This window comes from Lissotriton helveticus, chromosome 3_1, assembly GCF_964261635.1.
Source record: "Lissotriton helveticus chromosome 3_1, aLisHel1.1, whole genome shotgun sequence".
NCBI lineage: Eukaryota > Metazoa > Chordata > Amphibia > Caudata > Salamandridae > Lissotriton > Lissotriton helveticus.
In genome coordinates, this window is record NC_136061.1 from 2126412864 (window position 1) to 2126484952 (window position 72089).

Consider the following 72089-nt stretch of genomic DNA (forward strand, 5'->3'; position numbering starts at 1 on the left):
AAAACGATTGGAGCTGCATGAGTCAGTCAGACACAAACAAACAAATGATATAATGTTCCCCTAGCTATAACCATTTTTTTGTTTTGTTGTTGGCAAAGCAGTTCAATGGTAAAAGGTCCTATGGTAGCCTACTCAGTCAGGGAAGTAGAGTTTGTCCCCAGACTCAGGTGCTTCATCCAGAAGTTGGTCAGCTAACAGAATCTGACTTGCATCTGACCAATCTTCCTCCTCCTCTGGTATTTCGGGAACGTTGTAATTCAGTCGTATAAAGTGTTTTTTATTTTCATTTTGAACATGGTCAGTCTCTCCTCATTTTGAGATGAGAGACTGGTCCTTCGCACTGTAACAACTGTGCCAGGTACACTGAACACATGCTCTGCAGACACACTGGCTACAGGACAGGCCAGATACTTCATTGCCAGTCTGCTGAGCACTGGCCATTGGGGCATCTTCCCATCCAATACACCAATAGGGTTTAATCCATATAGACTTCTCCTGGGTCATCAAGATAGTCTTGTAACATCCTCTGAATGGTCATTTGTGCTGCCACTTGCTTGACCTATTTTGCCTATGCCTGTGCACGGGACGCAAGCCCTGCCACTTGATACCAAGCTAATGCAGAGGTTGGGGCCGATTCTTGTGTTTCCATTTTTATTGTCGTTACTGGTGTTCTTGATGCTGGTGTTTGCTTTTCCGTACAGATTGTGATGGAAAAAACCTCAGCCTGGCCTTATGGGACATTATGCTCCCATTGAATAGGTAAGCGGTAATATCCCACTCACCATAGCCAACACTGTGTGTCTTGAGAGGTTTTGCCATCAATGGGTAACCACTGCGTAACTTCACCCACAATACGTTGACGACCACCAGTTGACCAGTTGGGCATTATAACGTGCTCTCCTTACCTACCATGCAACCCTTTGAGAGCAACATGCTGTAATGAGTGTTTTGAACTATCATTACCATCTGACATCAATAACTGTATTTTAACCTATCTGTTTGTTCGTGCTATACCCACCTGTTTATTAACTAGCTCACACGTTTCACCCCACAACAAGAATGATTGGGTGGATGGAATAGTTGGTTGCCTTGAAAGCTAACAGTCGACCGATGGGGGACCTTTGCTTTACAAAGAGACAATGCCCCTTGTTGGGTTTCTTTCCATTCACTGTGTACATTTCTATTTGTTACTTTGTCATTCTAGATCGGATCATTCTACGGGTCCAAAGAGTGGCACTACTAAATTGTACTAGGCCACCACAGCACTTACCTCGCTCATAACCTGGTCCTGAAGAAGCGCGAAGAATCTCCCCCTGAGACCACATTACTGCACAAAACATGTCGATCCTAACCCCTGTCCTAAATGGACTTCACACTCGTCTAACTACTGAGGGCCATTATCACCCTCGAGCAGCACACAACCTTCTGGGTTTTTAATGATGACAGAGGGATTTTTTCTATTAAACTGTACTACCCTCACTTCCCTCTAACCATCTTTTAATATCTGCACTTCACACCACCCATACTCAGACCTGCACACACAAGTAAGTCTATATCACTAAAAAAAAATCAACAGAAGTGACCCTTTCGGGGACTCATAGGGCATTGCAGCACTGGCCCGACGAGGAGCACAGCCACATGATGAAGCATGATGTCATTTGGGATGTGTGAGGGCATCAAGTAAAGGTCACACTGTCTTCTAACATTTTTCTAAAAAGAACATCACTCCCTTCTCTCTTCCTTGCTCGTTCTTAGGTACTGCGACTCCCCTCAGTAACAATACTATGGCAAACACACACACATACATTGGCCAGACAAAGGAGGCATCTGGTAGTACTAAAGAAAATACTATACTACAATTAATTCAGCAATGCCCCCCAAAAAACTTAACAGAACTCAAACCGTTTTACAACACAGATCCTCTCAAGGTATCAAATATTACCCCACCTATACACTTCTTTCAGAAAAAAAGTGAAATAGGAAAAATAACACCACATTTTTTATTCAATGCCATCCCAGCCCTACATTATGTTTTTTAAAACAACAAATACCACAGAAACATTTAATACTGTACCTAATATGACTAGTACTGGTGTGGGCAAACTGGCTGAATGACCCGTTGGCAGACTAGGCCACATAGTAAAATAAATGAATATTGCACATTTAACAAACATTTTTCTTTGGAAAGGATGAAAAAATAAATGGACAAATAATACTGTTGCATGCACTTTATCAAACAAACATCCTTTTACAAGAGTTTTTGAACTTACTTGTGATATCTCAAAAAACAAAGACCTTAAATCCAATGTTATATATGCGACAGACAAAGAGAAGGATCCTTCCAGCTTCAACTCCAAATGAAAAGTGACTAAGAGCGGGACAAAGCACTGGGAGGAGCTTATTGGACAGGAACAGGAAGTAAGTGTCTCTGGGGCACTTCCTTAGTGTTGAAAAAAAAAGTAAAATAAAAAAGACTTCTCGCACTAAAAAACAACTTAAATGGTCCGGTGGAGTGGAAAATGAATCCGAAAACATCTTTTCGAGTAGATTTAGCTGCTTGTCGTGTAGAGAATCTGCTTGAGGTGCAGCCGTTGTTGTTTGTATTTGTCAACATCATGAAGAAAGCGCCATATCGACCAAAAGCATTGCTTGCGGCTGCCGAAATCTCATGTATGTCAGCGCATGCCAAAAGAAGTCTTGCATGTCAACAGAAAAAAATTCTGCCATGTGCCGGATGGAGGAATTTTGCAGGAACTCTGTGTTAGTTTTCAGAAATCAGCTAACTTCACTAGTGGAGTGCATTTCTCCACTCATGTCTAGTTCATGTTTGGACAAAGAACCCTTTCTTCTTTGGATCAGACTGAGAATGCTTACTACTAGGGACTGTATGGCCTTTTGAGAATTCCTTGTTTTCAAGTTTCTCACCGCCCTTTTTCCTCTGTTGGGAACCCTGACCACCTTTGTGGGTGGCCCCCAGTTACCTTTTTGGACACTCTGGTGCTATCCCAGAGATCTAACACCAGCAGCAGTCAGTTTACAGTCAAATAGGTGCTGGCACAACTCTGTAAAGCAGATTCTGAGCATGTGCTCTCCTATGATCAAATGACAACCCATTAACTTAGCTGACCCTCACCCCGCCATTCATTGACTTACGGGTGTAACCAAAAAAAATCTTCCCAGGTGTGGTTGGGGAGCTTCTGACTGTCCCTGAACCTTTGGCAGTACTTCTCTGGGGGCAGTTAGAATTCGGCAATCAAAATGGCCTACATGGGAGAGTACTTGGTTTGGCCTCCAACCTCTAATGCCAGAAGTATATCTCTCTTAAGTGTGGCTATATTTTTCCATAGATCAGTGCTCCTCAGGAACCCTGTGTACTTTGAGTGCAACCACTTAGGCAGAAATAAACTTATCAGTGCAATCCCCAATCACTTCATTGGGCCCCAACTCCTTGGGTATATGCAACCTTTTGTCGCCATCAGGTACAGCATGTATGCTGCCACAATTACTGCTGGAGTCTGCCTGCCCTTGATCTCCAGCTCTTTTAGACTCAGTTCATGAGCCAGAAGTAGTTTATTCTCTGCTAAGGCTCTATCGGCCTCCGTGCTCCTCTCCTCAGCTTCTATTTTCACTCTTACCATCTGCAGCCTGAAATCTCTCTATTCATTTGCAGCTTGGAATCTGCCTCAGCTTCTCTGAGGACAGGTCATGGGCAGGGACACTGCTTTCTGCTCTCACTTGTAGCTCAAATCCAGGGATGACCCCCTCAACTGCTTCAGATGGTTCCTCAGAAGAGCCCTTCTCAAGCTCCTCCAATCCATAATTCTCCTGGGAGTGGGCCCCTGCCCAGATGCTCAGCACCTTTTGAAACTCCACCTTCATGGTGGCTCTTTGGACAGGTATTCCCATCTCCATGCAGAAGCTTTTCAACTGGCCCACTGTCTAATTTCCAGCTTGGGCAGCACAAACTACGTGGTTCTATTTGCAGAATTAGCGACAGATGTAATGTAGAGGTTGTATCAAAATTGCAAAGCAGCGAAAAATGAAAAACAAATTGAAATAGTCTTGTATCGGGAGGAGTAGTGTAACCTAGCTATTGTATGGCGCTGCACAAACACAAGTATTAACCTCCCCATTGATCAAAAATGTTAGAAATTGGGGTTTCTGGTTGGCAGAGATATGTGCCCTATCCAAGCAGGAAATAAAATCCTAGTCAGGGTAGGTCATAGCACAAACTAAATTATCCTAAGATTACCCTCTGGTAGCTTGGAACAGAGAAGTCGGGTTTAACTTAAGAGGCAATGTGCAAAGAATTTATGAAACATGTCATACAACAGCACAGTGAAAACACCACAAATAGATTCCACACCAGGTCACACAAATATAGTGTGATTTTATAAATAAAACAAGACAAAAATGGCAAAAATCTACCAAGCAGAAGTCAAGATATGAATTTTTTAAAATTAAATGCAAAATATAGTAATAAGAAGCAAATAGTACCTAAACAGTTAAGAGGTTGCACCAGCCCAGGACAGAGTAAAGAGTTCAGGCAGACCATGATGGAGCATAGGCCGGATACAGTACCCATGCAGGTTCCGGTGAGCCACAGTACATTGAGCCCTGATCCCAAAAGAGAGATGCGCTCGAATTCTCAGGCAGTTGAGGTGTTGTGCTGACTAACTGGGGTGATGCAGCAGTACCATGAGCAAAGCAGGGGTTCTGAAGTGAGGAAGTTCCGAATGTGATGCACTAGGTTTTTTCACTCCGTAGAGGTGATGGGTTGATCTTCTCCATGCAGCAGCTGCAATGTGTCAGTTCCGAAAAGCTTAGCTCTGAGTGCTATGCAATGATTCAAAATGCGATGCACCAGTCCGCTTCCCACAGCTGCAGTTCTGCTCTTGCAGCAGAGAATGCGTCGGTTCCACTGGAACAAACCCCTAGTTCCACTTCTAAGGGTCCAGGACTGGGGAGGCACCACTTGGAAGGACACGCTCACAAGCAGATGAACCCAAGGGTTGGAGAAGGAAGGTTCTAAGTCTTTGTGTATCCCTGAGACTTAGGGAACAGGAGGCAAGCCAGCAAGCCCTTGGTGTCATGATTCCTCCATTTTAGATCCTCTGTGACTTTGTCATTTGCCAATGCTTGTTGTGATTTTTGCCATTTGCCTGTACCAATGCTTATTGCAGACGATGCTGCAATCTGGAAACTTCATCCTAAAGCCTTTAAAAAGGGACCACAGCCTGTTCTCAGTGCTGGTTATTGAGAATTCTGAGTGTTAGTAGCAGCTGTTCCTGTTGTCCGGTTGCAAAAAAGAAGATTCCGGTTGCAGTAAGGAGACTTCTGATGTCGTTCCACAGGTTGTAGATTTTCTTCCAGCCTCCCTAGTTACAATCAGGTAAGATTGTTCCTTTCTTAAACGACAGCATTGTGGAAGGGAAAATGTGTTGGTCGTGTCATTTTTGCATATTTAAAGACAGTTTCACATCGCACCGAAGCACTTTTGGGCATTTACAGACTTGGTGATTTAGCACTTTGGTACATCGCTCTGAAGAGCTCTTTGGATGTTTACATATTAACGACCCCAGTATTCTGGCAGATCACGCAGAAGCGCTCTTTGGACATTTACAGATTTGGTAATTTAGTACTTTGGTACATCGCGCTGAAGCGCTCTTTGGACATTTGCATATTAATGACTCTGGCATTTTGGCACATCGCGTCGGAGCGCATACCTGATGACCTTGGCACATCACGTTGAAGCGCGGACTCTGAAGCGCTTCCCAAACATTTATACATGTACTCTGATACATAGCGCTGAATCGCTTTCCTGGGCATTTGTCTATTAATCTGCCTCATTAGCATATGGTACGTTTTGTATATGCAGAAAGGTTGTTGAAAGTAGCACTGTGATGTTTAATAGTGCTTTAACACACTTCTTTACAGAACAGAGTGTTTATATGAATATGTGCTTTGTCTAGAACATGGTTGTTTATGCAATAGCCATAACATTGTATGCTTGAGAATTATAGGAACAGAAATTTCCAGAGAAGTCTGAGAAGACGTACACAACAACTGTTCTATACATAATCTGCTTTTCCTTTACAGGTATGTTGCCATTGTCTAGTTCATGCTTAATATAATTAAAAAGTTTACAAAGCAATATGGAAAGTTAATCATGAACAACGTCTCGTTCCAGGTCTCACTCCACGCAGTATCCTCCCTATTTCCCTTCCCCGCATCTAGCCACTTAGACACTCAGTGCAATTAAGCTTCAGTCAAGACTGCTGGAAGGTGGACTTCTTGAAGGAACTGCTCCTGAGGAAGCCATCGGACACTTGGAGGCAATCTGAGTTCAAGAAATGCAGGTCCAGTCCTGTTCACCCAGGCAGAGAGAGAAAGCGGCCAGCAGGACAACACAGCAAAGCAAGAGTTCAGAAAACAGCAGTTCCAGCAGAAGTGGCAGTCCTTAGGCAGCACAGCAAATCCTCTTCTTCCAGGCAGAGTGGTCATAGGCCCAGAAGTATACTGATTTGGTAGTGTCAGAGGTCCAGTACTTACACCTAGTGGTTTCTATGAAGTGGGCGAGACTTCAATGAGAGATTTGAAGTGCACAGAGGCTCTCCCTTCATGCTGTGGCTCCAGACACACTACACGGGGTAATCAATCCTTTGTGTCAGGAGAGGACAAAGCCCTTTCAGGTGTAGCTTTCAGCTGTTCCCTCCCATCCTGCTCAGGTTGAGCCATCTGCATGCAGATGACCACCCAGGCACACCTGCCCTTTCTTTGTGTTTGACTGTCTAGAGGGAATACAGGCAGCGAGCTGTCACCCACCCCAGACGTGTATTCCAGAAACAGGCAGAAGCCACCAAATGGCTAAAGTAAGTAAATGGTAGGTTTCTAAAAGTGGCATATGTTAAAATAAATGGAATTTAAAATCCAACTTAGGTTGTGATTTCAAATTGTAAGTTCAGTGATACTAAACATGAAAAGTCTATCTCTTCAAAATTGGGTGTTACACTTAAAACATGTAATAAGGTAATCCCAAAGTTATCCTATGGTAAATATAGGACTTGCAGAAGGGAAAAACAATAATTTATGTTCTTTACTACCAAGACATGTAATCTTTAAAATTACATGTCCTGCCTTTTGAATACACTGCACCTTCCCCTGTGGGTTATATAGGGCCTACCTTCGGGGTAACTTATATGTATAAAATGGGAAGGCTTAGGCCTGAGAAGAGGTTTTACTTGCCAGGTTGAGATGGCATTGTGAAACTGCACACACAGGCTCTGCAGCGACAGGCCTGAGAAATAGTTAAGGGGCTACTTATGCGAGTGGCACAATCAGTGCAAGCAAGCACACTGTTAACATTTAATGCCCTGGGCACATATACTGCACTTTACTGGGGGATTATCAGTAAATTAAATATGCCAATTTGGGATGAATCAGTATTACCATATCAAGTAAGACGGCACAATCAGTTTAGCACTGGTTAGCAGCCGTAAAGTGTGCAGAGTCCTAAAGCCAGCAAAAACAAGATCAGAAACACTGGAGGGGGCAGGCAAAACGTTGGGGGAAGACCACTCTAAGGCTGTCAGGTCTAACAGTTACCCAGTATTGTGATATCATAAAGGCCTTCCAGGCCAGTCTGACAGGGCTCTCTGAGAGCCTGTCAGTGCACCACTGTTTGTCTGCTTAGACTAAAAGTAGAAAGCACAGCTACAGGAAGAAAAGAAAGGCAAGAAAGTGGTGAAGATTGGTTAAGGATAGCAGGTATTTTTTTAAACCTGGGAGACAAGGATATATAAGAGAGTCCCCGGTATGTATGTCTCCCTCATTAGGGCAGATGATTTTAGGGCTCTCCATAACATAAAACAAAACACATTTATGATAATATAAAATTATAGATCTGTGAAATTAGAATTAAGGGGAAGTTTTCCGCCCTGGGTTCTCAGTGGCATCATAAACAACTTGGGCTTCACTCTCATGTTCTATTTGATGGCACTCATAACCCCTTGGTAAAAAAAAGTCCACATACGCCACTGTTGCCCATGCATAATTCTAAATAATAATCAGGAAAAAGGGTCTACAGTGTCCTCAAAGGAGGTTTGTGCTGAAATAGACTATGCCTATAAATCCCTTCAACAGTTATTTTTCTCTTACTATGTAATGGCTGGCATGTTCATTTGACCATTGAATGGATGTCAATATATCTGAGGATGAAGTTCAAACAGACATGGGCATTTCAACCTCATTAAAAAGGAAAGAACAAAGAGTGGTTTTGAGAGCAATTTTTTACCCCTGTATAAAGGAAAAGTTCAAGAAAAGAGATAGGAAATTGAACTACAAGTAAATTATGGTAATGTCAATTATAGTTGACTGTGTCCTGATGGTTCCTTTGGCAACTATTAATATTAGATTGTTATACAATGATGCTAAATATTTATTAGCTTTAGATCTTATGAAACAACAAAGATTCATCTTCATATCTTTACAGGAATGTGCTAGGCCAGAACTTTCTAAGGACAAAAAATTACAGAAAATGTGAAAGTGTGGCCCTTCAATCCGGTGAGATTGCAATCCTTGGCATAAGCTTAATGCTAATCTTCTCAGAGACACCTTAAGTTCTCAAATGCCCCAACTGCCTGGTGACATTCTAGCAGCTGGCAGATGTGTCCATGAGTGGCTCATGATAAACACATTTCTGCAAACGTACATAATGGTGCAGAACCCATACCAATCCCTGGTTTAATGAGAAATTGTCCCAGATGAAAAAAGACTGCGAAGTTCTCGAACGGGGCTGGAGATGTAAATACGACCCTGCCCTTAAAACGCAATATCGTTCTGCCATCAAGACCTATCACAAACTGAGCCAGAAATCATGTGCTGACTATATTGCAGAAACTATAAACAGCAGTAACAATCTTGCCAAAAGTATGTTCTATATCCAACCAACAAGAGAGTTAGGGTTTGAGAAGTCACTCTTCTACCCCTATTAATAATAATTCAACAACTAAAGAGTGACTAACAATTATATTTGATGTACACAGTGTGAAAACAAGGGGAATTCAAAGAAAAAGGGGGGAAGAGAGTGGAAAGAACGGAGACGCAAAAGAACAACTCTATTAATTAAAAGAACCCTCACTCACCCTAGTGGTGACATGCTTCATCATAGGGTTCCCACGAGGGAGACTGAATGTCCCCCCCGTGTGCTTCAACGCCTGCAATTGCAGTGGAGCTGGTTTGTTTTGAGACAAGTTGTGTGTGCTCAAGTGATGTGAGTGCAGAATTTAAAAGATCCCAGCAGTACCTAAAAAAACTTTATTAATGGGCCAGCTGGTCACATTAAAAACAGGTGTGGACTATATGGTGATTTTGTTGGGAATCACTATGTCCTAATAACAAGAGGTCAACATGTTTCTGCTGTTACGTGCCACATTCGGCTCAGCTTTCTTCAGGACCATAAAGTGAAATCCCCCGGGGGGTCCACGCTCGCTAAGGCGCGTCCACTCCGTGAGGATATATGTGTGAAAAGTTATTTAAAAGATTGTTTTCCGAAAACTCACGCTTTTTCACCGTATTAATGTACTCCTAGAAGTCACCAGGAGCCAGCTCTGTAAATAAACAGATTAGACAGAATAGACAATAAGTATGCGTAGTATGCCATGTAAAATATTATCGTCTATCTATTCCTTATACCATTATGTATAGAATTGGTCTCTAACACTGTAGTTTACTTCTAAACCCGTTCTAAACACCCCAGAAGTGTATTACATTATTTGAACCAAACCCTTTCTCCACCTTTTTAAATAATCAGGGAGGGAATCTTACGGACACAAATTCAGTCCCTCTGTGCGCTATATTGAAATTCAAGTAGATGTTAACATACATCTTACCTAAAGCGCCATGTATGTATCATTAAAATTAGTGCAATACCCCTCATTAAAACGAACGTTCCTCCCTAGTAGGACGATAGATTGAATATTCAGACATAAAGAAGCATTCATGATGTGATGTATAACATCAAATAATTACCAAACACTTACAACACACAAAAATCGGGTGTGCCACATGGACTAGCAGTGGGGCGTCATCTTCACGCTGCACGGTATCTGTAATTGTAAACAGAAAACCGGCATGGGTAAATGAGCCACAACCAAACCCGTATTGCAGAATCAGATAAACAGAGTAGAGCCCAACTGTTAACAGACTTACTTCATACACAGCGTCTCGCCGCCGTCAACCTATTCCGATATCCGCTACAGTCCGGAGATGGTATCCCTTGGAAAAACACGGGATTTAAGAAGAGCACAAACAGTCAAACACCCGACTGACATCATGCGTCCGCGTCAGGTGACTGACGTGGCGTGCTCCATGCCTCCATTCGGAAAAAGCTACTAGAGCGCTGACCTTCTGCGCACAGATAACTTTATTGTTCATACGACTTTGGGTACAGTAACAAGCCTACTCTCAATGGGAAGAGAATACGCTTTGTAATGTCCCGGTTTATTTAGGTAAAAGGAATTTACGATGTCCTAGCTCAAAAACTGACCAAAAACACTAATTCCGAGCTACTCCTATTCAGTCCAGTTAGTTCACTCATATTGTTGGACATCAATGGGGACAATCGTAAAATAAGCAGAATAGTTATGTGTCATTAGATTTGTCATACAGTAAACTCAAATGCAGAAAAACTTACTCACCCCATCCAAATGCCAGCCGGCACGTGGGGGCATAGATACGTAAGTTGTAAAAAATCAAATATTGGAGATACTGAAATCATGTACAGGCAGATCATCGTCTCATGACAGACCCCCAAGGAATATCGTCATTAAGGCCCGTCACATGGCTTGAGAGACGGTGAACCCACCTCTGCTCCTTCTCAAAAAGGGTTGTTTCTGTTCCATACTCGAGCTGCTCAATAACAGTCCAATGAATATCAGTTGGGGAATGTTTGCGTTCCATAAAGTGTGTGGTAAGTTTGGTGTTACTCTTACCACACCTTATACTGCTCCGATGCTCACAGATCCGAAGTTTTATCATCTTTTTTGTCATCCCTACATACCTTAAGCCACAGGGACAGGTTATCAGATACCCGACATTGCAAGTATTGCAGTTCGTATGTTGCCGTTGCTGCCATATTTTCCCTGGCTCAAGGTTCAGTGTTTTTGAAATTTAAGTAAGGGGGCACACACTACATCCCCCACAGGGATAGTGGCCAGTAATAGTTGGTAAACCCCAGGCATCTAGTACACTCCTTGTCGTCTATTGCTGTCGTCTCGGACGTGTGTGGACAAGGGAGTCCTTAAGGCTCCTGGCTCTTTTATAAGAGAACAAAGGTTTCTCCCATGTGCAGTTATTGGATGTTAAAATTCTCCAATGTCTTTTGATGCTATGACTAACTATGTTGGATGCTGAGTTATAAGTCGTGACACACGTTAGAGGTACCTCCGTTCCTGTTTGCCTAGAAAGGTCCTCCAAAAGAGCCTCAAGATTCTGATTACGTGCCCTCTTGCAACTTTTGGACAAGAGATGTTTGGGATAACCTCTCTTCTGTAGTTTCTTGGTGAGGTCCTTAGCCTGTTCCCTGTAATCAGAGACCTCACTACAATTCCTCCTGATTCGGAGGTATTGACCAAAAGGGAGGTTTTCTCTCAATGGCTGTGGATGAAAACTTGAGTAATACAAAAGGTTGTTCTTCGCTGTGGGCTTATGGTAAGTCTTAGATCTTAATTGGTAACCCACTCGTGTAATCGTTACATCTGGAAACACTATCTTGGTTCTGTCAAATTCATAAGTGAACTTAAGATGGGGATCTTGGTTATTCACCCAGACAAAAAAGGAACGTAATGACTCCACATCACCCCTCCAGATTAACTATACATCATCTATGTATCTTTGCCATAGGATGATGTTGGAGAAGTGGGGGTTGGTGATTGGTAAGATGTTCTTGCGTTCAAAGTTATACACATACAGCCCCGCCACACTGGGGGCAAATGTGCTCCCCATTGATGTACCGGTGGCTTGTAAGTAAATATCTTCCTCATATTGGAAAAAGTTTCTTTTCAGTGCCAAAGTCGCACAGTTTATTACAAAAGATCGAGACGTCTTGTATTCCCAATTGGTTTGTTCCAGTTTATCTGCGACCACCTCAATTGTGGCATCCTGGGGTATGGAAGTGTAAAGACTCTCAATGTCTAACGTAGCTAAAAAACAAGGTTCTTCAGGCATTACAATAGTTTGTAACATTGCAAGTAGACTTTTGGTGTCTTTGATATATGTACTGGTCGTTTCAATGAGGGGCCGTAAAAAGAAATCGCAGTACTTTGACAGGGGTTCTAACAAAGAACCTAACCCTGAAACAAACAGCCTCCCGGGTGGTGGGTGGACGCCTTTGTGGGTTTTGGGAAGGGTGTAAAAATATGGTATCTTTCCCTCAGTCATGGTTAAAAAGTCCGCCTCTTGCTTTCTTATATGACCCTCATGTTCAGCCGTCATAACCAGGTCAATTATTTCTGTTTGCAGTTGATGGATCCTCCCTCAATAATACATAATTAGTTTGGTTGTTCAGGAGGCGTCGACATTCTCGGTCATAGTCTCTCTTATCTTGAATGACTATACCACCCCCTTTGTCCGCACTCTTAATCACAATACTAGTATTGTTCTGCAGAGAATGTATCGCCTGGAACTCGCCCGCAGGTAAGTTCTTAAAGGGTGTTGGTGTCGCTAAGGACTCAACATCATTAACCACTGCTTGCTCAAAGTATGTTCTCCCTGCCTAACGACATAAAACATCCGCCATCAGCAAGGGCCTTGGCCACTCTCTCAAGCTCACAATGTGATGGGTTTTTTTGTTAATAAAGTTGAAGAGATCTATAAATCTTTCCCACCCATTATTAATAGCAAAAAGTGTACTAATTCTACCATAGGCTTAGGCACTCTTTTATCTTCTTTCCCAGCTTTATCCTGTGAGACAATAGGGACTTTGTGCCATAAAATCAAATCAGGATCCCCAGCGGATCCTTTTAAACCTGATCAGTTTTTACAATTCCTACCCTTACTACTACCCACGCTCTGTGAATCAATACATTTGTTCCTTACTTCCGCTACAGTTCCCACTTCATGGAAACAAGCAAATGTCATCACTCTGTTAAAGAAGATTACGTTAAACACCTCCAAACCTGAAGGTTTTCACCTGATCTCTCTGCTTCCTTTTGCTGCCTAGATCACAGCATCCTACAGTAACTCTATCCTTACTAAATTTATAGAGGCTAACAACATTCAAGACCCAGCGCCAGCCCAGGACAGAATGGTTTCAGGCCTGGCCACAGCACTGAATCTGCTTTATTGGCTGTGACTGAACAACTGCTGTGTACTTTGTTGGATGAGGCTATAAAAAAAGAGAGTTTTCCCAAATAAACCCAGAAAGGACCGGGAAATACAGAACAAATAAAACTTAAAAGTCTATTGACACATAGTGCTCGAAACGGAGCGTGGCGCCCCAGGCAATTAATAAATCCTCTGATGAAACACAGAGTGGAAGTGGAGGTTCAACATTTACTGTAACCCCTGGGAAATATCTGGTACCCAAAAGATAAACTGAATATTGATAAATAAGATTTGATGTTTTTAAACCATACCGTCCTGAGGAAGGCTTTCTATAAAAACGCGTCGACACACGGATTTTTTTATATGTACAATTATGGTTTTATTAAAATGATGAATTGTAAAAAATGTATTGAATTATTGTGAAATTCAACAAATTTGAATAGAATGTTGTTATGAGAAATATGCATGATTGTTTTTAATGAATTGTTAATGCATCTACTACGAATTTCTTTTAATAAAAAGTACTTAGATACATACAATTTTATGTTGTGATTATAATGTTCTATATGGGGCTATAAAATAAGGATGAAATTTGTCTAAACAAATGACGTTTTGAAAAGTTTATGCGTACACGTCAATTGGAACACACAGAAAGGAATTTCCTTGTTTGACTTTGTTGGATGAGGGCCTTACCTCTTCTCTGATTCTCCTCGATCTTAGTGCCGCTTTTGACACGGTATCTCATAAAATCCCGCTGCAACGCCTTCAAGAAATTGGAGTATGAGATTCTGCTCTTGACTGGTTTGTGTCTTTTTTAGCTGACAGATCCTTTGAAGTCATCCCCCCTCTCCATGGCTCCCAGAGGCAACCTGTCCACCATGGGGTTCCCCAGGGCTCAGCTCTGAGTTCAACATTATTTATTATATATGTCCAGCCCCTGGTGGAAGTGACTAAAAGCAGAGGCCTTTCTATGGTCGCATTTGCTGATGACACTCAGCTTGTCATCTCGATACCCAAAACCTCTGATCTACATGTCACAGAGTCCTGCAATGACATGATGGCCATTGCGTAATGGATGACAGCCATAGGCAGGAACACCCACACCTTGAATAACCAATGGTGGCCCACGGCCTTGGGAATCACTCCTACTCCTAAGGATACCGTAACAAATCTGGGTGTGTTGTTGGATAGCGCACTTATCTTTCAGGCACAGACAAAACTAGTGGCGGGCAGCTGCTTCGGCCTCCTACTCGGCCTGAGGCCGCTCCTTGGGTTCTTTGACCTTTATACTCACCAAGACATCATCCTGTCCAGTATCCTTTCTAGACTGAACTATTGCAACTCTCTGTATCTAGGTGCCAACAAGGCTGGCATTACCAGATTATAGAGGGTGCAAAACTCTGCTGCCCGTTCCATCTTTGCCCTCCCGTGCTCTTGGTCTATGTCCAAATACATACATAAATTACATTGGCTCCTCGAGGAAAAAATAATTAAATTCAAATCTCTGTGCTTCACCCACAGAATTGTTCATGCCCAGGCCTCGTCCATTCTAACCAATCTTCTCACTTCCTATATACCAGAACATACCCTCCGCTCATCACACCAACTACTGGTGTACACCCCCTCGTGTCAGAAGAGCCCGGGCGGGAGGCCGTTCTTTCCGGGTTCTGGCTGCATCTCTTTGGAATGCCCTCCCGAGCGCCATCAGGAACCTAGAAGACCATAGGGTGTTCAGGAAGGCAGTCAAAACTTGGCTCTTACCTTGATTGCTCCCTGTGTATTTGTCCCGTCTTTCTGTCTTTTCTGCGGATCCGGCACAGGGAAGGCCCATAGCTGGGGCAGCCATGTGCTCTACAAATCCGATAACATAACATTTTGACCAAAATGCAGGACTAGGCTTTTTATTTTCCAGTTTAGACTTTTCCATAAAAAAGGTAAAACATGTGGTTAAAGGTAGATTACTCTGCGTGGATGGTTTGGATGTGAAGTTTACCTCATTAATGTTTATTACCCTGCCTCAATATCATGTTGGGACAATGTTTTGAGTTTACTATTACAGCTCCTTTTGTGCAACAGAAAGTTTTTTGAGAGGGATTTTTACTGTTTACTGGATGTTAAAGGCAGAATGTCTTGTTCTACAGTGCACCTTGACAGTAGCTCCAAATCATTGCTGAAGATCATTGCTGACTTTCACTTACAGAATTCCTACAAAGATCTAAGATATACTTGGATTAATTTGAATTCTTGCACAAAGTCCCGCATTAATTTTATCTTTGTAAATGTATCTAAAAAGATGGTTTCAGGCTCACGCATTCCAGTTTTCTTCTCAGACCATAGCCTCACTACAGTTGGTGCCTTCATAGCTGAGATACCTCTTAGAGAAGAAGTACAGTGAAAACTAAATATCAGTTTACTCAAAAACAAGGCTACCTGTCAAAAATATAGGTATCATTATCAGAATTGGCAATCCTTGAAAGTCATGTTCCCCTCACTAAGTGAGTGGTGGGAGGATATTAAGATCCATATGGGGTCCTTCTTTATTTACGAGGTAACTAGAGTTGCTAGAACAAGAAGATGCAGAATCAACCATTTACAAATCCAGCTACAGAATCAGGCCAGCGTGTAGTTCGCTACGTGGAACTCCACGAAGTGCCAAAAAAAGTCAGTGGAGTTCTGCAAGTGGCAGAGTGCAGTGCGAACTGCCATTCGCACTGATCTCCCTGCCACTCAGGTAGAAATTCTTACCATTCGCAAGAGCGAACGGGGAAAAACTTCAATGCACTACGCGGAGCGGAGTTTTCTGCAGCCTGCTAGCCTCGTGGAGTGCGGAGTGTAGAAAACTTCACAAACTCTGACAACGGTGCTGAGTTCGCCGTCGAGGCCTATACAGAATTTGTCAAAGTTGTTGGAGTGCGTACTTGATGTACAAACTGACATTATGTTGTGATCGCCAAAAATATCCTCATTGTACTATCATTTTGCTAAAGGTTTGATTCTGTGCAGAAGAGCTCAATTCTTGAAGAAAAATTTGACTGGCTCTGGATTCTTCTTTCTGAAAGTTAATCTAGTGGAAGGACTATAGGTTAACAAGCATACTGCAACTGAAGGTATCAAGGAATGAGTACAAAGTTTTTATGAAGAACTTTAAGGCCCACATTTGTCAGACAATTCAACTGCTAATTTTGTCTTACAACATTTAAAGTTGTTTTTGTCTGAAGAGGACAGAGAAGAATTAGAGTTTTTATTGAAGATATACAGATTAACCTAGTAAAGAGTGAGTGCTTGTGCATCATGTACTAGGCGGATAAGACAGATTGAAACTTAAGAGGGTGCACAATCGTGTCAGAGTTGTTGGTCTGTTTTTTGGAGTGGGTGGTAGCCTGCAGAGTTGGTCAGAAAGTATCTCCAAGTCAAGCAAAAGATCGCACTTTCCGTTCTAAGGTCACTAACTATGACAAGGAAATTCTTGTTGAAAAGGCAGAATTTCTTTCAAACCTTCTGTATGTTTCTGTTGTTTTTCCCATTCCCGAACATGCATTAACGCAAGTTCAAAGGTAGATTTTCAGCTATTTTGGGGAGGGTAGCAAGAATGAGTTGCTGGTGTTTGCATGTTTAAATCTGTGTTTTTGAGTGGCAAGAATGTTCCAAACATTGGCCTTAGTTTATAATCCTTGTTTATTCACAACATGATAAAGGTGAGCATTTGTCAAGACAAGGAAGAAAGGAAATGGTCAGTTTTGGATTGATTTTTCTGGTATGCAAAACAAGGGGGCATGGTAGTATCGGACAGAATGCCCCATTCAAAATCCTGCAATTTTGCTTACTTTTATGCCAGAAAGGTCATTGAGATGTACATTTTGAAAGGGATTCCTTTTGGTTTGATTTCACCGACACGTATTCACAAAGCAGTTAATGGGGAACAGCTACAGATACCAGTCATTGGGTTTTCTAATAAGACTTCAAGGGCAATTTGTGTAAATATTTCTGTAAAGTGCCTAATTATCCAAAGAGATTGGGGGTTTTGGTTTGATCAGATCCAGCTTCCCATGCCAAAAGATTTGGATTATTTTGAAATTGCTTGAAAGATGCTCTGTGGAAAGCCAGGAATATCTTGGTATTCAAGGTCATTGACTGATCTTTCCAAGTGATTTATGCACTAGCACATTCTTTGGTACAATAATATATGTGTAAAGACATAATAAATAAGGGCCAGGTGAAAGCAGGGTGATCATGGGTGGTGGTTGTGTCCTCCTAATTTAAAGTTATTGGACGATATGGATTAATGTGTTTATTTGATCTACTAGTTTCTTAGATTGTAAATGACATTGTATTCTATGTGTTTTAATATTCTTGCTTACGTTTCTGTTTATTCGGAATGCAATAACATCAATGTAAACCTGGTGTAGAACTTGACACTAATTAAGGTGTTCACCCAGTCAATTATGCCAACTGAAACATAGACTGGTCAACATGCATTGTTCCTTTTTAAATGAATAAAGGTTTTTTAAATTTGAAATAAAAAAAATAGGAGATGCACTTCCTCAAGTAGTTACTAGAGGGCTTTATTCAAGTCGGTACCCCTGTCAAGTGCTCCACTTCTGGGGTCAGGCTAATGCATTTGGTCATTTTCGCGGCATCACCACAGAGCATCTGACTTTGTCATGCAATTATAAGTAAGATGTGTCTGTGTGACTCTTGTACCTTAGCGCAGCCTTTCTAATGTCCCTAGCTTGGTGGATGACAGTGATATACATATGTTGCTGTGACAGTGAATTGCTAATTTGAGTCAGTTGAGTTACTAACTCTCCTTGGACGCTGCTAGGAAGCCCTTACAAGAAGTGGGCTGACCTTGATCAGTAAACTCAGACTGAAGTCTATTTTTACAACCACACGGTTTTGTTCTAATGGAGCCGCCCCCACGCCTCCTCCAGCCTTGAAGGAGAAAATGCTGTTTTATACCAGGGTACGAGGCCTGCCTGGACCTTCCAACAGCCCAGCTGTAACTGCGATGTCTCTAAATCCCGGGCTAGATCATGGAAGGAGTGTACTGCAGAGCAGTACTGTGAATTCATCATGGTGATAACAATCAAAACTATCACTGGTGGTTGTTGCTAATATTTTACCAAGTAATTCAGAATGATTGTCCAAGTTCTCACACTAAAGAAAACAAACCATGATTATCTCACATTCTTTAAGATGTGAATGAAGTAGCCATCTTCATTTCTTTTTAAAAAATCCGCAATTGTGATGCAACTAATTTTCCAAATGCTGTAGATTTTAAAATGCTTGGGCTCACATCAAAGAAAGCAGACAGCTTCGGAAAAAAGAACTATCGAGTGGGATTTAGTCATGGACATTGATCCACCAAAAATACAAGGGGTAGCAAAAGGATGTCATAGTGCTGATACTCTATGAAATCGATGTAGCATGCATTTAACCCATAAAATAGCAATTCATCCCAAGAAATCCGACTGTCCAGCAGTTTACTTTGTGAAATGAAAGGGGTGTACATACTTGTAAATTCAACTAGAATGTGCGCATTACTGTGACGTGAATTAGAGTCACAAGTGTGAAAGTATAGCTATGGTCCTCTTGGTACTTATACATTCTTTCATGGGGTTAGGGAGGGAAGCTTCAGCAAGAGCGAAAGCTGATGACTTTGATATGGAATGAACAGCTTCAGCGCACCCTACCGCGGAAGTCATACATACTATTATCTAAGACAAAATTATTCAGATTAATTCTTTGGAATACCTAATGAGTAATGAAGCATAACAAAGCTAGTGGGGTGGAGAGGGGAATGGCAACTCATGCACTGACATCAAGAGAGGAGTTTCCATCTTTATGCTGTCAAATGATTTGATGATGAGCTACATTCTTGGTTGATCTCCAAAGTTTAGTCAGTTATGACCTAGAAGCTTAATATCCCTGAAACAGCATTGCTATCGAAGTTCTCGCACAGTCTGATCTGTGCATCTTAAGCTATATCTCAGCTCACTGAGGCCTGACTCTGTGAGGTTCGTGTAATCTGGGCTATAGCTTCTTCATTAGAAAGTGAATTTCTGCAAGATCTGATTAACATATGGGATAGTTCAGCTTTGTAATGCTAGTCCCAGAAAAAAATATGAATCATGACGTTTAATTTATCTCCTTGTTTAGACTATACCGTTTTGCTTCACTTGTGGTAAAGTGTCTCTCATAGTGTCAGACATACAACACTGAAATGTCAGACATAAGCATCTTGAAAACATCTAAATGTCACACATCGGTAAACAGAAAACTTGTCAGCTATGATTTGGATACAAGTGGTTGAAATGCCTATCACAAACCTGTAGGGGGTGTGGCTTCATTCTAGAAATCTGCATATATACGTTAGCTCCTATAATGACTCGAGCTCATGTTCAGTAGTATACATGAACATTGTAATGTGCAATAAATGTCTTGAAAGTTATGAAAATAGTTGATAAAACCCCATTTTACATAAGGACTATCAGTCATTGGGAAGTGCACGTCCTTAATACATTTGTATTGCTGGGAAAACATTTTTCAGGTGCATGTGTACATGTTCAAGGGCAAAATGCAGTCTTCAGAAACTTGATTTCGCATTTAATTAAATTCATAAAAGTTCATAAATAAAACAGTTCATGTAATGCAGATTGCGGTCCACAAGATACAGTTACAGTGAGAATCAAAATAAAATGTAGATCAAAATTATACTATAAATGGATAAAATCTCATGTAGTAATGCAATAAAAAAAGATGCAAAAAAATAACAGTACAGTAAGGGTAAAAACAAAAGTTAAAAACAAAATTCATTGCGACCAATAAACAGTTGATACATTCATACATACTAGGTGTTACCGCACAGATCTAGCCAACATTGGGGACTTAACAGACTGGCCAGTAAACATTTAACTGATTCATAGGTAGTAGATATAACTGTACAAATCCAGCCGACATTAGGGACTTAACACAATGGACGAATAAAATTACAGTCTGCCCAAAGTGTAAATGCATTATGATAAAAGGGGTAGTCCATTGGAAGCCTTACGAGTTATTCACTTTAACGCGGCTAGTAGAAAGGAGGCCATATAGTGAAACAAATTTATGCTGTTTCTGAATTTTGTTGGAGAACGGGAGCAAAATTTAAATGACTTGTTATTATATGGGCAAGGGGGGAGTTGGGAAATTGAGAATATGTTCATTTGATGCCAGCATGATCGGTATGTAGTTTAGTCAGAATCTAATCAAGATGTATCTATGCTAGTTATTCTCGTCAAAAGAAAGCGATGATAAGCCCCCTTGCTGTGACTGTGGTAATCCATGATAGGATGAAACAGAAATGTCCCCCCTGCATCTATCCCACCTGTCAGAAGCAGTTTTCATAATATGAATTTCCTTTAGGCTACATTTCGACAGCCTTCGTAGAGGCTCGGAGTGTTATGAAGTTCTCATAGCCCCAGTGAAGTAAAAGTATGTCTTAAGTAGGATAAACATGGGATTTTATGGCCATGGTCTAAGGACATAATATCTTTCAGAATCATTTGGTTCAAGTCAACACTGTTCCTTTTCCACACTGATAGCCACAGGAATAGCTGGGCCAGTTTAATAACATCACTGATGTATGGCAGATCTGCTTCCTTATGAGCAATAACATTGTTACAAGCTGTTAGGACTGATAACAATCACTCAACAAAATTGTCTTTCGCCATTTGCAAAGCAGCACTATCTGCTATCCACCAGATCGCTGCCCCATAAATGGCAATAGATCACGATTTAGCCAAATAGATTTTAATCATTTCCCGTAGCGGCTTGCTGCCCAGTTGTTTCGAGAAGTGGAAAATTGCAGCTATACTCTTGCCCATATGATCGGCCCTACTCTGTACCATCACCTTCCAGGACAGTTTGGAATCGAAGATCCCTAAGTAGTTAAAGCTTGGGACCTGATCTATTTTCACCCCGTTGAGGTAGAATCTCAGCAGTTTCTTTTTAGCACCCCCATGGCCAAAATAAAGGTTTTAGGGGCATATTATCAAAGAAAAGCGATAAACATTGTTAAGCATACTTAGCAGGTTTCTGTCTATCGCCGGATTACATCGCAGTGTTAGCGGCATATTATCAAAGCTTTGCTAACAGGCAATGTAAACGAGCAATAGAGGACAAAAATGAGAAATAGTGTGTGAAATCCAGCGAAGATTTCACAGCGCTATGGAGCTACTTGCTGATAGGGGAGTGTGGACCTAAACATACAATCCACCTCCCATTATTAGTATAGCTAGGTGAAATAAAAAGCAGACGCTAAATTCCAGCGATAAACGCAGTTAGCGTGTTTTTTTTTTATCGCTTTGCGTGTCTACAGCAGGGTTGTAAATAGCGCAAAGCCGTGTCAGCGTGAATTGACATGGAGGTATGGACGGGAACACCTACTTTGCATGTCATTAGCGATATTGATTGCTGACATGCAAAGTAGCAAGGAAACACGCACTAACGCTTGTTACCGTGTCCTTGTTGATAGTGTGATACAAAAATCGCGGCTTTTTCGGCCCAATGGGCCAAAAAAGCAACAATTACACCCTTGATAATATGCCCTCAAGTTTTAGTTACATGGAGGTCCAGGTCGGACGTGTAGTCAGCCATGAGATTTTGATGCACCATGGGGGTTCTGGCTAACAGAACCGCATCATCTGCGTAGAACAGAATAGGTTGGGGAGCAGTCTGTGCTTGAAGGGTGTGTTTCAATGTTTTAACTAGAACTTCAATCAAATTATTAGTGTAGAGGGCAATTAGGAAGGGGGCGAGAACACACCCCTGTCTGATCCCCCCTTTCAATTTTAAAAGATGTTGTGCATTCCCCATGCCTCCCATAGCAAACCAAATCGGTAGCATCTAAGAAGGACTCTCTAATTATTGCGGCCTCCACTCCCATGGCCTCCATTATATGATAGGTTGCTGTGTACCACGCAGTCAAATTCCTTAGACAGGTCCAAGAAGGCCATGTATAGTTGCATGTAAGCAGTAAATTACAGTGAAAACATCCAATGTCTGGAGTGGGCTTATCTGTTGATCTATAGCTTCTGCTGGGGTGGGAAGGAGTATAATTTGAGTGACACGTTAAAAGACCAATGGGGAAAGAGTGTTGATTGGGAGTTCCATTATGTATGTATTTTTTTTTATATTTGTGGGAAAACATGAGGCAAGACATAAGAATCAAAGGGATATGGGTTTTTTTGTTGGTAGAATATATTCAGTATACGAGATCCGGCAGCCTTACATTTCTTTGCCACAAAGATTACTTACTAAAAATAATCTCTAACCTGTAAGTACTGATAAAATGCCTGAATTCTCTCTTCAGTCTGTCGAAGATCTGAATGCCCACATTTGTTCCCAAAGCAAACTATTAATTCTGTAAATGTCTTGAAATTTGAAAATGTGTCACTCTATTCTGTTTTTATTGATACATTAGCATTGAAACAGCGGCACGTTTCATTTTGGCAGCCTCTCGAGAAATAATGGAGTAAACCTTTGGCCTCGTGCTGTTGTTGGGTTGCCTGTGTGGTATATTGACATGCAGTGCATGTAATATCTGGCAAGATTACAAAATCCGTGACCTGCATTATAGCAGAGTGCAGCAATTTTCGGTACTGCTTCTACATTCTCTAATGTTTAGTACTCTCAATAAGACCTATTAAAATGACGGTGTTCTTTGTAAAATGATCTTTCTATATTATACATGTCAGGTGTCAACTTCTTTCTTTTTAAAAAATATTTAGAGCAAATATTCACTTGAGGTAGAAAGTGAGGTTTGTTCCAGTGGTGCTCAGTGGGTACGCTAGCTCATTAAATTGTCTGAGAAAAACAGTGTCAATGTAATCATGCAGCAAGATCCTGACAGGGAATGCCAGAAAAATCCTCGGAGTCTTTTTATCAAAATATAATTAATCTGTATTCCCATTCTCTTCACATCATCTGCTGATCACCAGTTCATACTAATTTGTGGTTAATTGGCATCATATACTTATTATAATGATGTTATATTTTTAAAATGACTGGCAGTGTCAGCCCTGAATTATTATTTTTTAAACAGATGTGCCAGTGAAAGATTAATTCAAAGGAAATCGCTGTCATTAAGGATTAAACACAGCAATTATTTATAAATGAAATAACTGATTGTAAATTAGCTGACAGTTATGCAACACATTTTCCAGTGCTTGATAGGAGAATGTTATATTTTGGCTAAGCAGGCACAGAAATGAATTGGCATAAACTAAAATATTATACCGCATATAGATTTAGAGATACTTAAATCCATAATAAAAACTATTTGTTTATTTTTAGATGTCAATGACATATTTTTTAAGGGCGGATTATGTGTTGCCTGGTACTCGCCTCCTGCAGTTTTATCCTTACCCTGCAGTAAATCTGCCCCGTATTGTGCAACTCCAGGCTAAACCCCTTGGAATGGGAAATGACAGTGGGCTTTAGTGCATTTGTTTGCCACGTGATCTGAGAAGGTGGTAAATGTATCCTAGGACCTTTGGGTGGGATGAGGTGGGAGGTGAGAGAGGGTTGGAAGGGTACTAGTAAGGAGAAGGTGAAGATATCTTCTGGCAGGGGAAACGTGAGACTTGGGCGCTGCTGCAGTCAAAGCCTCAGGACATTTTTACAGCCAGAGTTGATGGATGGAATAGTCAGGTCTGTTCCTACTACACCCTCAAAAACGGAGGGGCTTATTTACAAGACCCTTGCGTCGCCAGTGTGTCCCTTTTTTAATACGGGAAAAAGTGATGTACCGCCAGCGTAAGGGGCTTGTAAATAAGTCCCTGAATGTATATAGTACGTCCAATTTGAAATAAAGCAAAGCGGAATTCAGCAAGGTAATTCCGCAACGCCTTCCTTGTATACAGGCTACGAGTGTCTTGCAGCTCACGTTCAACTATATGATGTAAAAGTTCTTGTTGGCAATTTTTATATAAATCAGTAGAACTGCATCCCACGACAGTGGCCCTAACAACTCGTGCATCAATGACAGTAATTCATGTGATCTGTCAGTATTTTTTTTAATTTCAAATAATTTATTGAATTTTTACGATAATAAACCAACATAACTAAAAGGAAAAATCAAGTTTGCAGAAATGTACAGGCCTAACAAGTGAGCTAAAATTACAAAATAATATGGCAGAAAGTTTTGTTTTGCAAAGTAACTAAATTAGTGATCCAAACCATATAAACTCAAAATAAAGCAATGAAAACCCCCCAAAAAAGACCAGAAAAAAGAGGAGAGAGAAAGAAGAGAAAAAGGAAGAGAGGAAATGAAGTAAAACCCTAGAGAAACAGAAGAACAGAAGGAAAGGAAAGGAAAAGAAGGAGGCGAAAAAATAAAAACCATATGATAAACTGTTGAAAATGGCAATGTATATGTACATAAGCGGCGTTCATTTGTGTTCACTGTTAAGTAGAACGGATATCGCGAAACACTGACTGTGTTATCCCGCCAGCATAGACCCATGCACACACATACACGACAGCCATTTTAGGCACCATGGCCTCTCTTCCCGTTTGTTAAACCCCCGGCACCCCTCCCCGCGCGCACTGCTCATGCATCGGCCATAAAACCCTCTCCCTCTGCGTGACCCTGCTCTAGAAGTAACACTCCAGCTTGACCCACACCCCCCCCATTTCCTCCCAAGAACACCCTTCCCCTCAGCTGACGAGCCCCCCCAGCTGCACTTGGCTTTTCGACCCGGTCCCAAGTCCTAAGACCAAGCCTCATGGATGTACACCCCCCTTCTTTTCCTGCCCAGCATAACAAAACCGTGATACACCAACCGAAGTGCCCGATCTTATCGCCTGCCCAACCTTTGATCTGATCATCCCCTCCTGCCCTCGTGTCCTGTAGGAATGTCCGGCTGAGAGATCACAATCTCTTGTTACATTCAGGAGGGGAGGATGACATCTGAGCGACTGGTATGGGAATAGGCCTGAAGCTGTGATTCCAAACATACTTTTTCCTACTTCAAAGCGTCTTTATTGCAATAAGGAATGTTTGTGCATCATAAACATGTGTATAAAAGACGAAGCCTCAGAGAAACTGGGTAGAGAGAGCACCTCCTGAAGACACTACGTGAGTGTCCGAAATGACAGGCTCTCCTCATGAGAAATAAAACTCTGTTCTTGTTTTCCTGCTTCCAGCGCCCGTCTCTTTATTTGGTAATTGTTCAATATGGGAACTAAGAGGCGTCCTGCGCCAGCAGCCTGGGCATCAGGTGCGTTATGGGCTGACTTTTCCACAATTGGCGCCCAACGCGGGGCCCATCAGCGACATAAGGTCCGGTAAGAGAGGTCCAGACGATGGGGTGAACATCTAAACGATTGGAGTATACCTGCCTTGAGAGGGCCCTTGTCCGGCTGCCGATTGAATGAACTTCACCGATTCCGAACGGACCTCTCTCAAGTGACCTACTGTCCTGACTGGAATCCCACAGGAATGCTGCGGTAAAAAACATGGAGAAAGAGAACGATTGGGCGCTGGAAAAGGGAAGGCGAAGAATTGCCCACACGGTCCGGTCCGGGTAAGGTTAAGTAGGACGTCTTTACGTCCGATTGGTAGGATGGCTTTATCCATCTGATTGATTGATTGATTGTACTTGAAGTATTGGTTCTCTTTGAGACATTTTCTATTTGCAAACAGCGATGAATAGGAATATTCCTCTCTCTTTGCAAATAGTTAAGGATAGGTAATGCAGACGTTTGTCCCCCATTGTAATCCGTCATGCCTATCTTTCTCCCCACTGTTGTTTGTTATCGATTTTTATCGATTATTGCTCTTTGAGATATTCCCTGTCTACAAACAGGGAAGAATAGAAATATTCTGCCCCCCTTTGCAGATAGTGAAGGATAGGTAATGCAGATTTTTGTCCCCTATTGTAATCCGTCATACCTGTTTTTCTCCCCACTGATTGATTGATTGTCTGGACATTTATTGTTCAAGGAATAGTTCTTTTGAGGCATTCCCTGCTTGCAAATAACGTAGAAAAGAAATATTCTGTCTAATCTTTGCAAGTAGTGAAGGGTAGGTAATGTGGACCTTTGTCCTCCGTTGTAAATCTCTCGTGCCTATCTACTCCCCACTGATTGGTAAACTAGTTCCACCCGGACCATTTATTAGAGGTAGGTCATCTGGCTTGACCGGAGGGCACCCCTAATAAAAAGGACATATGCAACAATAACGAAGTAATCACCGTATCCTGTTAACAGAAACTTTAGCATGAAACACGCTAGAAAGAGAAGAAAAAAAAAAAAAAAAAAGAGAGAAAGAAATAAGAAAGCAAAATCAGTAGGCCACTGATGAGTTTTTTGATTTCGCTACAAACAGGAAAACGTTAGAAATAAGCTCACGATAAAACACATGATTTCGCTAGAAATAAGAAACGTTAGAAATAAGCCCGTAATAAGAAACATGAAAATGGTGAGAGAAGCCAAGCTTGACATCGCGACGGCCACGAGGCAACTAGGCTTCGCCACCTCTCACTGCTCCCAACATGTCTGTCCCGCCTGCCACGCCCCAATAACGGTAACATGAGATAGATACAAGTCAGCAGATACCTACCCCCATTCTGGAAACTCCCGAAGTGCAACAGGTCTGCGGCTACGCCCATCCGGAAGACGAGATCTTCGGCACGTGTAGGGCGGGTCCTGCTGCCAGCCGTCGGTCGGAGAGGTCGTCGCGTAAGGTGGGCCAGAAGAGGAGCCGAGGCCGACGGGATCCGGGCGTCCCCTCTTCTTTCTTCAATAATGGCTGCGACAACATGGGGGGGGATGTCTTGCTCATGCCACCGACCCCCCCCCTCGCATCTCCTGGTCCAGCCACGGCTTGGTAGAAGCTCCCCGTTCGGCCCTGAAGCGGCACCTTGCAGGCCACCGGGGGGGGGATGTCTTGCCTATGCCTCCGACCCCCCCCCCTCTCATCGCCTGGTCCGGCCATCATGAATGTTAACGCCGAGAAAAACGGCGTGGGGTGCGCTGGGAGGGAGAGGCGGCGCGAACGAGCCTCTCCCACCTCCCCAGGTGGAGGCCCCCAGTGGCACCCCCAACGCTCCACTCACCCGACAAGGGTTCGTCCACTCGTAAAATGGCGGTCGACCCTGCAGGAGCGGGCCCGGCGTGAAGGGATAGCCCGGTTGCTTGTTGATTAAGAAATGAGTCCCACGATCAGAAGTGTTCTCCTCGACTTTGAAGATTCTATAAGAGCCACGGGGGCCCCCGACCCCCGCAGACACCCCCGATGGGGAATGACTGCCATGATTGCCCGTGGAACGATGAAAATGTAGCCGCGAGACGTCGGCGCTCCCATGCTGGCGCCAGCCTCAGTTTGAATGACTAAAATCCTGCAGACTACAGTTCGGATCAGTTCCGGTGAAAACCCAGTATGACCCGGTAGAAAAAATTGTTGCCTCCCTCCCCCTTTTGACTGATGGTTCATACCGCCGATCCTTTCTGTTGCCCTTTAACGGAACTTTTGGACTGCCGAAAGAGGCTCTGGGCCAACCACGAGTTGGTGGAGACTTGACTATGCCTGGATCTGCCTGGCTGCCCCCAAAATGGCGCTGGTACAAATGAAACTTTCAACTCCTTGTTGTACCCCGATTGCGCAGCCTTGGTGTCATGAAATATGTATGCAGTTTTTAAACACAATTAATTGATATGGGATGGGTACTGATTATGTGTTCGGACAATGAATTGACATGAGATGGGTACTGATTGAACATTCGGACAATGAATTGTTGTTAAGTTTTAGCGCATCATGATTATTGAAAGTTTGAATTTCAACACTTATGATACTTGCTCACACTGAAGTTTGGATATGATTTTATTGCACTTGTCGCACTTTTTATTATGAAATAAACGACCACCGACTCCATTAGGTTTTCCACTAATAAGTATCCCCACATGTACAGTTCCAGCCTGCTCCGTGGCCGGCCCACGGGGTTGTAGGCCCGTATTTGTGCACCGACATTCTTATTAAAGATTCTTGGAAAAAGCAAACGTAGTTGTCACGCGTAGATTGGTAAGTTTCGAATAAATGACCACTATTTCCGATATAACTAAAATACAGGTGAAATGGCTCAGCTCGATTAGTTAAGGGTTAAAAAGTATAGTACGCTGAAATATTGCAAATATGAATGGTCCAGGTTTTTGTTGTGTGTGTTTTTCATTTTTGTACAGCCTAAAGCAACCGCTAAAGATCCTGGTATTTAGCCTATATTTTATATGCTACCTGTATCAGGAAAGTTGTTTTAAATGCCCCTAAGTCGCCCCGAAGGAGTGCCACCTGACCCCCCTGCACCTGATCCGTAATACCACACTTGGGCGACCTATGCTATCCACAGGCTTCCGATAATCATCTCTCCCACACTAAATGGTCCACCTGGGCTTAAACGCCAAGTTGGCAGGGACTGCGTCCCGTGGAGATAGACCAAGTATGTAGTAAGTAAAAGCCTTTTCGGGTTTATGCGCGCTAATGTGTTTTTAAATGCTGCCCCCGCCCCCCTTCTTTTTCCCTCTTTCTGCAGGTCACATCGGAACGTCAATTAAAGTACGGGAAAAAAAATGGTGATCTAGCGGACGAAGAGATGGGAAAAAGGGGTTTGATTATGGTGCCTACACACGACGAGCAAACAATGACTATTTCTCTCCCTAAACTTAGCGCTTGGGAGGACAGCCTGAAGCGGAAACTACAAAATATGACTTCGCTTGGCACCCCGAATAATACAACCAGGAATGACGTGCACTAATGAATAAATTCCTACGTTTAACTAAATAGGGAAAGTTTAAGGAATATTCCGAGATGAGGTTTACCCAAGTACCCTCCGCTCGGGCTCGGAGGACTAGGAATGTTGCCAGTGTTTAAAATCTACTACCTCCTTTCGCACCCTCATAGACATGAAACTCAAAGCTGCCCCATTGTTCTCACAACTGACACCCACTGTTGCCTCAGCCTGGAAACACATTAGCCCGACCAGGTTAGTTCTTGACCAATTGCCAAAGGCGTAAGTGTGTGCAACCAAAGCCACCAGTGAAGGCAGCCGACGATAAAAGAGAAGAAAAAGGTAAAAAGAGCTTAGGATGCTAAGGATGCGCAGCATACAGGAAGAGATCATTTTGGCCAATAACTGTTCTATGTTTTGTCTTGGATTTTTGTATATAATACATGTACTGTCTCCCCCGCCTGAGTTTGTGTGTACGTAATGTATGGATCTACGTCGTCCTTCTGCCTGTGTTTCCGTATTACTTGACCCCTGCTGTTCTGTGTTGTGTGCGCACTAAATGGCCTATTATTGTACACGTTTCTCTCTCTCTCTCTCTCTCTCTTTCTCTCTCTCCATGTCATACGTGTACCGAGTGGTTCGTTTAGAGTGCGGACGACTCTCTCTCTCTGAGGGTCCCCCTGTTCCCTCCTCCCTTATGTGGTAACGTTGTGCCCCACCGGCACAAACTTAATTGGGTCTCTTCGAACACAAAGGTGTTCGGCAAAATTGACAGGAACTAAAACGATTGTAACTTGCCACATTACTACCTCTCCTTTGAATGAATGAATGAACCGGGTCTTCTCATGCGCAAACTTAGCCCAATGGGCGTCAAGGCGCCTAAATCAAATAAAACAGCAATGTACCCCCCTTATACAACCCTCTCTCATTGGTATGACCTCTTGAAAAGGCAGGTTTTAAGAGCCTTTTTAAATATCTCAATTGAGGGAAGGGTTTTTATTTGGACAGGGATAGAGTTCCAGAGCTTCGGAGCAACCACAGAGAAAGCTCTGGCTCCCCATCTGGCTAACTTAGCACGAGGGACACCCAGTTGACAAAGTCCCGAAGAGCGAAGATCTCGTGTAGGAGCGTAGCGTGTGAGAAGAGAGCCAATGGCGCTCAAGGGGCCTTCTGCCAGAGCTCTATAAACCAAGCACAGAATTTTGAAAGAGATTCTGTGGTGGACAGGGAGCCAATGGAGTTCTTTCCTGGCTGCAGTGGCGGAGGAGGATTTGGGGAGAGCCAGGACAAACCGAGCTGCAGCATTCTGCACTATCTGCAGTCGGTGAACAAGACTTTTGTTGGCTTCCGTGTACAGAGAATTGCAATAATCTAACCTTGATCCTACCCAGGCAACTGCAACCTGTTTACGAGCCTGGGGGGAGAGATACCCTCGGATTATTATTATTTTTTTTCCAAGACCTTTATTGCACACAAAAATCAAGACACAGTTGAATGCCTACAACCTCTGGGGCCGGCCTCAAACATTTCAGTGAGAAAGAGGGAATGTGGAAGTTTACACAGCCATTTAGCCGGCATCCCTGAGGCCCGGCGGCAACCATTCCTATCGTGCATCCTTACTGTGGCAATCATGTCGGAAGGCATAAAGGTCCGCTTTTAACCGTTGAACCAAACAGTACCAAACAACAAGAGCACAGCCGTCAATTAAAACCACAAAGCGTTCCCATAGGGCAAGTAGACTTATATCCATCATCGAATCATCATAACAATAGTGACGTAGTCCAGGACTTCTCCCGGCTCCTCCCTCTCCTACAATATGCAGAGGACCATCAAAGCTGCAGATCTCATCAGCACACATTCCCTCAGTAACATTCTAAACCTCAATCCGACAAACCCTCATCCAAATCCTCTCTCGGTGGTTCACAGATGTCTCCTCTGTATACGTTCCACGCTCCCCAGATCAGACCCCATTTCTTGGGGCAACCCCTCCGGACAAACACCGCCTTCTCTGCCACCATTGCGTCATCCATATCATTGCACCAGTCTCTCAGTTTGGGCACTACAGGTGACCCCCACAGTTTAGCCACATTGCGCTTCGCAACCATCAGGCCCAACACCACCCAATCCTGCTGTCGGTGGGTCAAGTCCGTAGCCTCCCATACGTTCAGCAAGCAGCAGCGCGGGTCTAACCGCATGGAAACATTCACAGTCTGTGAGATAGTGCGTAGCACCGCTGTCCAATACCCTGCCAGCCTCCCGCAATCCCAAATGGTGTGGTAGAACGTCCCCCTTTCTCCGCACCCGCGGAGGCAGTACTCCTGATCAGCCTTTCCTATCTTGAACAGAACCGTCCTGGTATAGTATGTACGGTGCAGGACTTTCAGTTGCACCAGCTTAAGTCTGGAGGGAATCGCCGACTCGCAAGGTGACGAGAGAGCCTCCTGCCACTCCGAGTCATCAAGGTCACCTATTTCTGTCACCCAACTGGAGCGTAATTTGGACAACATGTCAGGGAGATTGTTAACCAGTTTCCGGTACGTGTATGAGGTGGCTTTTTGGGGCATGTGTTCAGTCAGCAGTCGGTCCTCAAGAGGGGTAGACTCCTGCAAAGTCGCACCCGCCGGAATGGCTGCCCCCAGCGCGTGCCGTATCTGCATGAATCTGTACCGTTCGGACTCTCCCATACCATATTTGGTCTGTAAATACCCAAAATCCACGATTCTGTGATTTTTCCAGAGGTCCCCCACCACTGAAATTCCAATGTCGTCCCATGCCTTAAACCCTTTGGTTTTGCCCATGTAACCCAACCTGTGCGAGTCCCATAGGGGTGTCATCTGTGTAACAGTGTGCGCGCAGTGTAGGTGCCTGTGTGCTTTATACCAGATTTGGATCGTGTGACGTGTCGGGTCTTGTAGCTCAGACGGGACGATGCGACTATATAGGTTTCTCAGCAGACCTCTGGGTTCGATGTTCTGCCTGTCCGCCATGTAGGCCGGGTCAGTGTGTGGGGCATGTAACCAGTAGTTGATCTGTTTAAGGTGGGCAGCCCAGTAATACAGTTCAATACTAGGGAGTGCTATCCCCCCATCGTACCAGTCCCTCACCAGCTTGTTCTGTGCAATGCGGGCCGGTTTCCCATCCCAGAGCAAAGTAGAAATTGCCGCCGTGATGGCCTTAAAGTAGGAGGGGGGCACCAGAAACGGCGTATTCTCAAGGAGGTATAAAAAACGAGGCAGAGCCATCATTTTGAACAGGGCGGCTTTGCCCAGAAGAGTGAGGGGAAGGGAGCGCCACACCTTCACATCCCGGACAAACCGCTCCAGGGGGGGTCTGAGGTTCAAAGCATGGAACACGTCTGGACTAGGAGTAACGTAGATCCCCAGATATTTAAAGGGGGCAGCAGTGTATTCTAACGAACAGCCCCTCGGAAGGGGGGGGGGGTGGCCGACCAGAACGAACAGAACTGACTTCGTCCAGTTAATTCTATAGCCGGATACTCTCCCGAACTTCTCGCAGACATTGAGAGGCTCCGGGACCGATTTCCGCGGGGCGGTGAGGTAGAGCAGGACATCATCGGCGTACAACGATATCCGATCTTCCCACGTTGGTGACCACCGGATACCCTTAATTGATGGTTCCCATCTCACCCAAATTGCCAACGGCTCAAGGATCAATGTAAACAGTAGAGGAGACAACGGGCAACCCTGTCTCGTTCCACGCCCAAGCGGGAAGGTCCTAGAGATGTGGCCATTTGCTACAACCTGCGCCAGGGGGCCAGTGTACAGCAGTTGGACCCACGCACAAAAGCGGGGCCCAAAGCCCATGCGTCGGAGCACCGCGAAGAGATAAGGCCACTCCACCGTGTCGAACGCCATAGTGGCGTCCAGAGAGAGCAGCACCGCTGGTTCCCGTATACTCTCCCTGCGAGCCAAAACCGCCTGTAAACGCCGCAAATTATGCGAGGTGTTACGAGTCTGCATGAAGCCGGACTGGTCCGGGTGAATTAGAGTGTCAAGGTGGGGGGTCAGCCGCAACGCCAGCAACTTAGCGAGGATCTTTGGCTCCGCGTTGAGCAGGGAGATGGGGCGGTAGGAAGTGCATTCCTCTGCCACTTTACCAGGTTTGTGGATCGGGATGATAGCGGCCAGGCGCTGGTCACTCGGCAGCATACCCAATTCGAAGCTGTCCACGAGCATGTTAAGAAGATGGGGGGCTGTCGTCTGGGACGTTTGTTTGTACAATTCCACCGGGATACCGTTGGGTCCCAGTGCCTTCCCAGACGCCAACGCCTCGGTCGCGTCCCTTACTTCCTGCACGGTAACCTCGGCCTCCAACAAAAGTGCCGCCTCCGGAGAGAGACAGGGGATCGTCAGGTCCCTAATGTAGTCATATGCCTCCTCCGTCGAGAACCCCGCCTGAGGAGCGTAGACAGCTTCGTAATGATCTGCCAGCAGGTCGACAATAACCCCGGGGTCAGAGGTCACCCGCCCATCAGGCCGCGTCAGTCGAGCAATAACCCTGCCTGCCCTTTCCTTTTTATCGAGCCAGGCCAGCATCTTTTCCGCTTTATCGCCCAGTTCATAGACTCTATGGCGGGTGGCCTGGATCGATGTCCTAACCGATTCCCTCTGATACGCCATCCATTCTATGCGGCACAGCCGGACCGCCTGGGCGGCTCCCAGCGACGGATCGGAATCCTGTCTAGAGATGGCCACAGTAAGGGCCTCCTCCAGGGCGCCGAGCTCTTGCTGTTGTGTTCTCCTGTGGGCCGCTACCGATGCAATCGCTTGTCCCCGCAGCACCGTTTTAAACGCTTCCCATAGAGTACTCTGGGAGTCCACCGAGCCCACATTCTCCCGGAAGTAGCGCTCGGCAGTCGTGGTGAGTGATTTTTTCAAAGGGGCATGTTGCAGATAGCTCGCATGAATCGGAAACGTACGGCACTTGTGCGCGCGGCGACTCGTGTACGTGAGCAGGAGAGGGGAGTGGTCGGAGATACCTCTGGGGCAGATGGCCACTTCATCGACCCCACAAAGCCCTTCACCTGACATGAGCACATGGTCAATTCGCGAGAGGCAATTATGTGTTGCTGAGTAGTATGTGTAGTGTCTGTCATAGGGGTGTTTGTATCGCCAGCAGTCCGTCAGTCCTAAGGCATCCAACAGACCGGAGAGTCGCCCGCCTCCCCGTACCGTTGCAGCCTGTGGGTGTCTATCAAGGGTATGGTCCATCACGTCATTGAAATCTCCCCCTAAAACCAGAGTCGCTGACGGTAATGTCAGGAGGAAGGAGGCTAGTGCAGAGTGAGCTTCGGTGTGCAGGTTAGGCGGGATGTACACCGACACGAAATTAAAGAGCTGGCCTTCCCATTGTACTGTTACCGCTGCGAAGCGGCCCTGCGTGTCTACCTTAGTTTGTGTGCATATCAACGGGAAATTCTTCCTTATAAGGATTCCAGTCCCCCTAGAACCGGACGAGAAGTCCGCATGTGCGACGAATTTGTACCCCCACCTGTCCATCGCCCTAGAGGCTGTGCCCACTAAATGGGTCTCCTGTAGCATAACTATCGCCGGTTTACAGCGTTTCAAGTAGTGTAATACTAGGCCCCGCTTCACTCTATCACCCAATCCTCGAACATTCCATGTGAGTGCCGTCAGTGTGAGGGAGTGGGAGGTGCGTGTCGTACGGGACTCAGGTGTGCCCTGCGAGTGTGTCGCCATCTATCAGGGTGCGGTATGAGTCCAGGAGGAGAGGACTTATTGGAGCAACGTCACCTTTGAACAGGTCGCCCTCATTCGGTGCAGTGTAGCTTGTGCTGTGCCAAACAATACAACAGGTAAACAAAAAACCTAGAGCCAAAACAACCCACCAAACCCCCCCACCCCCCTCCCTGCCTCCCTCCTGTACGGGTCTGAAACCGCCTGCCTCCCCCAACTTAGCAGAACGCTTTGCCCCATCCCAACCCATTGTACTTGCTTGTCGGGGGTGTGAAGCTCCTCAACCCGACGGCAGCTCCATACGATCTCAGCTGCTCGGCCCTTTACAGGGCCCAAGTGACCACAAGCAATGCATGACACACGATCGTCGGTCCTCACTCCTCGGAATATTCTTTCTCCTCCAGACCCGGCTCTGCAAACAGGTCTTGGCTATGGCCCTGGGAGGGCTCCTGGTCCGACTGTTGCTGGGAGCCTCTGTCGCGTTGAGTTCTTCTATCTCGCCTCGGCGCCTCTACTCGCCTCCATCCGTCCAGCCAATCCCTCGCCGCATCCGGTGTGTCGAAGAACCATGCCCTGTGATTGTCCACGACCCTCAACCGTGCCGAAAATAACATAGAGTATGGTATGTCCTTGTCCCGCAGGCTTTTCTTGACGTCCATAAAAGTCTTACGTCTTCGGGCCACCTCAGCTGTATAATCAGGGAAGAACGCTACAGTGGAGTTCAGCACCTTGATTGGGGCGGAATTCCTGGCCGATTGGAGTATAGCATCCCTATCCCTGAAGTTGAAGAGTCTGGCCAGCACCGGCTGCGGCGCCGCCCCAGGTTTCGGTGTCCCCCCCGAGACTCGATGCGCCCTCTCGACAGAGAAGAATCGGGAGAGGCCCTTCGGCTGTAGTTTTGTCGTGATGAGCTCCTCCACATACAAATCCATCGAGCGTTTGCCTTCAGATTCCGGAATGCCCAGGATGCGAACGTTGTTTCTTCGCGACCTCCCTTCCTGATCATCCAGGCGGTCTTGTAGCTTCTTGGCGATCGCTTCTAATCGCTCAGTGGCTAGCTGTAGTTCAGAGGTGTCCTCCACCAGCGATTTAGTGACCACTTCCACCTGGGCCACCCGCTCCGTCATTTTGTGGAAATCCGCCCTCAGCAGCCCAACGTCAGTAGAGAATGCTCCCACTGTCGCCTGCACGCTCGTAAGCATCTTCATCAGGTCCTCCAAAGTCACTTTCTTAGTGCCCTCACCTTCCGGACTCTTGCCCCCCGGGGGACGACTCTCTGAGAGATTTGCGGCGCTTTTTTCAAAAGCATACTTTTCTAGCTTCGCCTGTGCAGCTGCACTTCTGTGACCTCTGTTCGCCATGACTGCAGGCCGCCAGCACGTGAGGGGCCGCTTCAAAGGACTTTCGTGACTGAAAAATGGCGCCAAACGTGAAAGCTCCCCCACTCCTCCGGGCGTGCTGCTCAAGGGTGGCGTTGGGCAGGGGGCAGCGGTCAGAGTGAACTTTTCCGGCGTGCGAGGGCCTCCGGTGGACCTCGAAACTCAGGCTCCTGTGTCTCTCCAGTCGGCAGCTGTCGCTACTGCCTCCTCCCTTCCACGGCCAGAATCAGAGCCGGGCAGCTGTAGGCGCGGAGGCGCCAGAGAGGGACCAAGGCCTGTGGCTCAGGCCAGGGGGGGTGCTGTTCCCGCGCCCAAAAGTCCGGGACTCTGGCTCAGTGCCAGGAATTGTCGTCGCTCTCAGCCCTGGGGGTCAGAGGCACCACACGCTCCCCCGCACTGCCAATCTATTGCGCCCTCCGTCTATGGACGCTCTACCTGCTGCCCTGCAGTCCGGTATGTAGGCGCTGTACTGCCTCCAATGTCCGCCGAGTACTCCGCCCCACAACACCTACATGCAATGGCGCACTCTGCGCTCCCGTTCTCCCGGCCCCGTACCTTCCGCCGGGCTGTTTACAGTGTACACGCGGAGCCTCCACGCCCCAGGGCAATCCGGACTGTTAGGAGGGTCACTCCGTCGGGGAACCCCCGTTCGCTATGGCCCAGCACCGGCGGGGGGCAGCAGTCACTTCTGGGGAGGGTCGCCGTCGTCAGCACCTCCTTCCGGTATAGCCGCCCGTCTCGCGGCCACTTCCGGGCGGGGGGCAGTGGTACGGCAGGCCGGTGCTTTCTCTCCCGGCAGGGCCGCCACCGAGCCACACACGCCCCACCGGCAAACCGAGTCCAATTTCAGCCGGGGAAACGCCAGCCGGCGTCGCAGGATTGCCTCACTCCGAATCCGTCGACAGTGGTACACTGGAGGCGGATTCTGTATCGGATTACTGTCGCAGGAGCTGCCTCGGTGCTAGAGCTCTCTCGCTACGCAGCCATCGCGGTCGGCTCGTAGCCACGCCCCCCACCCTCGGATTTTATTGAGTATCCTAATCACACCCCAGCAGGTAGCCACGGTTCTGTTGGTTTGAAGGGTCATGGAGAGCGAGATGTCGAATATTACACCCAGATTCCTGGCCGATTGGGAGGGGGTGGGGCGGATGCCAAGGGAGGATGGCCACCACTCGTCAGACCAAGCATCTTGGTCCTTCCCGAAAATCAACACCTCCGTCTTTTCGCCGTTCAGTTTCAGGGAATTTATAGTCATCCAGTCTGCCACATACTGCATGCATACCCTGAAACTGGCAGCCGATTACCTGACGGAGGAGTGAGCCAGTGACACCATTATCTGGGTGTCGTCTGCGTAGGACACCACCTCCATCCCCTGCGATCTTACTAGTCTTGCCAGGGGAGCCACATAGGTGTTAAACAGGGTCTCCTTTCTGCAAAACGATAGAACCCGAGTTGGTAATGAAAGAAAGGACAGGTAAGACGACTGATGTCCCCTAATCTGGCCTTTTTATAGGGGGACTATAATGTCAATGGTCTTCTGTTTTTCAGTTCGTTAGAAATGCAATCCCCAATGCCCAGATTGCCTCACCCCTCTGCACTTAAGTGCGGATGTCCAAAGCGTCCTCGCTTCTCCCGATTGACCCCAGCTCCCTGTCCAAAGCGTCCTCGCTTCTCCCGATTGACCCCAGCTCCCTGTCCAAAGCGTCCTCGCTTCTCCCGATTGACCCCGGCTCCATATCAGCTATCCCCGAAGCGTAATTGATGACCTTGATTAACCGTCGCTCCCCAAGAAAAGCATGTTTAACCTCTGCCCCCCCTCTCATGATGATAACCTCCCTGCTTGCAAGAGTTAGCCGACCCCGAAGGGAAATGTAAGATTGTCAGTACTTGGGTTAGAAAAAAGGGCGAGTCTCTACCTAAGGACTCGATTTCGAGTTTGATAGAATACACTGTCAATGGGAGTCCGATTTCTCTCCACTTACGCCACGAATGAACGCCAAATAGGCTTACGAATACAGTGGAAATGCCCTCCTACATACTCCATAAGTGATGACTTCTGACTATGACCGATGAACCTATCCCCCACCTACTTAGGATTGGGGACGGAATTGAGATGTATAAATGTCTTCTCCTGCCAGTTTTTCTAAAACTTGTTTTGTACCCATTCAAGGATACAATCACCGGAGGAGAGGAGCTGGACGTGACGCACAGCCTGGCCACAGATCATGAAGCACGTGTGACCGCGACCAAAGGTGGAGTCGCAGAGCAACGAGACGCGGGACGAGGCACCACTCTCATACTCGGCAGATGAAGGAATGAAGGGTTGCCTTGAAGCCCTCGATTTGCTGACCCACTCGTGCCTGAAGTCCCCGTCCCTTTTGAGCCCGACTGATGGGCCTGCCTGCTCGTCGTCCTTTGCTCCTTTGGTCCCTTGGTGTGTTCAAAGATCTGATCCCACTCCGCCCTCTCTTCCCTCGATTATTCAACAACATCACCCTTTTCGCATAACTTTTGACTCAGAAAAGAAGAGCAGCATTTAGATAGAATAAGGTTTTGCCACGGAAGAAGAAAGACACGCAGGTGCCCAGCATGAGGCACCCCTAAGAAGATCAGTTAGGAAACAGGACTGTGATCTAACAGCAGAGGACTGATCGCACCCTGCAACGCGTAAGGATGAATCCGAGCTGGACCTATAGCTCCACCGCCGGTGCTCAACAGCGCCAACGAAAGAAGACGGACTACCAGAGCCTACCAGTGATGGCTCGCTGTTAAAAAGACACTGTGACGAAGACCCCCCCTTCCTGAACTTTCTACCCACCCCTTGACTAATTGCTTGTATCGAACTGAATTCCTCCCTCAACCATTTTGTATTGCTTTCAAAAATGTTTCATCGGTCACTCATGTATTTAGTTTTCCAAAAGTCTCTTATAGCACTGACAAGACCCGAAGGTATCAGAGCACTTTTTACTGTATGTTGATGTCACCGGAGAAAAAGTCAGAACGTGATTCTATAATGTGTCGGAACCTTTTTCTTGATTGACCCCGACTAAGTATTATGCCGATCTCTAGACTTGTATGAATAACCCAACAAATGTAAAATCATATGTACCGCATTCCGCCAATCGTATCGACTGTATATGGTTACACGCAATCTGCTAGTATTGACAAACGCTATTTCATTGGCCACACATGGCTATATGTACACTCCGTCAGTTGAAGTAAACAGCGAAATGAACTTACTTATGTAAAAAAAGCGGCGACTGTTGAAAATGGCAATGTATATGTACATAAGCGGCGTTCATTTGTGTTCACTGTTAAGTAGAACGGATATCGCGAAACACTGACTGTGTTATCCCGCCAGCATAGACCCATGCACACACATACACAACAGCCATTTTAGGCACCATGGCCTCTCTGCCCGTTTGTTAAACCCCCGGCACCCCTCCCCGCGCGCACTGCTCATGCATCGGCCATAAAACCCTCTCCCTCTGCGTGACCCTGCTCTAGAAGTAACACTCCTGCTTGACCCACACCCCCCCATTTCCTCCCAAGAACACCCTTCCCCTCAGCTGACGAGCCCCCCCAGCTGCACTTGGCTTTTCGACCCGGTCCCAAGTCCTAAGACCAAGCCTCGTGGATGTACACCCCCCCTTCTTTTCCTGCCCAGCATAACAAAACCGTGATACACCAACCGAAGTGCCCGATCTTATCGCCTGCCCAACCTTTGATCTGATCATCCCCTCCTGCCCTCGTGTCCTGTAGGAATGTCCGGCTGAGAGATCACAATCTCTTGTTACATTCAGGAGGGGAGGATGACATCTGAGCGACTGGTATGGGAATAGGCCTGAAGCTGTGATTCCAAGCATACTTTTTCCTACTTCAAAGCGTCTTTATTGCAATAAGGAATGTTTGTGCATCATAAACATGTGTATAAAAGACGAAGCCTCAGAGAAACTGGGTAGAGAGAGCACCTCCTGAAGACACTACGCGAGTGTCCGAAATGACAGGCTCTCCTCATGAGAAATAAAACTCTGTTCTTGTTTTCCTGCTTCCAGCGCCCGTCTCTTTATTTGGTAATTGTTCAAGATGGGAACTAAGAGGCGTCCTGCGCCAGCAGCCTGGGCATCAGGTGCGTTATGGGCTGACTTTTCCACAAAACACCAAGAGAAACCTATATCGAGAAACTGGTATTATTAGTACATAACTTTGCAGGATTCACTGTAAATGTTATCGGCACAATTATTAATGAGAGTACAAACGAAATATGAATAATCATGGCGATCTGTGTGTATTAAAGTAAATATGCAATGATTTCCATAATGATCTAAACGAGGATTTCCAAGGAGAGTTCTGTAGTGCAATATTATCAGCACCTCTAAGGTGAGTAACCCAGTTCATCCATCCTCTGTATGAAGTCATGTGTGTGTCTTTCCAATGATTGAGAACTATCTTCATCGCTGACGTAAGTAAAATGTCGGTACACTGATCATTTGTTAAAAAAACAGTAGTAAAAGCAAAAAACTCTCTTTTTAACTCGCATTTAAATACCTTGAAAACAAAAGCATAAACCTTGTCCCAAAAAGACGATATAGCTTTACAATGTAAAATTAGATGTGCTAGATTCCCAGTTTCCTCTTTACAATTCCAACATGAAGGATTCTCACGAATACCAAGAGAATGTAATCTAGCTGGTGTCCAAAATACCTTGTACAAAAGCCAATATTTAGTTTGAGATAACACTGGGGATATTTTATTTGTTGTTATTGAGTTCCAAATAAGTGGCCATGAAGAGTCCGGTATTGGCAGAGAAGAGAGCGAATTCCAAAAAGCGCCCGAATTATCATTAAGCTAAGAGGATTTAGGGCAAAGCAGTTTATATATATGTGATACTTAGTGACCTAGTTTATTAATATTTGCCACAAATCTTGATAAGGATGGAGGCATGCTAGGAAATTTGGCTCTAGCAATTTCCACTCTCACATTAAAAAAATTATAAAATTTGATGTTATCTAAACTATAGCTATTTTGAGGATCTACAAAAGTCACCGGATACTGGGCGCGTTCCAACTGATATGGGAAAAAGATAAGCTTTTTAATCCAATCATCAAGCTCTAATGATTTCCCTTTGAGCCATAGAGATTCCAACTTGGAAACTCTAATACTTACATATAATTTCTTATCTATCAACAAAAGTGCCAGTTTTGTGTTTTTGAAAATAGATTTAGATCTGTTTGGTTAAAGCTGATTGGAGGTAAATAATACCAGAGGACTTAAATTGTCAAGAATGGATGTTTCTACATTTAACCACACCGAGTTATAATGAACTGGAGTCGAAATACAATAAGAACCCTGCTTTGCAAGAAAAGCTGATTGATGCAATTTAAAATTCACTAAATTGACTCCCCCCCAAAAATGTATAAAGTCTTCATTTTTTAATGCAAATTCCGGCTTTTTTGCCACGCCATAAAAACTTTGTAAGAAGAATGTCTAGTTTATGATGAAAGTCCTCTGTCAGGAGAAGAGGAAGCATGTTTATAAGATATTTAACCAAAAGTGTGATCATCATTTTTATGGTTTCTACTCTTCCCCACCATGTTATAAATTTTGGTGACCAAGAATCTAAAAGTTTTGTGATTTTTCCATAGTTACTTTCTAATTGTGATGAAGGGTGTCCATAAAAGTGCAACCAAATTTAATCCCTAAATACTTTATGTATCCTGGTTGCCAAACCAATCTGGAATTGCCTAAAATGTCCTTTGTAGTGATCTGTCAGTATTAACTGAATGTTCTTTTTACTGAGTAGTAAGCTAATTATGATGGAGGAAGAATCTCTCTGCAACAAACTTGGCTCCTACTTCCATCGCAAGATCAAGACTCTGTAGGACAACTTCAACGAAAAGAAGCAAGGCACCGGCACTACACCTACCACTGACAAGCCACCCAGCCTACCATCACGGTCTGGACCCCTGTCACCACAGAAGACATGGCTAAGACCATGAGGAGCATACACTCTGGAGCCCCCATCGACCCCTGCCCGATGCACATCTTCCACAGAGCTGCCGCCACCACAGCAACCGAATTACGACGCACGATCAACCCCACCCTTGAAACTGGCTCTTTCCCCGATGACTGGAAAATGCGCAGAAGTCAAGACCCTCCTCAAGAAGCTCTCCGCAGACCCGACGAACCAACAAGAACTACAGACGCACCTCTCTCCTCCCCTTTGCAGCCAAAGTCACTAAGTAGATCGTCAACATCCAGCTCATGAACTTCATAGAATCCAATACGGATTCAACAGCAACCACAGCACCAAGACCAGCCTCCTAGCCTCCACAGACAGCATCCATACCCTCCTCGACCAGGGCCACATGGCGGCCCTTATCCTACTAGACCTCTCAGCAGCCTACGACACCATCTCCCACTACACACTAACCACCAAACTCCACAATGCCGGCATACAGGGAACTGCCCTACACTGGATCCGCTCCTTCCTCACCGGCTGAACCCAAAGAATCAGACTCCCGTCCTCCCTCTCCAAGACCACAGAGAACAGCTGCGGAATGCCCCAAGCATCCTTACTCAGCCCCACTGTCTTCAAAATCTACATGCCCCCCCTCGCTACCATCACCAGAAACAATGGACTCAACATAGTATCCTACGCAAATGACACCCAGCTCACCCTCTCCCTGACCAAGGAACTCAACATCACCAGACACAGCTTCCAGGAAGGAATGAAAGATGTTGCAGCCTGGATGAGCAGCAGCTGCCTGAAGCTCAACTCAGAGAAAACGGAAGCCCTTGTCTTTGGATCCACCCCCTGTGCATGGGACAACACCTAGTGGCCCACTACCCTCCATAGCCATCCCACACCCATGAACCACGCCCACAACCTCAGCATCATACTCAACTCATCCCTCATCATGAACCAACAGATCAAATCAGTTTCCTGCACGTGCTTCAATACCCTCTCTATCCTCCGCAAGACCTTCAAATGGATCCCAAACTGAATCCAGAAAGGTCTTCACCCACCCACTCATAACCAGCAGACTGAACTACGAGAATGCCCTCTATGCCAGAATCAACAAATCTCTACTCCGCAAACTCCAGACCATACAGAACACTGCAGTCAGACTCGTCCTCGGGATCCCACGACAAGACCACATCACCCAGCACCCAGCACCTGCGAGACCTCCACTGGCACCCCACTGAAAACAAAGTGACCATCAAACTTCTCACTCACCCCTACAAATCCCTTCACAACACTGGGCACCAATACATCAACAAAAGAATCTCCTTCCACACACCCAAGAGAAACCTCTGCCATGCCATTCTTGCCATTCTTGCCCTGGCAGAAATCCCATGCATCGCAGAGCCAAAACAGGAGTAAGAGCCTTCTCCTACTTCATGGCCAAGACCTTAGCATCAGACAAACCCCCACTCTCCAAGCTTTCAGGGAAGCCTCAAGACAAGGCTCTTCGGATAAGACAGAGATGCATGCACACCCTCCCCCATTGCCTTGAGACCCTCACCGGTGAGTAGTTCACTTCACAAACCACTGATTGATTTAACTATTTGAACCCTGACACCGCAAACTCAGAGCACGTCTGGACTGAGGACATTCTGGTTGAAAGACGAGCTGGATGCTGTAGGAGGGACTGCCAATCTGCTTGTTGCTTTGTCACGCTGGCCTGCTGCTTGCTGCATCTGTCCTGGGTGTGAAAGGTGTATCCTGCTCCCAAGGTACTCCAAGGGCTTTAGTTGCGCTTTCCTCCTTCTAAGAAGTTTCAGGACCATCAAAGAATTCACCTGCCAGTGCCGTGGGCTCTTTTGCTGGGAGTCCTGACTTGCCAAGTTGGGCCAAATATAGTTTGTGGCCCCTGAAAGTGCAACTTGATGATCTTATGGAGAAAATCCACTAATCGACTCCCAACGCCTGTTTTATTGACTCATCGCTACAAAAGATCGACACATCACTGTTGCCTGCCCCGAAGAGTGATTCCCACCCTACGCATCAACCATGGCCTTCAACGTAGGCCCCAGTTTGCCATTGCAGCGCATCAGAAAATTACTGCAGCATGAGTTTCGAACACCATCCAACTCTGACACAGCACCTACTTCACGGCTGTGAAATTAACTCAATGCATTCTTCATTGCTGTCCCATCAACGCAGCATGTTTGGGTGCCGGGACTTCATCGACGCTGCAGTAAGGAACTGATGCTGCATGTCCAGAAACCAACACATTACCTCCCCTGCCAGTAAGGAAGCGATTAATCACCTCCCCCGCCAGTAAGGAACTGATGCATCACCTTCCCTGTGTGGTAAGATACTGATGCAACGTTTTGCTTTTCTGGTGCCTCATGTCCCCTGCACCTTAGCACGTCTTTGATTTTTGTCGCATCTACAGTACTTTGTGCCAAAGCAAACGCATTTATTGATTTCTATGGACTAAATTTGCTTAAGCTTTTAAAGTGATATTTTGACTTTTGTATGTTGGATTTTTGTTGTTTTGGTCTTGCTTTATTCAGATACATATTGGCTAGTTTCTGACCATGTGCAAATCCCATTTTTGGAATCTGTATGTTTTTACAGACTCGTAAAAATCGGTTCATGACTGGATACAATTTGATGTTTGGAAGAGGAATATTTGGCCATCTCTTCTACATAGCAAATTGATATCAGATGTCTTAAAGTTCTGCCATTAGATGTCCTGCCCTACATGGGCAGGCTAACCTAAGCCAAGAAATTGGGATGGAGGCTGGTCTGGTAAACTAAACTTTCAATGAGGCATAGTCCAGATATTTTTCTCATCTTAAAATAGGGTGATGTTTTTAGACATCATCTCACTTTGTAAGTGTAATGTATAGATTCACCCACCTCTAATCATCATATACTGTATTTGATCTCATCATACATGTTTGATCTAATGATTCTTTATCATTGAGGCTGCACAGAAGGCAGTCTGTTTTACTGGTCTTGTAAGAGATGGTTTAGGAACTCCTTAAGAGTGTTCCCAGATGTGTGCTTTCTGATAGTTTACGATAATCTGTCTTTCAGTCAATCAGACTCCTAGAACTTGCATTTATCAATACTTGCCGTGGTATTTACCACTAAAAATTAATAACATAATCTCCCTGCTTGATGCAAACAAGCTAAGTACTACAGTTTAGGCTCAATACATGTGCTAAAAGAATAAATGATGGGCGGAATGCTGAGCAATGTCAAACACTCACCCCATTACAGAGACCTGGCCCTAAATCCATTGTTTGTTTGCGCACCATGCCATTTCTGTTTGGACCCAGCCATATGCAAATTAGTCTTGACCCTGATCCCCATGGGAATAGTCCAACTTGAACTACCAGGCCAGGTCCTCCCAAGACCAGACCAGAAACAAGCATCCTAGGACCAGTTATGGGCTATCACCCCTCATCAGCCAGAATAGCTTGAATCCTGTGGCATGGTGAGCATGGGAACCACTTCGGGGCATTCCTGTTCCATTTAGAGCAACCAATCCGAAAAGAACATATGATGGACGGAAAGCTGAACAGCGTCAAATACTCACCCCGAGAACAGGGGTTGAATGTACATATAAGTGGTACATTATAAATGATTAAAGACAGCCATTCTTCAATGTGTGTATGAATGTATCCCACAACGCCAAGTGAGGCTACTTATTTGATGGTTTATGTGTAGTATGGTCCCCTAAATGCAAGTCAAAATGTTTTTTAACCTGTGATGGGCTTCACTTCTAACATTTGTGTGAGGTGAGTCAATTGATGCACTGGTTTGGCATGGCTTGCAAGGAATCTGCGATGTTGTGTATATTTGAGATGCATGATCTAGATAAAGACACTATTGCTTACAAAGTATGACAAGTGATTAAGCACACATGTTGGGGAGTTGTGCGTGTCATATTTTGAGAAGCCACATGGTTGCACATTTCTTATGCCTTGTAATTTGCATTTATAGGTAAAGCACAAAGTGGCAAGTATTACACTGCCTGTGCACACTTTGAGTGAGATTGCATGCTGCACACGATCATGTTCATGAAACATCACTGGGGGAGTGCATAAAATACAAGCCCACCCTGGTGAAAACCCAGGACCTATTTAGGCCTTTTAGAGTGGGGATGAAGCATGTTGGTGTAACTGGTGAACCCAGGGTTGTAGGACCATTAAATCCTGAAACCCTTACCATATTATTGTTTTAATCTTTCTGTCCCGCCAACTAATAAAGGGAAACTTGGAGTTGATGAGGAATTTTTAACTTAAACATGGTTCCGCCAATCCTGACCTTCAAAACTCACCACACTCCAGCGATCAAAACAAAATCGTCAGGACGAGGCAGTGGTGTCCTAGCTATTTACATATCAACAAATAATGTAATTACATCATGGGACCTTGCAAGCCCTTCCCATTCCCTTCAGTCGGTGGGAATCTCCTTCAGCAACCACCAAGGTCAGTTAAAGACAAAAAATTTATTGAACGTGTACATCTGCCCAAATTCTGCATCCAGGCAAACACTCTCAGATGAGCTGCTAGCAACAGTGCTAAGAATGAGAACAGGATGTTCGAACCCAGATGTCATATTATCTGGAGACTTTAACATGTGGCTATGTCAGACCTACATAAAAATGAGGTAATAAAATCACAGGAAAGTGTTTGGGCCATACCACCACAGGAACGTCCCGGATGGCACAAGGAGGATCAGGAAGGCCGTATCTTACAAGGAAATTTAGAACATCTAGGTCTTAGGACCTGAATGTGCGCTTCTCTTCTGATAAGCCACCTGGCCTCTCATTTGTATCGAATACTGGTGCATCGTTAATTGAGTCAACCTTCGTCAACCTTTCTCTTTTGAATCAAGTAACTGCGTTTCGGCTTGGCAAACGACCAGAAAGTGATCACAGTCCTCAGGAAATTTTGCTTAGCACCAGTCTGGTGCAACATGTTGAGGTGGGGGCACTGGCTTCTGAAAGCTCTACGATTAATCTAAAACGTATCAAGTGCTTGGTCAACAACCTACAGCATGTATCAACTGAAACAAAACATATGATAGAGAGCACCTGTAGGTCAACTGTAGATAAAAATGCAAACTCGACACGCTTTGTAAGCAAGTTGACAGCCAGACACGCAAAGCCAATTAGGCACTCAAAGACGACAGGCCCAAACAGTCGACCTCCTGGAATCCGGTGATACAATCGGCAAAATGTAGCATGAATCGGCTATGGAGGAAATTAAAAACAAAGCCAATGGATACATTGATCATAACCAAATTGAGAGAAGCTCGCCACCTTCTAAAGAAAGCAAAAAGAGAACAACGAAGGGCTCACTGGAACCTCTTTTGGGCCAAATTATATCAAGATATAAGATCAAATAACTCTGCGAGGTTCTGGCGCACCATAAATAGCCTTGGGGGCCGAGTCCCGAAAGTCGCCTCATCAAACATACTGGAGGCAGAGTGGCATTCCTTCCTGCACAGCCACTTTAACGACTGACAAGACTACTCCCCGAATCAGGTCATTGGCACAAAGGGCACTAACGCTCTGACAGAGTTGATCTCACCTCTCGACCGCCTTAATAAAGGGCCAACAATTGAAGAGTTTGTCCACAAAAATCCTACTACTAAAAAGGAAACAGAGGGACAAGATCAGGATAACAGCACCAAGCACAGCTAAGTCCCGGAGGACCAAATTGAAAGGCTGATAAAAAAGTGTCGGAAAGATAGGGCCCCAGGACCAGGTGGTATTCCTCCGGCCTTGTTTAGGGAGGATCCGGCCTTCCAAGCTAGCCCCACTTTTTACCTCCATCTTAGTACAGAACATCATTCCACCCTCCTGGCAAGGATCAATTCTCGTTCCAATCTTCAAAGGTGGGGACAAAAAATCCCCAGGGAACTTTCGGTTGGTCACTCTTATTGATAATGAAGCAAAGTACTTTGCAGGGATTCTGCCTAACTCATTGCGGGAATGAGCCGAGGATCATTCAATAATAGCTCCAAACCAAACTGGATTCACAAGCGAAACTGGCACAGTGGTTAACTTCATGACTCTCTCGTGTCTGATAGACCAGGCGGAGTCTAGTACCAGACCGTTTTACATGGGATTTATAGATTATAGATCGGCGTTCAACAAGGTCAACAGGGCAAACTTATGGCAGAAGCTCTGCGCGCTGAACATCCCAAATGGTTTACTAAGAGCCCTCGAGCTACTGCACCAGGACACATGGGTCAGGATAAAGATTGGCGATGGTTCTAGACTGTCACGACCAATTTTTACAATGATAGGTCTCAAACAAGGATGCGTCCTGGCCCCTACACTCTCACAGAAGCCCTAAACATTAACGCTCATGCTCCCAAACTGGGCAGCCTACAGTTGTCAAACCTTTTATATGCTGATGATATGGTCCTCCTAAGCAACACAAAGATAGGTTTACAAAGGCTCATAGGCACAACTGCCGCTTACTCAAACAAAAATGAGCTTCAGATAAATAATAAGAAAACAAAAATTTTGTTGGTTCGCCCAGGAAGGCCAAAGAAGATGGCATGGGTCTTAAACTCGGAAAGCATCACAGAATCTAAAAGCCATAAGTATTTAGGAGTCTTCTCAAAAAAGAAGGGAACAGTGCTAGCTTTTGCCCTCAGATCTATCCAAAGGAAACTATTTGGCCCAACATTTGCCCCAACACTTCAGGTGGCACAGGCAAAAGCCATTCCAACCCTAACATATGGAAGCGAGGCGCTAAAAGGACTGGACAGCAACCAACTAGATATAATTATAGCTAAGATCTTTAGAACAGTCTTCCAGCTACCATCCTTTACATCAGCGGCACAAATTAGGCTGGAACTGGGTATTTGCAAACAATCGCTGGGCAAAATGATGAATTTTCGAAAGTGTTGACACAAGCTGAGGTCATCGAAGGAGGGCAGCCTAGCGGAACACATATGGTCCAACCTGAATACAAAACGATGGCTAGCAGGGCATAGCTACTTGTCAAGTGGGCTAAAGATGCTAGGCCTGAGTGAAGTCTGGGACCTACACGTTAGCCAAAAGGAGTTTAAATGGCTAGCAAAAATAAGTGCAAAAAAGCTCTCCTCATTGGAAGACAAGGCGAGCCTTGCCAGAAGAAGCCATGGTTGGATGACGCTCACAACGTATGACCAGCTGACACCTCAAAGTTACTTAACTTGTCCTTTTAACGCCCACACCAAACGTTGGTTCTTAAGACTAAGATTGGGGGTAATCAACTTGTCGTGCCATCTTCCCAAATGGAAAAGAGTTCAAGCCCAGGAACAATGTCGATTTTCTGGCAACCATAGGGAAGACATAACTCATGTTCTGTGCCTGTGCCCAAGTCTACTGAAAGAAAGAAGGACCCTTCTACCGAGGGCCTGGAACAAGAAGGAAGTCAGATCATGCAGATCTGCAGTTTTGGCTTGCTTTGACCCACGGAACACACATTTAAACTGTGCCCTGGTGAAGTTTTTGGACTGTGTAGAAAAAAAAATCAGGGGTGGGGAGATGTCTACCCTAATCTCAGTTAGAGGTGCAGATCAACGGTCCTCCATAATAGCAGGAAGTCTGCCTAGTTATGTAACGATTGGAAACACCCAAATAAGACCGATATTAAAAAGGGAAGGGCGAACAGACTGGACAACTTTTTGGACTCAAAATATAATCTTGGCCGCGACCACAATTGCCCTGACGGGACTGTGCCCATAGGAATCCGGGATCAGTGTACCCACAAGAGAGCTTGGACATGAGGGGCGGGGGACTTTGTATTATTGGAACCCGGGTTCCATTTTATCAAACAGTTGTAAAGAAGATGAACTCTTAGGCAAGGTAAGTTCAAACGTCTTTATTCTGTCATCCACTCTCCGCAACTGACAACACATCCAACATTCCAATGTGAACTCTAGTGGAACATTCCAAAAGGAAGGTAGAGGCGGGGAGAGAGAGGAAGGTACCAAGAGGGAGGAGAGAAAGGAAACACATAGAGGAAGGTGTCACGGAAAAGAGAAAAGAGATTACAACACATCTCCCTTCAGAGGGAAAGGAAAAGAAAGGGAAAGGCAAAAAGACAGGGAAGGTGAGAGATCGCAGGGGAACCTGAGAAGAGGCAAAGCATAATGAGGCAACATGACAATTCAGGGGGGTACAGGATTGGCAAACAGATCTCTTCCCCTGATGGAGGCAAAAGGGGTGACACCTGTTATCATATCAGGAGAGGTATGATATACCCAAATGTATTCTCTTAACATTTTATCAACGTTCATGTTTTTGGTACACGCTAGCTGAGTGAGATCTTTTATCCAGAGCATTGACATACGAATGGGGTCATTGACTCCATGGCAGTACTCAGTGGATTCCTCAAGCTTGATGCCCAGCTCACAGAGGAATTACTTCATTTCCATAGATGAGAATTTGATGTCATTGTTGGTAACTATTCATGCAGGCACAAATTCACATGCAAATGAGTCTCTTAAGAAGTCATTAAGAACTTTTGTCGAAACACATGAAACACTTTTGTATTTGATCCAGTGAGATGTGTAGTCCATGAGAACAATCAAATATCTCTTAGGAATTCCTGATTGTCCCGTGGGACCAATTACTTCCAATGCCAACTTACTCCATGGGGACTGGGGAACTACAGTGGGATTACAAGAGAGAGTGCGTATATTGGAACATGCAGGCCAACTCTTACCAACATCAGTACTTGACACAGCAGGAACCATCTCTGGCATGGAATACATTCCTTTGGGAGGTACGTCACAGGCATTTTTATTTACAGTTTGCCCTATTTTAGTGAACAACGTTTACTTCCTTTGTAGTGTAGTTCCTATCTTCCCAATAGGCTCTGCGCATTGGAATAATACCTACAGCAGTAAAGGCCTAGGCCAGACGTTAACTAGGTCTACTACTGTCGATACTAGACTTAAGTTTTGGGTTTGCCAGCATAGCTCAGAGTTCGCTAGAAACTTTCTCGAATGTTCAAGGAGGAATTAACTTCCCTGATTAGACAAGAAGGGATTTAGTTTCTGACAACCATAGAACATGACAACTTTGCTCTCCCCTAATCAAGAGTCAATCTCGAGAGTCGTGTGAACAAAAGGCAAATTATTTTACTCAGTCAGTACGTGCATTCTTAGTCTCATCAGAATGTAGAGAAAAGGAAGAGACTAAAGAGAATAAAAAGGTGTTATTTATTGATCAGTCTCTTTTCTCATACAAGAGAAATGGATCGATATTATTGCAATACTTATAGCTAAGTAAAGTGCATACATTAAAAGCAATAGTATAAAGTAATACTGTAAAAACATTGATATGGTTTCTAAGCCATAAGATGTTTTAAAATGAATAAAATATATTTACATACACATATACATTTGACTAAACGTACTCAACTGGTGTTTCTAAATACGCCTACCCCGTGTACCTGACCTAAGTCTAATACGTGGGCGGGAATAGAAAGTTACAATTTAAGTTAAGTTTGTTTTTGCCAAGTGAATAACTAAAGAATTCTCTGTGAGGGGTTATTCAGTTCTGTACCTGGAAGTTAGGATGAATGAGGAATGGTATCTCTTTCTCTGGCCTCGATATTCCAGGCTGCCTGCGAGGGCTACCCAGAAACGCCGGGGCTGGATTCTCGGCAGGAGAAATCAGCGCGTCTCTCAGCGCGTCAGGAAGGCGGGGCTGCTGCCAGCGGGGTCTGCTCTGCTCTCGGCTTCTGTTTATACCAAAAGGGGTGACCCTGTGTCCCTCAGAACCTGGGTATGTGTGATTAAAGACAAAAGTGGTTCCGTCGGGTGAATCAATTGCTTTTACACGAAGGCTAAGGTTAGCTCATCACAAAGAATAACACATTTAAAGAAAAACCAAATTTTAAGAGAAAACAAATTGTTTAAAAGGAAACGAATTATAAGAGAAAACCTCTCTGACAACAAAATAAAATTCAAAGTATTTTTATGAAGAACAAAGTCACATTAAAACACCGGAATTACTTCATTCCATTTCAATTTCAACTATAAGTGAAGAAGTGACTGTTGGTGAACAAGGTGAATAGTGCAACAATTTTAGTGACACTTATTTACAGGTATTTACAAAATTTATACATGAAACAATGGGCAAGGGGAAATGGTTTGGCGGTCAGAGTTCTGAGTTAATACTCCAAGGAGACAGATGGTGACTGTGCCTGTTCCTGGAGAGTTCTTGACCAATATAAAGCGTTATATTGGTCAAGAACTCTCCAGGAACAGGCACAGTCACCATCTGTCTCCTTGGAGTATTAACTCAGAACTCTGACCGCCAAACCATTTCCCCTTGCCCATTGTTTCATGTATAAATTTTGTAAATACCTGTAAATAAGTGTCACTAAAATTGTTGCACTATTCACCTTGTTCACCAACAGTCACTTCTTCACTTATAGTTGAAATTGAAATGGAATGAAGTAATTCCGGTGTTTTAATGTGACTTTGTTCTTCATAAAAATACTTTGAATTTTATTTTGTTGTCAGAGAGGTTTTCTCTTATAATTCGTTTCCTTTTAAACAATTTGTTTTCTCTTAAAATTTGGTTTTTCTTTAAATGTGTTATTCTTTGTGATGAGCTAACCTTAGCCTTCGTGTAAAAGCAATTGATTCACCCGACGGAACCACTTTTATCTGCTCTCGGCTTCGGCAAGTATGGCTGCTCCGTCTCGTCACCACGCGTGTGTTTGCATATGGCAAGATCGGTAATATTTATACCTTTAAGGTGCCGAGATTGACGTAAGGATGGACATAGATACGTCAATAAAGATGTCATACGATTTGCTCGTTAGCACATTCTTTTACTAAAGTTCTCGGTGAAATCAAAACAATGGCCACAGGGTTTTGCCCAGGTTGTCATAGGTTTGATTTGTTATGAGAACTCCGTATGCCTTATCAGGGGCTGGAGGAATATCGCTTGTCTAATTAGATCGCAAGCGTTATGACCTAATCAGATAACACGTTCCTGTGCCGTAGTGTGACTGCGTCAGATAACGGTATCTGCATCATGGGGGTTTTCTGCCTCATGGGCTGACTGCTAGTTAACTTGTTGGTTTGTTTAACTAGAATAGGGTCAGGAATAGGGGGATCGATTCAGAACCGATAGGAATACATGACACCCACTCCACGCTAACTATGGACATATTTACTAATCTAGGCATAGTATAACATAGTACAACATACTATAGAGTAGTGTGTATACCTTACCACCCCAAAATACATAAATGCATTTTGAAATTTTCAAATATACTGAAAAAAATTGCAGACATATATATATGGTATGCACTCAAGCTGTAGAAAAATGCCAAAGTGATTGCATTTGTATATATTATTGCTAATTTGGTATATGAGAATTACACATGAAATGGTTTCTGACAGAAAAAAGTTTCGAGACCATTTCATCACAGAATAAAATATCTTTATGAACATGCCAGCGGGCAGCTAATGTCTATAAGCTATCTAAAATTTAGAAACCTTAGTTCTCTAAGAATAGTTCTTACTTTAAGCAGAAGATAGTGTCCCGAAAAATATGCAAAAATATTTGGGGCTGCTGAAAAACTGCTGTCCGTGAACTGGAGCGAAAATGTTCATGTGACTTTATTTTTAAAGTTGAAGGCCGAATTCAGGGAACGCCGTGTGCGAGCTTGCTCAAAAGTCTCTATTTCTGTTCGGGTGAGAACATCATATCATTTAGGCTTTCGAAAAAACTGTCAACAGCTTCCTGGGAAAGTTCCACTAACTCGGAAATAGGTGTAATCATGCATTCTTGCGCATGATTGTCTCCATTGACATTCTGATTTGCATTACTGACAGAAGGTCGTACCTGTTCGATGCTGCTTTCATCTTGAACTTCACTACCCATCAATCGTAGTGGTGAAGCTTCCACGAATGCCGTCATCAGGATTGGTAGCCTTTGAGGGCAGCACAAAGCATGAACCTTGATCGGGCTCAACAATGTTTCTGCATCCATCGGCGCATCCGATTGTAGCGTCAGACAGGTGTCTAACACGCATTCTTCTCCGCATAGCAGACACCTCAATACAGGTAAAACACATCTTTGCCACATTGGTCGAAATGATAGAAACCAGGTCATGTTCAGGTCTCTAAGCCGGGAGAGTCCCAGGATTTTTGATATCCGGTCCCGGTATCCAATGGCTAGGATTGTTTCTTCCCTTGTCGCAAGAGTTTTGTCTGTGACATGGGTTGCCATAACGAAAAATAAGGACTAAGAATAGGATTCCTGCAATTAGTCCCAGGATCAGGGGAAGTCCGCCAAAAATCGAATGGACGAAATCTGGAAAAATACCCAGTATGGCTTTGAATGGTGTTAATGCCATCGAAAATACTGTCTTAAATACCTTTGAGACCCCATTGGTATCAGAAATATTTAAGATTTCATTCAGGATTTCCGCGAAATGTACGGGGGAATTAGTTGATAATAATGTATGTATCTCTGCAGTCGTCCTTGCGACTTGTAGATCATACGTTTCTTTTGATGACGAGAGCCTGGTAGGCGTCTGAAGAAGGACTGTTTTCATTCTGCTTAAAGTATCTATTCGAATAGAAGTGATTTTCAAATCGGGCCATGCCCTTGCCTCCCTGTCTGGAAAGGAGCTGGGGAACAATGAGCGTCCACAGCACTTGACCTTCGCAGTCGTAGTTACTAGATAAGGAGTCCCGGGCATAAGACTACAACATCTGCGGTCTACAATAAGAATGTAACTCCCATTATAGAGTCTTTGAAAGAATGGTTCTATTTCTGTTGCAGGTGCGCCTTGCTGGTGACATGAAAGGTTGTATGAATTCCCTTCACAGGCTCCATGCAAACTAATTCCGTTAGACAGAAGCGTGCCGCTTAGTGACATCGCACAATTGTTGCCACTAAGAAACACTTTCTGTCCTTTATTACTGACACATGCATGTGAATAGTGCAGGTTCCATGTTATTTTAAGGTACCCCTTTCCCAATTTCTCGTACATGCCAGCCTGTATATATTTTTGGCAGTATTGAAACCTGAAGGTTGAGATTGGAATATTTATGATTCCATGTATTATCCATTCACTGACAGGTCGTTCTGACATTGTCATTGGTAATCTTTCTAGTTTTTCAATGCTCAAGATTGTATAATCAGCACCCTTTTGCGCCATACCGATTTGTCTATCAGTATGGTTAAAGATTTGGAATAGTGACGTTGTGTTGATTAAACGCCAAGGCACATAGCCTGAACGCAGATTTTGTAACGTCCAGCCAAGCTGTACAATAGAGCGCAATTGTGACTGACCGTGTTGTAATAACAGTAAGTCTTGCGATAATATATCGATTGCTGAAGACACAATGCTGTCCAAAGAAAAAATTCTGGAGGACAGAGTCATTAACCCATTGTCCACTACAGAAAGTGATTTTTCCAAATTAATACGGTCAATTTCCCGTATTCTCTCTGCTGTTTCAATTTGAGTAACCTTCCAGGCCTCATTATATGCTGCATATACAGAGGCTGCTATGAAACGCTTTTGACGCTGTTTGCGTGGTCCCAAAGTGAAATCACGCAAGTCAGCACCATCAGTAAGTAAAGTTAGGTGTTGCTTAATTTCTGCCAGTGTGGAGGTCTGTAGCCATTGAAGGCATAATTTGCCCACACTGTACGTTGTTATTATCCCTGGGTGATGTCTTTGGGGATATCTAGGGTCTGGCCTGGTCATTTTGAACCCCTGTGTTTTGTTCAGGAATCTGTCTTGACAGTTATTAGTATCTGTTGGCCAGATCAACCACTGTTTCCAATCAGGATGTGTTCTGTTTTGGTTTAATATATGGTTTACGTCTATCTCTTCATCTGTAGAAGTGTTGCTAAACATTGTTGGCTTTGGAATAGACGATTTATTTAAATCTTTGATTTTGGCTAGGCCAAGACAGGTGGTTTGTTGAACAGTGTCATTTAAAAATATCATTTGTTCTGGGATCATGCAGGCTCTAAACAAAGCTTCTATACCCTGTACTTGCCATTCTTTTGTACCCCAAACACTTTTCAATTCAACATTTTTGTCCCAATAATCAAATCCAAAAGTATTCATTTGTTCAAAAAATGAGTCTGAATATAACAATTTTGTGTTGGTTATCATTGTTTTGCTTCCTGTCCTGTTCGATAATTTAAAATAAAATGTTTCAGCATTACTTGTGTTAAAACCTGAAAAATATGAATATTTGTCGTAAACGGTTCTTGAGCTCCCTTTTGGAGGTGTTGCACAATGTTCCCATTGATTATAATTTAAAACATTTCTAGGTTGTGCAGATCTATGTAAAAAGTGGTTACCATAGTGGTTATAGCAATACATACTGTCATAATTTGTAGAACCCTGCAAATAATCATGTTTGGTAAATTTAGCAGACATTACTAAGTCAGACATCATATTATTAATGCTTTCGAAGTCCCAATCATCAGCAAATGAGTTTGGTTTTGCAAAGTCACTCAAGGAGATCTTAATTTGGTGTGGATATTTCAGGATCTCGACCGGACCATAAATTTCATAGTCAGTGTTGTCCCAGGCTACCCCACCAGGTATCGGATTGGCTGTGAAGTTGGCTGAAGAAAGTTCTCTTTTCTCGACGTGTGAAGATGTGTGTGGTTTGAGGATCAAGTTGATTTTCTGACTTGCTGTGTCCATTTTAGCATATTTTCCCTCAATGAAGCGTCCCAATGTTAGTATCATGATGAGCCAAAGTATGAGGATAAATGCACCAAAACCCACCCAAAATTCAATCCATGGAGAAATCAGATATGTTTCTTTCAGTTGTTTCAAAAGTTCTTTAGCTTTATCTTTAAAGGTTTTTGATGATGGCTGTGTCTTTGATTCACTGAGGTTTTCAGAGGAATCATCGAAGTTTATGAAGTAGCCGGATGCAGTTCTGTCAATTGTTCCAATTGGTTCAGGATTTTTGTTTCTTGCATTTTCACTTGGTACTTCAGTATAGATTGGCGTGTCTCTGTTAAATGTTTTTTTTTTGGTTTTCAGAGGTCTGAGTTCTATTGCATTGTTGCATAGTCCTTGTTGTTCTTCTGTAGGCGTTTCGAATGTGATGAGCCTCTTCGTTAGGACCTCTGTACTGGTAGCGAACTTTGGTGTTCTGCTACTTATTGGGAGTCCACTTGGCCTACTGTTTGTTATCGGCCACATGTTGTGGTTTTACCAGGTTGATGGATACAACTCTGTTCTCCTTTTTACCAGCAAGTGGCGGTAGTACAACTGATCTTGTCCCGTTGACAGACAAGACAGGAACTGCTTTTCTGTAAGAAGGCCCAAATTCCTTCTTTACCGCGAGCTTTTCCCTGACTAGATCCCCGACTTTTGGAATCCAGACAGGTCTTGCTGGGACAGGTGGTGGTTCTTCAGTGGTTGTTGGCTGTTGTTTCAACTTTATGTTGCTCAGGTCTTTTCTTGTTTTGTTTAAGTCCTGCAAAATAGCCAAACGGTCTTTGATATCAAAGGTTTTTTCTTTCACCACTGAAGTCTGACTATCAATGTCAGAGATAATCATCCTAGTTCCGAATAATAATTCGTACGCACTGAATACCTTCAGAGAATTTCTTGGCAAGTTATTGAGACTACGTTGGACACTTATTAGATGTTTGACCCACCCAGCTCCCGAACCTAATATCCTTTCTGCTATAGATTGCTTTATGCCTTGGTTTTTTCTTTACACCATCCCGTACCCTCAGGAAGGAAGTGAGAAGATTCCCGCTGGACTGTGCTCATTCGGCCATGTTTCCCCCCAGGCTGGTGGGCTTGAGTGAAAACAATGGTCGAACGTAGCATGCTCTTAGCGTATATGCCATTTAGACTCGCAAATCTTTGTATAACAGTCCGGACGTCAGCCGAGTGCTGGTGATTTACATTATAAGTGGAAACTAGCCTGTATATGTTAATCGCAAGCCATTCTTTTTACTGGTGATATTATCTGCCGTAATACGACGAGGTATCAAACTGTTTCTCTCCCCACTGCGATCTCTATTGCAGTTTGGGCAGCGTTTTACAAACATGGTGTGACGCAGGCTCATGCCTGGCCACCAGTACCGTGATTGTAATTCTTCCAGAGAATCTTTTAATTTAAGGTGTCTGAGACCCTCGCCCATGTGTGCCTCTGCGATTAACAAGTTTCTCCTGTCCATGTTTGGAATCACCCTATCCCCCACTCCAGGGATTCGAGCAAAAGGGACGGAGTTTGCATCGATTATGTATGTATAATTGAGTGGATAGTTGATCGGTAACGCTGAGCAGTCGCCTTTTGATGACGTTTTCACCGCCAGCACTGTTTCACCGTCAATGTATTTTAATGTACGCTTTTTTTGAACTACGGGAGCCGATTTAGTGGCTGCCGCTGCGGCTGTTTCAGCCAATGAATTCCCTACAACGTGAATGCCATCACGCTGATGACTCAGTGAGTGAGTCACGTGAGTCTTTGGTAGTTCTTTTTGTAAAAGAGCTATTTGTTCCCAGAGCAGTTTCTGCTTTATTGGTGCATCTGTGTCATCTTTGTAACCGTTTTGAATCCATGCCTGCAAATCGCTGTTATATGATTTGACGCAGTAATATGAATCTGACACTATAAGTGTCGGGAATTCGCGATACGCATTATCTAGCGCCATTTTCAATGCTATTATTTCAGTTTGTTTTTCTGAATTAGTTTCTACTGAGTGTGATTTTGTTAATAGAGGTTTTAGTTTACCTCCGCGCCACACTTCTTTTGTAATCTCACATGTGGGGTTGTATGCTTGTTCTCCCCAAACGGACGGTTGAGCATGTCCGTCTGTATAGATTACACAGGCGTAATGTCGTAAAGGCAGAATGTCGATTGGCAGAGGATATGTTTCTTCATATTCTAGATTTTTCAATTCTTCTAGTTCTTAGAAAATTGTCAGCCAGGCTATACTTGATAATTCATATCCTACGTACTGGACCTTCAGATGGGCAATTCTGGATTTTTTAAAGTTGAATTTGTAACCCTCTGCTGCGAACCCAAGTATTATGGTGTTCACTCTCTTCAAGTGAGTATCCAAGTCATCATCTGTTAAGTAAATGTCATCGACATAAGATAGTGCTTCATCATCATATAGTTGTAGTAATTCTGTTACTCTCGCTGAGAATACCCCCGGGCTGTTCTTGTACCCCTGGGCTAACCGACAGAATTGTTTTTGAGTGCCATTTACTGAGAATGCAGTTAAATATCTGCTCTCTGGTCCTATGTTTTGACAAAAGAATCCATTGGAGATGTCCAAGGTTGTTTTGTATTTTTTGCGCACTATGTTATTCATTAGTGCAGCACTGTGTGAGTTTTGCACTGCAAAAGTTTTGCAACATGTGTTAAGGTGTTGGTAATCCAAAACTAGACGATATGAATTGTCTGGTTTGGAGACCGGAAACAAAGGATTGTTCATTTGTGAGGTGCAAGTTTCAATCACCCCCTGGTATTCTAGCTGATCTAGTATTTCGTTTACCTGTTTTTTAGCTTCTTGCTTAATTGGGTACTGCCTTTGTGCAGTAGGTTGTGATTTTAACTGGATTTTGTGAGGAGGAGAATCCTCATCCCATCCTACATGATTTTTATATAAAGCAGGTGCTAGAGCCACTGCCCACTTTCTAGCAAGTGTGTATTTTTTATGAATTGGAATTTGGTTTGAGAAGGCAGGCATAATTACTTCTTCGCCATGAGGGCACTCCCTGACAAACTCTGGTGGCCAGTAAGGGTGGGCGCCCGATTCGGCTACGCCCACGGAGTAGGCGTAGTGTTGCCTTCTACGCATTTTGCGTAGACAGCGTAGCCGGCAACACTACGCCCACTCCGTGGGCGTAGCCGAGTCGGCCGCCACCCGCCTCCCTCCCGCCCTCCCCTAGATACATTATTTAAGCTATTACAGTGATTAAAACAATATTAAAGCACTTACCTTGTCCTGGGCTCGTCCGGGGCTCCCTCTTTGAATAGCGTCCTTTTCCTGGATACCAATGCGCATGCGCGGCAGCCCGCGCATGCGCATTTCTCGGGAGAAATGCGCATGCGCGGCCGCCCGCGCATGCGCATTGGTATCCAGGAAAGGACGCTATTCAAAGAGGGAGCCCCGGACGAGCCCCAGACAAGGTAAGTGCTTTAATATTGTTTTAATCACTGTAATTCCTTAAATAATGTATGTAGGGGAGAGCGGGAGGGAGGTGCGTAGTGGGGCTACGCGGAGTGCGGGAGTGGGCGTAGCTTCTCGCCCTCTCCGCGTAGCTCCGCGGAGCCCCACTACGCCCCACTACGCCCAGGGTTAGTGGCCAGTCTTTTTCAGCTAGAAGGATGTCATAACCCTTGGAGAGGTTATCCCAAAATAGTCCCCTTATTTTTCTAGTCTTATCTCCCTCTATACGTAATGTTATCTCGTATATCTTGTGAGGTTTGCTAACCCTGGTGTCTGCAGTTTCCACTTGAAGATATTCATTCGTGTCCACTGTCTCCAGATGATTCATAAGGACTTTGCGAGCTATGCTCACTTCTGCTGCGCTGTCTAGCATTGTCTGAGCCCATTCTCCGTTTTTCAGTTGTGTCCTCAGTATTCTCGGCATTGTTAACTACCTTGATACTGGCTACCTTCTTTTTTGGAAATTGTAATTTCTTTTTTAGTTGAGCAGGTTCCTTGTCTTTGGACTTGGCGTGCTCTTCTCTTTGTTCTGATCGTCCTCTTCTTTCCGATTTCTGCGAGGAATTCTGAAAAGATTGAGAGGGACGCGTATCAATGTCTTGATATCTATCAGGTTTTTTAATATTATCCCTATTTCTAAGGTTATATCTTTTCCCAGAGGGGTCACTCTGTGGTGACCTGTGTCTCTGGTTCGGAGATTTCTCTCTTCGCCTAGGAGACCTTCCTCGGGACTGGAATTTCTTTTCTTTAGGATTGGATTGTTTGTTTCCATCCCAGTTCTTTTTTGGTGTATTATTATTAAAAAATATTTTTTCTGGACTTTCAGTCAGTTGCGGTTTTACTGGTATTCCACCTAAACTGTTTTTACCTAGTTCCTCATAGGATTTTTCTATGATTCTGGCAATTTCAGCTGGTTGGTCTGCTATATCTGTCTCTTTTAACCTCTGGCGGATCGCCACGTTTGCTGCTTCACCTTTTATGTTGGCTAATAGTATAGCCGAGACCTGCTTGAAGTCTTTTAGTAATTTCATACCAAGAGTTAAAGCAGGTTCTGGACCATATTCGTCTTGAATTTGTTTTAGCACATCTGGTATCACCGAAACGGATGGAACACCGTGCGTTTTTATGTAGATGGAAGCAAAGACTGTACCCCAAGTGTCACAGTCCTCAATGTGTGGAGCGATTCCCATTGGAAGACAGATAGTCAGAATCCTGTGTTTTTCTAATGGGGTGGTGTCAGGAAACACCGCCTCTATTTTGGTAATTTTCTGTGCCAACCAGAATGGTATTTGTTCCCGTTTAGCCGGTACTTTACCTAGGCAGGATTGGATGTTCTGTGGTGTAATTTTATTTGTGTTCCCCTGGTGAGGGGTCAGCTGTGGAAGTTTAATAGCTGGCTGAATTGTCGAAGTCCACATCACATACTGAACTAATTGTCTATGTATTTTTATTAATTGTTTTAGTTGTACTAAAAGATCTGTTGCAGGCATTCTTTCGAAGTCTGGATGTGGTGTGTATCCCGCTAGTACCGGCCACGTTGCTCCTGGTCTACCTAAAGGACCGAGCCTGGTGATGTGATTATTATGTTTTAGGGCGCCATCAAATAAGAGCAAATGCTCTTGGAATTTGAGTGGTACTTCCACCTCCTCGAAAGGAGTGTACATTTCAGGAGGTTCCTCTATTTTGTAATAGTGGAAGTACTTTGTTACAGCATTAGCTGCTGGATAATGTATCCATCAATAGTATACCTCTGTCTGCCGATATTCGTGTGCCTCAATTACGAATATGACTGTGCCACCTCTAGGTGTCAGTCCATTTTCTATAAGTTTTAGGGTTATAGATCTCCTTTTAATGACCGGAATGAGTATTATCTCCGGGTCTGCGTCTTGCATAGTAGCATCCGCTGCTGCGAGTTCAGTTGCTAATCTAACTGCCTCTCTTTCGTCTTCATTGTCTGACATTTTACTGTCCTGAAGGTTATTTTGTTTGTTTGCAGATCAGGTTTCTTATGGAAACAGAGATTAGATGCACAATATTTTGGAACTGTTTATCCTTCAACGTTGACTATACCAAGAACCATACATAGGAGTTCCCTCCTGCGCGGTTTTGGAGGATATAACCTTTCACCCACTCCAGACGTCTTTGGAGTATAATGGGAAAAGGGGTCTGAGTGAGAAAGCACAACTGAGTTACTCTAAATGTCTTACGTTAGTTTTATCACCCTTTCCAAACGCGTTGGGCGCCATGTAGTGTAGTTCCTATCTTCCCAATAGGCTCTGCGCATTGGAATAATACCTACAGCAGTAAAGGCCTAGGCCAGACGTTAACTAGGTCTACTACTGTCGATACTAGACTTAAGTTTTGGGTTTGCCAGCATAGCTCAGAGTTCGCTAGAAACTTTCTCGAATGTTCAAGGAGGAATTAACTTCCCTGATTAGACAAGAAGGGATTTAGTTTCTGACAATCATAGAACATGACAACTTTGCTCTCCCCTAATCAAGAGTCAATCTCGAGAGTCGTGTGAACAAAAGGCAAATTATTTTACTCAGTCAGTACGCGCATTCTTAGTCTCATCAGAATGTAGAGAAAAGGAAGAGACGGGCGTGTTCAATAAAAAGGTGTTATTTATTGATCAGTCTCTTTTCTCATACAAGAGAAATGGATCGATATTATTGCAATACTTATAGCTAAGTAAAGTGCATACATTAAAAGCAATAGTATAAAGTAATACTGTAAAAACATTGATATGGTTTCTAAGCCATAAGATGTTTTAAAATGAATAAAATATATTTACATACACATATACATTTGACTAAACGTACTCAACTGGTGTTTCTAAATACGCCTACCCCATGTACCTGACCTAAGTCTAATACGTGGGCGGGAATAGAAAGTTACCATTTAAGTTAAGTTTGTTTTTGCCAAGTGAATAACTAAAGAATTCTCTGTGAGGGGTTATTCAGTTCTGTACCTGGAAGTTAGGATGAATGAGGAATGGTATCTCTTTCTCTGGCCTCGATATTCCAGGCTGCCTGCGAGGGCTACCCAGAAACGCTGGGGCTGGATTCTCGGCAGGAGAAATCAGCGCGTCTCTCAGCGCGTCAGGAAGGCGGGGCTGCTGCCAGCGGGGTCTGCTCTGCTCTCGGCTTCGGCAAGTATGGCTGCTCCGTCTCGTCACCACGCGTGTGTTTGCATATGGCAAGATCGGTAATATTTATACCTTTAAGGTGCCGAGATTGACGTAAGGATGAACATAGATACGTCAATAAAGATGTCATACGATTTGCTCGTTAGCACATTCTTTTACTAAAGTTCTCGGTGAAATCAAAACAATGGCCGCAGGGTTTTGCCCAGGTTGTCATAGGTTTGATTTGTTATGAGAACTCCGTATGCCTTATCAGGGGCTGGAGGAATATCGCTTGTCTAATTAGATCGCAAGCGTTATGACCTAATCAGATAACACGTTCCTGTGCCGTAGTGTGACTGCGTCAGATAACGGTATCTGCATCATGGGGGTTTTCTGCCTCATGGGCTGACTGCTAGTTAACTTGTTGGTTTGTTTAACTAGAATAGGGTCAGGAATAGGGGGATCGATTCAGAACCGATAGGAATACATGACACCTTGTTGATTTCCTCTTCCTCAGCTACGACAACTTGATCTTTATTATTAGGGTCGAGTACTAGTACCAGATCACGTTGATGTTGCCAACCCAACAGGTTAGACCCTTTGCTTACCATGTACACTTTGCCCCTTGTAGCTCTTCCTTTAAATTTAATGCAAGCATTCATCATCCCTACTAAAGGAATGTTCTCATCGGCATACCCTACAGCTGAAATGTCAGGTTCTAGCATCTTGTGACCGGAGGTATCCAAAATGTCATTTATGAGATCAATGTTGAGTAAGGTTACAGGGGCGCGTGAGTCGGCCATCACATCTACAGGCTTATTATTCAACAAAGATGGTACATTTGGGATGTAAGATAGGCCTGGGGTCATTGAATTGTCCTAGAGAACTTGGGGAAGTATCACTGTCTCTAACTTTTAGTTGGAACACATACTTAGGGGCCAAATCCTCATCACTGTGTACTACTTTAACTTGCTGGTATTCACTGTTGTTGCATACTCTACCCAGGTGCCCCTTCTTGTTACACTTAACACAAGTGACATTGCGGGCAGTACAACGCACATCGTTGGCAAGGTGATTGCTGCTGCCACATCTAAAGCATTTTAACCTTCCCTTTTCCCTGGAAGAATGGTTAACCTTATCTTCTCCGGGTTTGACCTTCAAAATCTCATAATCACTGGAATTGGCCTGTGCATCACAGCTACTACAAACATTAGCAACAAGCTCATTGGGAGTTCTCATCTCTTTGATACACTTGGCAGTTTGATCTACAGAGACTGCTATGCTAAATACTTCCTTTAAGGTGGGTTTTTTTCCAGGAGCTTTTCTTGGATGCGGCTATTGTTTGTGCACCTGGCCAAGTTCTTTCAATAGTGGTGTCAATTGCCACCACTATTGAAAGAACTTGGCGGAGCATTCTACTTGTGTTTTTGTGTTATAAATTTGTCATTTTGTACTGTGTATATTCACGCTCTGATTTTGTTTATAACAAAAAATCACTTAAAATCTGATCTACTATGGTGACATTATCCAACCAATTTTCTCGTTACCTGATGTGACATGAACTTTGGAAGTAATTGATTCCAGTATACTATTATTCCTTTATTGCCCATTTATTTTGTGGTTTGCCTCCTTTTCCTCTATCTATCTGTGAGTGACTGATTGGATCCCTCAGGATCAGGACGAATGTTATTGTATGAATGTGGAAGAAATGTGTGTGAGTATGAATTTGAATGAACTTGGTGTGGGAATGTATGTATTATTGTCTTTATGATCTTTTGTTGCTAATTATATTGTACATATGAATAATTATTAAAGAATGTATTTATTGGATTCATTCCCTAAAATTGTTTTTTGTTTCTTGATTGTTGTTTCCCATAGGAGGGAAAACAGTATTATCAGTGACCTTATTGGCACTTCTTGATTTGCACAGGCAGGAGATACTCTTGTGTTTATTTATTGTCATAAATCTTCCTACCTTGTATGCCTAGGTTATGCAACAATATATGTTGTTTGCGAACTGATGAATACTTTTCGCCGCCTATGGCAATTAAGTATGAGGCAAATAAATGTATCCATTCCTTCCAGTGAATTTCTGGTTCCCCAATTTCATTTAGGAATGGAGGAGGTTGGCTCATAGCTTGTCCCGCCATAGTGGTGAGGGTAAGCTATACTTGCACGTTGAAACACAATACCCAGTAGGGGCTGGGGGTGATGTGCAAAAAGGGCGCTAGTAACGGGACCAGGTAGATGGGTTAAAGAAAATAAAAGTTTCTCTATGTAACTTCCAAGAGTAAAGTTACTATCATAAGAGACAAAGGAACTGCAACCGGACTATAAAATCACTGATAGGGGGAACGCAAGGTGAGGTTATCTAGGGGATAAGCGGAGGAGCCTACTCCAGGTAAAAGGAGAGGAGCAGAATAGAACAACTATAACAGGTAGGTAGCCATCTTCCCAGGGAGCGCTGTTTGTGGGTGGGAGGCCTGTACTACAACTCCCACCAGGCAGCCCTGTCCCACTCCTGAGCAGGATGTAACGCTCCATCACACCCAGAAGCATGTGGCTGCCATTGCATTGGCCACCCTCACCTAACAGGTAGGTAGCCATCTTCCCAGGGAGGGCTGTTTGTGGGTGGAGGCCGGCACTACAACTCCCTCCAGGCACCCATGCCCCACCCCTGAGCAGGATGTAGCACTCAAATACATCAAGAAGCATGTGGCAGCCATTGTACCTTCACAACCAAACTTACAGGTAGCTAGTCATCTTCCCAGGGAGGGTTGTTTGTGGGTGGGAGGCCTGCACTACAACTCCCACCAAGCCCACCTGTCTCAACCCCTTGCAGGATGAACTCCACCACACCCAGAAGCATGTGGCAGCCATTGTACTTGTCACCCACACCTAACAGGTAGGTAGTCATCTTCCCAGGGACGGGTGTTTGGGGGTGGGAGGCCTGCACTACAACTCCCACCAGAGCCCCTGTCCCACCTCTGAGTAGGATGAAGCACTCAAACATACCGAGACACATTTGGCAGCCATTGTACCTGTGGTTCTAAAAATCTGGACCCTGTCGTCATCCCGATAACGAGGTCCAATACCCGTGTCACAAAATATCAACGTACCATGACGAATTTGGTGTCAGCGAACCGATAATGATTAGGACATCATTCCTATGCATTTGCGTCATGATCGAGGCATGCTAACACCCCTGAATCGTAGTTTCCGTCCCGACCCCTCAGACTCCATTTTGTAAACGGTATCCATCTTGTGTCTTGCCCTCATGATAAGTCAATTAAAGGTCGAGCTTGATCTAAAAGGACACGTCCACCTTCCCTGACTCCCCCCTGACCTGTCCCAACTGACTCCATCGCCTTTAGCCAAACCTGTCTGGGCAGCCCCTCGCCCAGTGGCCAAATGCGATAGCATCGATACATAACATTCCTCAAACCATTCACTACATACAAACCATGCTTTCTACAAACACACACCTGTCCTGTTCCCTGTTTATGGCCAGTTTTATGACTAGGAGGTGCCTTCCTTTATTGGGGTTTCATCGATATCTGATGGGAGTTCCGGGCTTGGCTGAGTAATCTATCACGCATTGGACATCTAAAATACGGGCTTGCCTACATGACTTCACTCTTTTGTATTTTTGTAGAAATATGTGTATAGCCATATCATAAACTAAAGAATTCTCGCTCGCAGCTATTATTTCTGTATATAAGGAGAAGGCTGGTTCTGTAAAAACGAACAGTCTCCTGAGAACACATGACCCGTGTTTGTCGTGCTTCTAGGACACCTGTTACTTGGTAGCTATCAATAAAACTCGATCTCTGACTCGACTAGAAGACTCCGTGTTTCTGTGGTCCGGAACAGGGAGAACTCAGAGGTCTTCGGGTGTTATCCCCTGGCACCAAACGGGTTCCTAAAAACCCGTTACCTCACTTGGCGCCCAACTCGGGGCGGTATCAAGCGGCGACGGTCCAAGCCAGATGTTCGTGAGGAGCTTCGTGTGAAAATTCCGGAGGACGGCCAGCCACTTCAGCGACCCCTGTATGTCGACGTGGTTCCGAAGGTCTTTGCTGCGAGGTTCCCCGCATCCCGACGGCTACGAAGGACTGCTGCCCTGACTATCGCCTTGTTTTGGACCCAGTGATCCTTGGTAGAGCGAAACGATAGACGAGTCTTCTAGCGACGTCACCGATCTTCAAATACTTCAGTTAAGTATAAGTGGAGCGTCTCCCAGTCCTTAGTTTGTCCTTAGTTTTTTGGTATCCTCGAGATACGCCTTGATTTGGTACTTGCAAGCCCCAAAGCCGAAGGACTTGTGTTTTCACGAGAAATATCGTAATTGATAATCCTTTGAAGTTTGAAGCTAGACTAGTGAGCAAAGATGCCTGGTTTTAGCAGACTTGGAAACTTGTTTTGTCTTGGTTATAGTAAGGACTCCCGATTAGAGGATTCCTGTCCGGTTCCTCCGATTGGAACTCCAACATATGAGCTCTACGTAAAGCACGGCGTAGGCCCTATCACATATAATGAAGTATGGATAAAATACACCCGCAAGGATGGTGTTTTAAAATGGCCTCAATATGGTAGTTTCGACTCAGAAATATTAGATAACCTAGAGGTCAAATTATTTAAGAGAAAAGCCCGGCCGGCGATGTTTGACTCTTTTCGCTTATGGCGCAAAGAAGCCAAACAGAAAGAAATAAAGTTAGCGAAAAAGAATAAAAGAGGTATGTCAATGGTGCAAGCTGCCGTTGCATACAGGGATAACGAGGAAGAGCAAGAAAGCGGACAAATACTTAGGAGCAAGAAACTAGCAGTAGATAAATGCTACCCGATGTTATCAAATAAGGGACAAGGTCAAGAGGGAAGATCCGAGAAAGATCCATTAATGTCCCACTTATTAAGCTCACCTCCACCTTATGCGTTAGACGCTACTACAACGCCAAAGCGTTTTTCTATACCACGCCCCGGCGCACGAAACACAGCTTTTGCACACACGCCAGCTACTGTTCAGCTGGTTCCTACTTCTCCGGCGCAGCCTTCTCAAGGGCCGCCATCTTTGCTACCTACCCCATCTACTTCTACGACTTTGCCTACAGCTCCAGCTATTGCCTATGATACCACGTCTGCTACTACTTCAACTTCCTCTACTATTGCCTCTACTTCTTCTTTGCCTCAGCCTGTTTTTTCCAATGCACTTGCTCCTCCGCAAGCTTCTCCTTCTATTAGACAAAGAGTGACAGGTACCGTCACTGGTCTGCTTTCACCTTTCTTCGGGTCGCCTAAGACGACCCCTAAAACAGAAGATAGACAGTTACGTAGTCAACTGCCTGATTACGAGGAAAGAAAAGTGCTAAATGAACTAGCCCGTAAATGGATTACGGATACTGTTAGATATGATGTTCAGTCTGTTATGGAAGTTTTCCGTCAATGGAATGCACCCACTCAGAGATACGTATTCGAAGAAATGTGTGTATATCTGGGCGAAGATTTGGAGACAAATGATCCCACATACACAATGAACGAACTATGGCGTACACGCTTTAAGTTCCACGAAGGCATGATTACAGGCAGAGATGTTGAGAAAGCGATAGAGTTATTACTCTCTTATAGGAGTAAAGGAAACGTCTCTAGATCATTGTACGAAGACGACGTATCAGATAGGAAAAGAGCGAGACAGTACCCCATGAGAGAGGTTCCTCCGGGTTGGAGGGAAGGCGATGCAAATGTAGTACCGTCAATTCTGCCTCATTTCCAGTGTGTATGGGTACATGTCCCCTGGAAACGATCCGAAGTCTTAGCGCTCAAGCAGACATTGCCTGATCCTCGTAAAAACCCGACTGGGTATTATAAGGAGTTATCGCAAACTGCAAGCTCATGTATAATGAATTTAGCGGACATAGACATGCTGTTTGGGAACGTTGTCCCACATCCTCTATGGAGCAAAATACGCCATACGAACCATGCCCAAGAACTAGGTGACTCATGGGCGAACATTGCCGCTATAGATGCTAGACAAATTGGTGGTTCTAAACCTGAGCCGTTAATAGCTGAACTTCCCGGTAGAATTATTGTGTACATGAAAACAATAATGCCTGAAGTATGCGTGAACTGGGACAAGCTATCTGCATGCAAGCAGAAGAAAGATGAGAATGTGTCTGACTTTTTCACAAGATTCGAGGAGACTTTCACCGATCATAGTGGTCAGGATATGGCTACCGAGGGTGGCCAAAGATTGTTTGTAGACAAGTTCGTACATAATTTAATCCCTGAACTGTGTAATAAATTGAAAGATTCAGAGAGTGCTTGGGCTGTCTCTACGTCAGCTCAAATTTTAGCTACAGCCCAGTACTATGAAAATAGGCGCAAAGACGAGCTAGATAAAGTAAACAGAAAGACAAAAGATTTAAAAACTAAAGTTCTTCTCCAGCAAGCTTATCCGCCTCGTACGGCTAGTCAGCCCAGTTATCAACCGCAACATCAGTATTCGAGAAACGCGCAAGGAAACGAGTTTTCCCACCAGCGTATTGCTTATGGCCCGAATCAATGTGCATATTGCAAGGAAGAGGGTCACTTTAAAAGTAATTGTCCGGCTCTTGCGTGACGTTTGAGTGGTGCTTCGGGTGTAAGGGGAAGAGGTGTTCAACATGCCCCTAGAGGTAGGGGCCGTGGAAATTTCACGCAGAATACAACTTCTTTTACGCCTCAGAATTCGATGAACAGCTTCGACCAACAGAATAATGCGTCGACCAGGTCAGCTCAGTACTATGCTGACGACTATTACACCGAACATGAATATGAGGGTAACGATTGCTAGGACAGCCATGGACAAAGAGAGGGAGTTGTTTCAGTTCCAGTAGATCAGAATGGACCTTATGTCGAGGTAATAGCCTCAGGAGTGTCAGAGCCATTTCTGTTGGATACTGGTGCTACAAAAAGTTCTATCATGCACTCGAAACTTCCTGGCGCACCTTTGTCTGGCGAAATGAATGTTTCAGTAGGTTTCTCTGGCGCCCCTGTTAGAAACCCGATCTCCAGTCCTGTATCTCTTTCTATTGGCCCATGCGAATTAGAGGCACCCCTCATTCTTACAACAGGTTGCGGTGAAAATTTGTTAGGATTGGATTTGCTAAAAAGGTTATATCCGACTTTCTACTGTTCACCACTAGGAGTACAACTTACTTTCGGTAAGAAGGTCATTTCTCCAATGTATGTGTCGAAAGAAAATATTGCAACTGAATTGTCGAATCTTCCTGATGTACTCTGGGCTAATGGTTCTAATGATGTAGGTCGTTTGGAGATAGCACCATATGTCATAACATTGAAAGCCAACATTAGGTTACCACGTATTCCCCAATACAAAATATCTAGCGAATGTGAAAAGGCGTTATTGACGATTGTTTATGACCTGATTGATAAAGACGTCATCGAAGAAACAACAGGAAATGTTTGTAACAGTCCAGTTTTGCCCGTCTTAAAACTTACTGATCCTTCACAACCCCCTGTGTATAGGTTCGTGATCGACCTCAGAGAAGTGAACAAGATAGTTATCCCACAGTTTCCAGTTGTCCCCTACATTACTGCTTTGTTGACGATGGTTCCAGCTTCAGCAAATTGGTTCTCGGTGATTGACCTGAAGAACGCTTTCTTCAGTATCCCGATTGCTGAGGAGAGTAGAGATATTTTCGGATTTAATTTAGGAGGACGAAGTTTCCGCTTCAAGTGCGCTCCTCAAGGCTACTGCGAAAGCCCATCAATATTCAGTCAGGCCCTGAAAACACAACTAGACACGATTGTTCTACCAAATGGTTCAACTCTGATTCAGTATGTGGACGATCTACTGATCGCTGCAGACACTGAAGAGATTTGCAAGAAAGCTACGTTATCATTATTGCATCACTTATGTAACATGAAGCACAAAGTGTCTCTTTCCAAACTACAATTTTGCCCACAAGAAGTAACCTACTTAGGTCACATCTTGTCGAAGGAGGGAAGGAGACTGACACCAGAAAGAATACAGGCAATCGCAGAACTAAGTGCCCCAAGGACACAGAGAGAGGTTCGAGCCTTCTTGGGCATTACATCGTACTGTAGACAATGGATACCGAATTTCTCACTACTAGCTAAACCCTTGCTGGCACTACTCTGTAAAGACACGCCAAATCCTATGCCTTGGTCTGAAGATTGGTAGGTAATAATGGGGTAAACCCTTACCTCATCGACCTGGGTCAGTACAATGTTATAAGAAAAGGGGTGGTCGATTACAAAACAGTTAAACATATCATTACTTAAACATAAAGGTACATCCACCAAGTAAATGTGATTTAAATTGCATTTAATCCAACTATTCGCAGTGATTTTCTGCAGTTACGCATATACTATATTTCATATTCATACAATACATGGTTAATTACATTATAATTCTTCAAACAGTGCTCGGTGATTGTCAGATAAGAAAAGGGATTTTAAAGGAGGGTAGGGTGTGTTTGGAAAAGAATGAGGGACAAAGAAAAGGAATTGTGTCCTATAAACAATTCTGTCTTAATTCAACAGAACATTTCCAGTCATATTACAGATCACAG